The sequence below is a fragment of the Protopterus annectens genome, chromosome 3.part1 (genome assembly GCF_019279795.1).
Source record: "Protopterus annectens isolate FY-2018-M chromosome 3.part1, PAN1.0, whole genome shotgun sequence".
Classification (NCBI taxonomy): Eukaryota; Metazoa; Chordata; order Ceratodontiformes; family Protopteridae; genus Protopterus; species Protopterus annectens.
Window position 1 is genome coordinate 1,536,634,546 of NC_056732.1, and position 72,089 is coordinate 1,536,706,634.

The 72,089-nt window shown below is 40.6% G+C and overlaps 1 protein-coding gene across 1 annotated transcript; it reads left to right on the forward strand.

Moving 5' to 3' along the window:
* The first annotated feature begins 14,367 nt into the window (after nt 1-14,367).
* LOC122797800 (uncharacterized protein K02A2.6-like) lies at nt 14,368-52,871 on the forward strand. The gene is given in 3 exon segments (XM_044066320.1): nt 14,368-14,436; nt 48,886-49,489; nt 49,915-52,871. Coding segments are annotated over 3 exon segments (3,630 nt in total).
* The last annotated feature ends 19,218 nt before the right edge of the window (nt 52,872-72,089 follow it).

Here is a 72,089-nt window from a genome sequence, read left to right on the forward strand (position 1 = left end):
AATGAGCTGTCCACTCACTGACACCAGTAGAATGATGAGCTGTCCACTCACTGACACCAGTAGTACAATAAACTATCCACTCACTGACACCAGTAGTACAATGAGCTGTCCACTCACTGACACCAGTAGAATGATGAGCTGTCCACTCACTGACACCAGTAGTACAATAAACTATCCACTCACTGACACCAGTAGTACAATGAGCTGTCCACTCACGAACACCAGTAGTACAATAAGCTGTCCACTCACTGACACCAGTAGTACAATGAGCTATCCACTCACTGACACCAGTAGTACAATGAGCTGTCCACTCACGAACACCAGTAGTACAATAAGCTGTCCACTCACTGACATCAGTAGTACAATGAGCTATCCACTCACTGACACCAGTAGTACAATGAGCTGTCCACTCACGAACACCAGTAGTACAATAAGCTGTCCACTCACTGACACCAGTAGTACAATGAGCTGTCCACAAGGGATACTCATAATCTGCATGACAATCAGACTGATGCTAGGCACAGTTTCCAGCAGATCTTGTCAGTAGCTGCTTTAGTGAGTATTATTGTAATCCAATTGTAGCCGTCTATACTTACCAGGGCTGAATATCCAGCACTATGCCAGTACCTCTTTGCTCACATTCCTCAAAGAAAAACATCCAAGCATACTGGTGCTCCTATCAGTTATAGTAGTACAAAACTCAGTTAACGGAGGTAGATTATCCTTGCAATTCTGCGTATATCCAGCTCTCATAACTGCACTAGTTACATCCACGTCTGCATTTTTATATCCCGTCTTGTGCTGTTCAAGTAGCATATCACTATGTTTGGAGTTTCAGCATGGCAAAATGGCCATAGCATTACCAGATACTCTTTAAATAATGATTGGGATAGCTTTATTTGGGAAATCCTCAAAGTAATGCAGTTCTAATCTGCCATTGATGGTACATCTACTGCTCGATACATTTTCTAATACACCCTTACATAATGTCCATGTGCAGGGTCAATGCACAGTATCCCTGTTTTATACATGCACACAGTCACATGTGCTCATGTGCTCTCTCTCTCTCTCTCACACACACACACACACACACACACACACACACACACACACACAAATATATATATATATATATATATATATATATATATATATATATATTTATGGGTCTACTTTTTCTTGTAGAAAAATCATTCTTTTGAAAAGGAAAAGTATGACCCCAATTACGCAAAATTCCACTCAAATGAAAGTGCACTTTCGCAAATACTGATTCACCGAACCAGTAATATTAACAAAACAAAACACTACAAAGGCATTTTTGCAGGGGGACAAACACTGCTGCACCCCCCACACCCCCGCTATTTTATATATAATTACTCCGAGATCGCACTACAGTGGGGAAACAGGTATATTCCCTTATCCCCACTATAACGTTACATCCAACTGATGCCTCCAGGTGCATCTGCAGTTAACTCCTACTGATGCCTCTAGGCATCAAATATTGCTGTTCATATTTGCATCAAAAATTCCAAAACAATGTTATCTACAAGGTTTTAAAGTATTTCATCTTAAAGCTTACACAATAGCAAACTCAACTGCATTAATATTTGACCTCTGTCTAGTGTAGGCAAATAGATATTAACTGCTGTTTTTATGATATTAATTTATAAAGATATCATTTTCACATTTTTCTAAATTTCTCAACAGCTAAGTAACACAGACAGAGCTCCTTAGCCTTTTATGAAAGCTCTCAGCTAGATGAATAATATTCTGCTGACAGTATGCATGTAATTTGAGTGGTTGCTGAGATATTGTAAGTTGTTTGCAAAATACTACAAATGTAATATTTTTTGGTTTTACTGTGATTTATAAAATTCAATTTAAGACCTAGAACCTAAAGAATACTATTACTATAGAAAGTAGTTTGTGCTGAAGAGTTTGCCACTTCTACTTCTTTTATAGTTCTTATGATTCCAGAGATATAAACATTTGTTTGAAATGTGAGGACATAATTCTGTAAAAAGGCTTAGGCTACACCTGCTGGAAGTTACACTACAAACTTTCTGAGCTCCATTACAGAGAATGAGTTAATATCACCGGTTTGGTGAACTTTTGTTTGAGTGCACTTTAGCATAAATGGAATCGCACTTTTCCTTATCGAAAGAATGATCTTTCAACAAGAAAAAGTAAACCTATATATATATATATATATATATATATATATATATATATATATATATATATATATATATATATATATATATATATATATATATATATATATATATATATATATATATATATATATATATATATATATATATATATATATCTATATATATATATATATATATATATATATATCTATATATATATCTATATATATATATATATATATATATATGGATCTAGGACTCTCCACTGAACACACTTTCGTGAAAGTGCATTTATCGAAAATGCACTTTCGCAAAAAAATTAATTAATTAATTAAAAAAAAACAAAAATATTAAAAAATAAAAGACTACTCACGTTTATGCACCCCCCATGTGAGTGCTGTGCCCCCACACCCACCTGCTTTTTCTCACTCCGAAATCGCACTACAGTGGGGAAAATGGAATATTTCTTGACCCTACTGTACCGCGATCTAAGCAACAGTTTGTTTAGTTGTACAATCTACACCACATGTTGATGTACAACTAAACTTACATGCAAACAGCTGTTTGCTTACTTACCTTCTGGCGAAAGTACATTTCAGTGAAACGTGTGTTCGATGGAGAGTCCTAGATCTAGATATATATATATATATATATATATATATATATATATATATATATATATATATATATATATATCTGTGTGTGTGTGTGTGTGTGTGTACATTATATACACATTTATATATGTACTATATTGTATACATCTTTATATCTATCAGTCTATATATCTGTGTACCTATCTAGCTATCATCTACCTATTTACACATGTATTCCACCAGAAATGAAGAGAACTGAATGCAGCCTCTGAGGAATCAATCTGGAGGGTTTCCAACCACCTAAGTTACCTACTTGTCTAGCGTCTGTAAATTGCAGTTTGGGACAGTCATCTCCAAGCACCATTGAGCTGTTTAGTCGGACATGTTTGACTCACTGGAACAGAATGTTTTTGGTTCTATGCTTTCCTTTTCATGTTTTTTATGGTTACTAAATACTGCTGAACAGATTATAGGGACATACCAGATTCAGTGAAGACGATCTGGCATGGTCTTATTTTGCGTCTCTCACCTGCATGCTTTTCAATTTTTTTTTTTTTTAAGATTTTAATAATTTTCGTTTTTTAAATCTTTTCTAACCATTATCTTTTGCATTTCATTGTCTCTGGTCTGATGGAACACTTACTGGGAGATGATCAGAAGACTGGCTGATAATCAACAACACTACACAGAGTGGAACACAGATCAACAAAAATAGTCAGAAATATTGACGCAGTAAAAGCAATGTGGAGTATTATAATGGATCGGGATTTATCATGCACTATCACAAATAAAAAAACTAAAAAATATCAGCACAGACAGAAAAACTTAGAAGATACACAGATAAGGAAAAGTACAAACAGACAATTTATTGATGACCCAAAAAGTTTTATAGAGAATTGGGACACAAGGTAAAAGGAACTGAAAGACCACCAAAAAGAAGAAGAAATAGATACAGTTTGGAGAGATATTTATGAAGATCCTGTGGAACATAACAAAGATGCTAAATGGATAGAAGAAGTAAAAGAAAAAAATAAGAAGTTCAAATGTACTCAATATGAAATGGCATGAAGTAACAGCCAGAGAGATTGAAACAAAAAGTAAGAAAAGCCTCTAATTAGAAAACCCCAGACCCAGATGCAGCACCTAACTTCTGGCTAAAAGTATTAACACCTTTACACAAAGACTTAGCCATGAGTAAGAACTATTTATATCACACCCCAAATAGACACCAGACTGGCTAACAACAGGAAAAACAATGCTACTTAAGAGTGAAACTGCAAGCTACCCTAAAAACTATAGACCAGTAACATGCCTTCTGATAACATATAAACTATACACTGGAATTGATGCCAACAGAGTTTATAGTCATTTAGAACAAAACTAAATTATGGCAATAGAACAAAAATGTAATAAAAGAAAGTCATATGGAAACAAAAGGATAAGTTGTTGTTAAAGTCATGATTGAGAACTGTAAAAAGTGGAGGAATATAAGTATGGCATGGATAAACTACAAAAAAGAATTTGACATTATCCCACATTCATGGTTAAAAGAGTGCTTGAAAATGTATAAGATACACCCTACACTGATGAATTACATAACAGTGACCATGAAACAGTGGCAAACCACTTTGCAGCTAAGCCATGATAAAGGACATATTATTATCCCAGGGATAAAAATCCAAAGGGGGATATTCCAGGGTGACTCGCTGTCACCGTTGCTCTTTTGCCTTGCTCTTAACCCATTTAACTGTCTGCCTAACAATTTGTCTCCCAGAAAGCAAAAAAGAGTAAAAACTTCTCATCTTCTCTTTGTAGATGATTACAAACTGTATAGCTTATCAGATGAGGAACTGAAAGCACAACTGCAAGTAGCCAAAACTTTTTCAGATGACATAAGTATGTCATTTGGGCTTGATAAATGTGCAAAAGCAACCTTTAAAGCAGGAAAGCTACAGAACCAAGAAACATCAGTTTGGGACAAGAAAATGATATAAAAGAACTCGAGCAAGAGGAATTGTACAAATATTTGGGAACTGATGGAAGATCAACAATAAAACATGAACAAATGTGAATAATACTTAGTAAGGAATATTTCAGAAGAGTTAAATTACTACTGAGAACAGCACTGACATATTGGAACAAAGTCGAGCTAGAAATCTATTTGCTCTTCCTGTCCTAACTTACAGTTTTGGAGTGATTGACTAGCTCCAAAAGGTGTTGGATAGATTAGATAGGAAGACAAGAAGGATGCCTCATGCTCATCAAATGATTTATAAAAATCAGTGCATACCAAGATTATATATTCCCCATTCCGAAGGAGACATGGGCCTCCTTGAAACTGATTACATGTATAGATCTGCAATCGTGGGACTGTATACATATCTGCTGACTTCACAAGGCACAAACAAAAACATAAGGAGAATAAATCTAATATGATTTCCCTGCTTAGTCTAGCACTAGCATATCGGAGTCAAGCAGGAATGGAAATTAAACCAGAAGTAGATAAAATCAGGCAGCAACTGAATGTGCCAAAAATAAAGAACGAATATAAGGTGAAGGATCACATGAGAAGACAAGAAATGTGGAAAATGCATAAATCTAGTTGCAAGTATAGAAAACTCCTGGAACAATCTTATGTTGATCAGGATCGAATGCAGGAATGGTTAAGTAGAGATGAATTCAACCCAAAAGATGAAAGGTTAATGTTGGCGGCTGAAGATAGCGGGCTACGTACATGTTGGTTTACAAAGTCTATTGAACATGTGAGAGAAACAGACAAATGTAGGTTTTGTAAAATTGGAAACAGTTGCATGCCTTGTTGCTGGTTGTGACATGCTAACAGCAGAAAGACTGTATACTGAAAGATATAATAATGTGGCAAGACTTGCGCTGGGGATTGTGCAAACATTATAATATTAAAGTAGCTGAAAAACACTGGAAATATGAGCCACAAAGCATTATAAAAAATGATGAAATCTATATTACATGGAATCACCCATTACCAACAGTTCAAAAGATAAATGTGAGAAAACCAGATATAGCAGTTCATGAAAAGAAGGCAAAAGTAGAACTAATCACACTGCATCCAGTGACTACAGTGTCTTGTGTACAGAGAGATACAAAGTCATAAAATATCAGGATCTTCAGGCAGAAATGAGAGCAACGTGGAAGAAAGTTACCCAGACAGTTCCAATAGTAGTAGGAGCAGTGGTTCTTATAAAAAAAGAATCTACAGTCGTATTTTGATATGTTACCGATACATGTAACTCCATATGAATTGCAGAAGGAGACATACTGGGCATATTGCGGGTGCTGTGAAGAGCACTTCTGGCTAACATCAAAGATTGAAACAATACTAATTTCATGAACTTTAATCATACTTTGACTTAGGAATGGGATCCATTGCTGTCATGGTTTTAGAAACCCAAAAGATTTGGAGAAATTAAAAAATGGAACACAGGCATATGCCTAAAGGTCTAATCTGGATTTTAGATGAATAGTGGTTTCCATTCCTGCACCCCATTATACCCCTGGTCTCTGCTTATCCTAGGATGGTTATCTTCTAGTATTCGGCTTTTCTTTTTGTTTGGTCACTTCCAGATAAAATGTTTTTGTAAGGCAAGGACTGATTTTTCAGCAACACACAACAGGTAAGGCAATATTATACCCTCTAACATTTTACATGGAATGAATGAATCCTACAATACGTGGTATAACTCTCAGGCTATGCATAGTTTTTCACTACTATGTCCACTCTCTAAGTCCAAATTCATCCTTCTGTCCACACAAGAAAAGATCTGTCTGACTGTCTAGAATGGAAAATCCTGGTCAGTATCATCACACCTACAATATGCCATTGTTACTGACTTATAAAAATTGGCAATCATTTCCTCAATGGCACCAGTATTCCATCAAAGAAAGGTCTGAGGGGGAGCACACTACTATCTTATTATGAAGGGTAGGCTTTCCACCACTTCCCTTACTTTGGCTTGTGAGATTCTCCACTCAATTTCCTGAACGTTTACTTTTTGATTCTTTGATCTGTTTTAGTATCTGTTTCTGCTACAAAATAGGTTTGTACACAAAAAGATCTGAGGAAGCTCACTAGCTGTGAGCAAAAGCACTCTTTTTGTCAATGTTTAATCTCATAGAGAATACTTCAGTACATAACAATTTCCTGATATACTGACTACAACAGCCTGTAATAGCAGGCATACTTTTCACTGAACAAATATCACTGAAACATTGTTACATATGAAGCTCCATGTAAACAGGCACCAACCAGGTTTTTTAATACTTAAGAAACAGCAACTAGGTTCAGCAGCAAAAACGGAAAAACAACACCACAGAATCCACTTGATGAATTTATTAAAACAAAGAACAGCTTCTCTTTCTCTGACGTCTCGGCTGTAAGCCTTCAAGGAGTATACTTCATACAAAAAAACCACAGCTTATATACACAATATACAAGTACTAATAGTCCATTTAACATCAATCAATTAGCTAATTAAAGCTTTCCAATTGAAGTCTTCGTTTAAACCACATGGAGACATTGTTTTAAACTTTAAAATATACAAAGCTTCTTTTTGCATTAAAATGGATTTAACATCCATAAAACAATTAGCAGGTATATGAATTTGTTCTAATATAGTTGCTCTAAGAAGATCACTTCTTCCTTCATGAAACTGGGAGAAGTGCAATGCTACAGGACTTTCCTCTTTACAATGGTCAATATTTCTGATATGTTCCAACAGTCTTAGTTTAAACGCCCTCTTGGTTTCCCCAATATAGAACTTCTTACATGGGCATTGTAAACAATAAATGACGCCTGGTGTATTACAACTATACATATTTCTAACATTAAATTTCACATTGTTAATAGCAACAAAAGTTGGTACAATATATTTGCAGGCTTTGCATTTCTCACAACCAAATGTACCTAACTTCAAAGGTTTTTTATATAATACAAGTGGTGGTATATAAAACCTGCTTTTGACCAAAAAATCCTTAATACATTTCCCCTTGCGATATGAGAACTGAAGATTACATTTCAACCACTGTTGCACACTATTTAAAGAGCATAAGTAATTCCAAAATTGTATAATAATTTTTATAAACATATTTGTAAAAGAACCATAAGTAGTTACAAAATAAATGGTTTCTTGTGTGTCATATATTTTATTAATCTTATACCCCTGAACACTGGTGAATTTTGTATTCAAGCTATTATTATATGTTGTTTGTCCATTAAAAAGTCTATCCATACTATCACACAACATCTTATAGCTATAACCTCGAGACTTGAAGGATTGTATCATAGAAGTTAATTCTTTATCAAAAATTTCAGGCTTATTACAAAGTCTGTATATCCGCAGCATTTCACTGTAGGGGAGGGCATTCAAGGTGTGGGGGGGATGGCCACTAGTGCCATTTAAATACTGAAACCCACCTTGAAATTTGCGATTCAAACTGGTAATTAAATTATTACCATCTGATATATCAAGAATAACATCCAAAAAAGGAACCACCGGTCCAATTTTTAAATCAACTAGTTGTAGACCCTGATAGTTCTTATTCAAGTCTACTATAAAGTTTTTTATATCTGACTCACTCCCATCTGTTAAAAATATAAGATCATCTACGTATCTATAATATTGTATAACATGTCTATCAAAAAACTTATGCTTATAGATGATTTCTTGCTCAAATAAGCCCATAGCCAGGTTAGCATACATTGGGGCAAAAGCTGCCCCCATGGCTGTGCCCGAAATCTGCTGGTAGATACTCTCATTAAATTCAAAAAAATTATGTGTGAGTGAAAAATACACCAATTCAACTATATACTCAATGACTGGTGAATCTCCTAAGAATAGTCTAATAGCTTCAATTCCAAAATTATGTTGTATATTTGTATATAGACTCTTCACATCAATAGTCACCCACTTCATGGTCTTTTTGAAATTTACTTTTTTAATCTTATCTAGAAAATCAAACACATCTGAGATATATGACGGTAGTTTCATCACATATGGCAGAAAGAAATGATGTAAAAAGATGCCTATGTTTTGCAAAAAATACTGTCTACCTGAAACTATTGGCCTACCTGGTGGTTTCAGCAAATTTTTATGTATTTTTGGCAGGCAATAAAATAACGCCATTTTGCAACCATCCACTTTGAATTTCTGTTTAGCCTCTTGCTCTGAGAAATAACCTAATCTTACCCCCTTATTTATAAGTGTGGTATATTCATCTACAGCATGAGTATAATGTTGAGCATTTACTATTTTGTATGTTTTAGCATCTGTAAGATGCTCCATGCACATATCCAAATACATAGTTGTTTCCATCACTACTAATTTATTCCCCTTGTCTGATGGTTTAAATACCACCTTATTTAAATTAGCAAGGTTATTCAAAGCCTTCCATTCATTATATTGCATATTATACTTAATATTTGCTTTATTACTCATAAATTCCTTATAAGCAGTTTCTGTGAAATAATTAATTAAATTCACACAATTGCATACATCTCCATTGAGTATATTAGGAACAAACCTGCTACTACCAGATACTTGAGATGTATCTAGTTTACAATAAGCATTGATGGCATCATCAGACATACAGGAATAAAAACTATCCATGGAATTGCTACTAGTATCACTATTATTAACAACCATAGAAAATGGATTATTGCTAAAAAAGTGCTTCACATGTAATTTTCTACCAAAACTAAATACATCTTTCTGGATATCCTGAAGTCTGGATACCACAGTCGGAACAAATTTCAAGCCCCTATTTAGTACTGCTAATTCTATTTTAGTAAACTGATGTGAAGATAAATTAATAACATATTCACTAGTATCAATATTCTCAATAATACAATGTTTATCGTTTACCACGTTTATGTCCTTGGTATTCAAAACGTTGTCCCCCTGTATAAACAGGTTGTTCGCGCATGCGTTTCTGTCCCCTGAACTCACTGGCACCAGTATTCCATCAAAGAAAGGTCTGAGGGGGAGCACACTACTATCTTATTATGAAGGGTAGGCTTTCCACCACTTCCCTTACTTTGGCTTGTGAGATTCTCCACTCAATTTCCTGAACGTTTACTTTTTGATTCTTTGATCTGTTTTAGTATCTGTTTCTGCTACAAAATAGGTTTGTACACAAAAAGATCTGAGGAAGCTCACTAGCTGTGAGCAAAAGCACTCTTTTTGTCAATGTTTAATCTCATAGAGAATACTTTAGTACATAACAATTTCCTGATATACTGACTACAACAGCCTGTAATAGCAGGCATACTTTTCACTGAACAAATATCACTGAAACATTGTTACATATGAAGCTCCATGTAAACAGGCACCAACCAGGTTTTTTAATACTTAAGCTCTGTTGCCCCATGAAAGTGGGCACCTCATACTGACAGGATATGATTAACTAACCCACTGTTCATTTCATAACTAGTTCTTTGCTTACTTTCCATAAGAAGTAAAAATAAAGAAACTGATTTAGAAATAATAATTATTTAAGCCAAGCTTGTATTGTATTGCATATTTTAGTGAGTAAAGTTTTGGAAAACAGATGGGAACCTGGGACAGCAAATGGCCCAAGTGTCTGCATGTAAATAAGGTGGATTTTTTCCACCGACTAGACATTTCTATATGCAAATTAGGTGGATTTTTTCCACCAGCCACACATTTCTACATGAAAATTAGGGGGATTTTTTTCTACCAACTACACGCTTACACATGCATCCAGTCAAGCTGACCGATTACCCCAAGGACCCCTGTCATAGCATTTAAAAACCTTGTTACTATTGCTTGATCTAAAGAAGCTTTGCAATTTATGAAAAAGCTCATCATAATTACTTTCAATAAAGATCTACAAAATGAGCCTTCTTTGCTGCAGTTTTCTTTTAACCTAAAGCTTAGGAAGCCTGCCGTCTTCAGCCAGAATTGAACATTTGATCATTGCTTTTCATTTGAACTGCAACCATTTGGCATATCCTAATTCCATTTTATATACCTATATATCTATATTTCTATGCCTGTATATACATATATAAAATGTATATATTATAACGTGTGTGTGTGTGTGTGTGTGTGTGTGTGTGTGTGTGTGTGTGTGTGTGTGTGTGTGTGTGTGTATATATATATATATATATATATATATATATATATATAGATACATACATGTGTGTGTGTGTGTGTGTGTGTGTGTGTGTGTGTGTGTGTGTGTGTGTGTGTGTGTGTGTATGGATATTCAAAATATGATGTCTGGCATTTGGCACAGAGGATAAGGATGCAAATTGTCATTCCTGTGGTGTAAAGATTGATGCTGTTCCTAGATTTCTCTTAAAAGGGGATCATAGGCCTGTCTGGTTGGCAAATAGTTGTTATTATGATATTCCATGTAATATAGGGAAAATATTGGCCAGGACAGTGTGGACATTTCCTTTAAGTAGATGAGTGGAAGGAAATTTCTGTATTTTGATGGATTGCAAAATGGAGGCAGACTGCGTAGTCTGAATGACAGTAGTACTAAAAGTTTGGAACACTGCAAATGGAAATAAATGTGATGTCATGTTTATACTGAACAAAGTAATTGTCAAAGTTTGGGATACAAACAGATAGAAAGGACTATTGTAGTGAGCATAAAATCAAAACAAACAAACAATAAATTGCCAGGAGAACTTCAAGGAAAACTTCTATCTTTATCAGGGTAAGTGCTTTTTGCTTCCATCTAAGTCTTCTTCAAAAAACATTTAATTAAAATCTCAACATTTAAATAAAAATCTTTGCTGGTCATGTGATAGAATTTCACCAGTCAACATCTAACCCCTTAAAACAAAAATGCCAGTTTTAAAGCACTAGCACCTGCAGTCTTTCAAGTCCGTGTTATGTAGTGAGTCATAGCACTAACAGAAGACATTTTGTTAATTTAAATAAACTGGAAATGAAAACTTTAACAGCTCTAAAATTAGATATGAGTTTAAGATTTATGGGGGAAGATAAGGGATAAGATTTGGTGATGATATTATAAGAAAACTGCATATTTTGTATACTCATGAGTCTTCTAAGTTTTCAGCATTAATTTTCTACACGCCACTTTTCCACTTACCTTCTTTAAAAAAAGATTATCACTAACATACAGTTAGAAAAGCCAGGTTCTTCACATGCCTCTTTTAGTTGCAAAGGAGACAAGAAATCAAGTGAGTTACTGATGAAGAGCCTTTGCCAATAGTTAAAGAAAAGGAAGTGGTTAGATACAGAGCAAAATGAAATGGAAAGGAAAATTAACAAAGGCAAGAAAGAAAGAAAAATACCTATTTTCTGAAGGATGAGCTGAAATAACTGTATAAATATTTTACTGGTCATGAATTTGGCAAAAATGAATGAAGAGATGTTTCAAAATCTATGCTTCAAGGAACATGACAAGGGGAGGCCTTCATCTGTTAATAATAGGATCCTAAATGCCTGAAGGCAAACCTAGTTGACAGCAAACAATCAAAAACACAGCTCCGCTAAGCATTGTTATGGACAAGAGTAAAACAATCCCCAGGATTCAATACATAGTAAACTGGGCCCATTTCCTCATAGCCCTATCAGCAGTGTGCCTTGCATAATCATGAAGGTGCACTACTGCTAAGGCTAAGCAGACACGTAGTGCCTGCACATCCAACATGCCCCCTGCACTCTGAAAGTGCCGTACAGCACCTTCTAACTGCTTTCAGTGTCTGCGGACACTGAAAGCAGGAAGTGAAGATAGGAAGCAATGCAGGGGGTATGTGACAGGTACTGTCGCATACCCCCTGCATTGTTAAAGTGCTGTACAACACTTTCTAAGTGCTTTCAGTGTCTGCAGACACTAATAACAGCTATCCAGATAGGAAGCAATGCAGCATGTGCATGAAAGGTACTGCCACACATCCCCTGCATGTCCAAGTGCCGTATGGCACTTTCTAAGTGCTTTCAGTGTCCGCGAACACTGAAAGCAGGAATTACAATAGGAAGTAAAGGAGGGGTTGTGTTGTCAAAGTGCCGTATGGCACTAGGGCCATACTTCCCAACTGTACAGATATTCGCAGAATGTCCAGACTGCATACCCATCAGAAAATCCATGCTAATGCAAAACCTGTTATTCCATCAACTTGTACATTTGTAAAAGCAATATTTAAAATGTGCCTTATGTTTTCACATTCTACCACTGTTAATTTGCATTTGTCCAGATTTCCTGCTCTAAGAGGTTCAGATGTATGACCATACCTTTGAACCTCTGAGAGGCACAAATCTGGACAAAGCCTAAAATACATGTAATTAAAAACCTTGAGAATGAACTGAAACCAAGGTACCAAAAAGTACTAGTAATAAAATCCAGAAAAGTACCCAGGAAGGGTAAAAAACAGCAATCCACAGCTTTGAGGTTTCAGCATTTATGTGTTGGTGTGGTTCGTATTAAACTTTTGCATCAAAGCTGTGGATTACTGTTTTTTACCCTTCCTGGGTACTTTTCTGGATTTTGTTATATGTAATTAAAATTCATTCAGTATTTTTTTTTTTGCGCTGTAAGTTAAGTTTAAGTGTAGCTGAGTGGGTTTGTGTGTTATGCCCCTCTGCTCAGCATGGCTTAAACATGTCATAGGAGCTAAGTAAAAATGTACAGCTGAAGTCTTAATGAGATAGTGTAGTGGTTCGAGTCCTGGCTTTGCATGCAGGTGTTCATGGTTCAAGTACCAAGACAGGCACTTTATTTTTTACACGGGAAAGCATTGCTAAAATTATTTTTTTAGGTTAAATTATGTAGTAAGTGATATTTGTTACCCAGGGTAGTATAGCTGGTCCAAAAATGGAAGTGTGAGTGCATATAACATGTGAAATCACCCATGTATATCCAAGTGTCACATACAGTATAGTCATACCCCAAGGTAATGTAATGAAAGCACATAGGGGGATGTCATGTAAAGTAAATCATATACACTTAATAACATGTCAGTAATGATGAATTAATCTACAATCCGGATATGTTTTTAAAATGAAAACTGAGCAATAGTAAGCAGTGTTCAGCTCTGTTTAGCTGGTTTAAGCATAGCTTAGACGTAAATTCTAAGCAGCAGTCAGCACACTTAAGTGGAATTGCGCACCGCTAAGCACTGCTCAACAGCTACCCCTTTAAACACAGCTCATCTCTGCTTAACAGGTTTGTGCATTGCTAAGCTTTGCTCGGCATTTTTGAAATGGTCCAATGATGGCAAAGGGTGGGAATATGCCCTTATTTAAACTGTGTAGGCTGGAATACAGCCAGAAACTGTTGTGGTTTGCTCTGTGCAGGAAGTATGTCAGGTGTTGGAGAGGGCTCGTGCTTTTGGGTATAGCGCTGGGGCATTTTGGAGTCCAGGGTCATGGCTGTGCTGCTTGTATCAAACCATGATGACAGACTGCTGCAGGGCCAGTACCAATGCTCACAGTATAAAGCAGAGGCTTGGGACTGTGTGGCTCATGACCTCACCAGTGCCACTGGAATCCCCTGAACTGGTGAGCAGGTATGACATCACTATGCTGACCTAAAGCAGAGGATGGGGATGCTGTTTGCCCAGTGGATCCAAGATGCTCAGGACAACCATGCTCCAGCAGTTTGTAAGTATCTCGGATATATCTGTACCATATTCTAGCCGAGTACGTGACAGACAGGTATGCATAATGTTTGTTGTCACCCCTACAGCTGCAGCAGAGAGGGCTAGCAATATAGAGGCACATGCCAACAGACTGACATAGATGTGCCGACAAGCTGGTGAGTACAGATATATCTTGCAGTATATAGTGCCATAAAGTATAAGGAGTACATTGTTTACTGCCAGTAAGTATAGTGTGTACTGTGTCTAATGAATAAATGTTTGTCTCACTAATAATGATCCATAGGATATCCATTAATGAATATGTCATTTCACTGTAATAAAGATTTATACCACAAACTGTTGTGTTTTACTGTGATATGTTGCTGGAGAAATGGAATGTGTACAGGTTCTTCACAGCAAATATGGCATTGACAGCATGAATTAACTGAGGCTGTTCTGAGAACCAGCTAGTATGCAAAACAGTAGAATGTGGAGCTGTAAAACAAGATATAAAGGGAATATGTAGTATTGTATGCACTAAGATCTGAACCGTGAATAGTAATGTCTACAGTATTATAGTGTGTCCCCTGCAGCATTGCATTCTTGTTTTAACCTTTGCTTTCCAGATTGTATTATTTCAAAGGATTAATACACAGTACAATAACTATCTGCCATGCATAAATGTCAGGATTACAAGGTCAGACTGTCTAACACAGACAGTATTAGGCAGAAATCAGTCAAGCATGAGACATCAGTTCCCCAGTAGCTCAATGTCATGAAAATAGTCCTGCTGTTCATTTTAGCACACCCAGGCATGGTTTAAATCCAGGGAGTGGAACTGAGATGTGTGTATATACACTAAAGAAATCTTGAATATTTGTAGAAACAGAAACTGTAAAAATATATTTTCTGCACAGGTCTTACAGGTAAAGAAATGTGTGTAATAGCTGTATGAAGGGTACATTAATACACCATGTACAATTATTCCACTATCTAAACCCATATGCCTGCAAATGACAGCAGGATAGGTACATACACCATGCACTCTCCCTGATACATGTCCCTCAAGTGTCACGCTGTCATGGCTAGTGGTCACTGCTGCTAATCACTTTGGACACAGATAGGAATCCAGGGAAGTATGCCAGTAGCAGACTCACACAACATCAGTGCAGGATACCCCTTCATTGTCAGATATGTAACCCTGACATAGGTTCATAGGTGTGTACTAGGCTAATGGCCAGAGGGTCTTTACAAGCCTAGCCATAGGACTACTCTGGCATACTGCCACCCGACCTTAGTTCCCAGTGCCTCTGTCGAGTAGAGCCACTGGTGTTATCCCCAGGGTGAATTTCTGTTTCCCATCCACTCAAGATTTCTCTTGAAGAGGATCGGCAAGGTGGTCTGCTTGACATGTATGAGAAGTCTGTTCCATAGCATGGGCAGTTTCTGCCCATGTACAAGCCCTCTCTAGTAATGTACCCATAATTGTCACAGTGTGCCTCATACCACCATTACAGATTGACAGTTTAACACATATGTATGTGCTACAGAAACTATGGGCCATAGTTAGATGTAAAGTGAGGGCAGACCTGTAGAGTACTGAGCAGTACTATTGTGAAAAATAGAAGCCTATGCAGTTGTTAATGGACTTTTTTCTCTCCAACCACCCCTCATCTGCATCACTAATTATTATTCATATACTACAGGTATGTTTTTCTCAAAACCTAATGATGGGGCTTGTGTTCTATTATTGTTCATATATTTAATTGTTTGCATATTAACATACCTTGTTCAAATACCATTGTTGGTGGCCTGTTGCCATCAATGTAACTGGCATGCTGTTACAATGCTTACTGTTGTTCCATTAATGCATGTGTTCTGTTTGCTATGCAACTGTTTCATATCTGTTGGTTTAGGTTAATTGGAACACTTACCCATGCAGTTATAACTAATTTTGAAATGTTATGTTCATGACCAACCAATATAGCTTGGATAACCTCAGCACATTGACATGTTTGGGAAGGCAGATCCCGGCAGATCTGCCTGTTCCACCTCATCTAGTGTGGCACTGGACCCCAGCACATCTGGGACCCAACCTGGAACATCCTCATCCACTGGTCCTGCATCACCTTTGGGTGGAGCCACCTCAGGGGATGGGGCCCCCCTCTGTATGCGGGCGTGGAGAAGAGCCTGTTACCAAGAGCAAGTTCTGGGGTATGGTGTGCAGCATCATTAGCTCCAAGTTGGATGGATGGCTGTGTCAGATGGAACGCCGCTTGGTGCACCTGGAGGGGCAGGCTGTCCCTGTTGTCCAGCTCCCTGCACAGCCACGTTCAGGGCTGTGAAGGTGCAGTGGTGCCTGCCCATGGCTGGGGACCTCAGTCCCACTGCATCCATTTGGGGGCTCATGGGTCTCTGATTCAAAACCACCCACCTGTCCAAGATGTTTACCCCCTCGTGTGTTATATACCATTTCTGTCTGCTGACGTGTTACTTGTCTGTTTACGAATGCAACCTATCCTACCCAACCTACCTCCCCAAACATACCTACAGCCCTTCACCAACATTCCACTCTCTAGTAAAACAAAAGGGGCATCTGTCCCACAAAAAAGTCATTGCCCCATATATAGCTCTACATTTCGCCCCCATGTCCAGTGACATAAATCAATCAACACTCAAATTACTCTACAAATGTATGTGTCCAACACCCCTCCGTGTGGGTTGTGAGGCTGTAAAGTCCAAATTTTCCACATCAGTCACAGCTGTTGCTGCAGTAGAAATATAGAGCTATGGTCCTTTCCTACACCCATACTGCACATCCCTAGCTGGTTTTCTTAACATTTTACCACCTGCTTGCCCCATTTCACCACTTTCCTATCATTCTTTTTTTCTTTTCTTTATTTAAAATTAGCATGGGTGTAAGAACTGCTAAGTGAAGCTAAGAGGACTTAACCATCTGTTAGCATCACACAAAACCACGTAAACCCACTTACAACTGCTTAAAAGTGCTTTAATCACTATGTCTCCATCAGCCCTTGTTCCTCCGGGCAGCAAAATAATCAGCCCTTGTTCTGCCCAGCAACAAAATAATCAGACCTTCGAAGTCTTGAACCCAGGACAATGGGCACTACAATCACAGCAATGTACCACTACACCACCTGAGCTGTAAAGATTTTTAATGCTTTTACAAACATATCATGAGTTACGGTCATTTAACATTAATGAAGCAAAGGCATCACTATCAAGTCTTGATCCCAGGACCCTGTGAACTACAATCACATCAACATACATCTACACGATCTGAGAAGTGAGAATGTGCAAAGCTTTTACAAAGATATCATGCACTACAGTCATTTAACATAACATAAGGGAAAATACATATCAGTAGTACTGTAATATACATATATATGTGTGTATGTATGTATATATGAATATATATATATATATATATATATATATATATATATATATATATATATATATATATATATATATATATATATATATATATATATATATATACATACATAGGTTACACATAGGCAGATGGACAGGGGTGCTTGGCAGTACTAGGCAGGACTGCTTTGCAGATAATCTTTCCAAAACACCAACAAACCTGAGCACTAAACCCGTTATACTCTTTTACACACTTAACACCCTACTGATCCCTTTTGATCAGTCAACAGAGAGTATGTCATCATAATATCCTGGCATGTCCAAAGGTTGATTTTGTGTGTACTCTCCAGTCCAGCTGGTGAATATGGGACATTTGAGGCAATGTTACAACTGCCTTACGTACACAGACAACCCTCACCTCCTCCCAACAAACTCAGATATATGTGAGAGATGCAACTATATAGACAAACAGGAGGCTGAGCTCTCTTGACCCATGACCGGCACAGTCTATCAGGTGGTGAAGGTAACAACACACACCACAAATCCAGTCTCACATAGACCTATAGCGACAGCAAACAAAATACATTACCACACAAATACATACTCGGAGACTCTAAATAATATCTGCCTAAGCAGCAGAGACCTCCTAATCAGACACCCAAACAACTGCTACCCCACAACAATACCCACATATCACATGGTTTACAAAGTCAGTGTGCCACACAGTCACTGCCCTTAGGGCTAAACAACACACCTAATACACTTGTAATAGTTGACTCTGTTGTCAGACACACTGACGTCACACTCACCAGGCTGAACAAGGAGAAGGACACTGTGAGCTGTCTGTCGGGTGGCAGGTTCCACCACATTACACATGCACTCAGGTCACTCCAAAGCAAGTACAAATATGGCTCCATCATTGTCCATGTTGGTGTGAATGACCTCAGACGTTCCTCCCTGGACTACATGACAAGAGGCATAGAGGAGCTCCCTGATCATGTAACCCAGGCCAGTATGACTCTGACCTTGTGTAGCATCTTACCCTTACCAAGAATGATGGCACAGTTACAGACAAGCTGATCAATTGTAACAGGTGGCTAACATATTGGTGTCATTCAAAGGGGATCCAGTGTCTGTCAGCCTGGGATGACATGCTCGACATGCCACGTAGCTTCGCTATGGACAGCTTGCACCTGTCACTCCTGGACTTTCAAATACTGGCTAAGGCTGTTGCCACCCCCACAGTGCCTTTTTTGGGCAAGGCTCAAAAGACAAACCCACCTCCATAGACAATACAAGGTAAAAGAAACTACGGGTAATGCTGCTCAACACCAGATGTCTAGAACTCAGAATGCACACACTCAAGACTCTCCTCAGTATGGAGAATGTTGATATCTGTGCAGTAACAGACACCTGGTTCAGGCTCTCAAAAGCACACCAGCACTACCAGGTTATACTTCATACCATGCTTTTCGGCCACAAGACTCAGACGGACCAACAAATTTAGGGGTAGTATCCGTATATATCACAGATACACACACCTCCAGGTTAGTAGCACTGCAGGAAGCATCAGAGACCATGCATGTGCAACTAATAATGGGAAAAACTGCCTTTCAGTTTGTAGCCTGCTACAGACCACCCTCCCAAACTCAGGAACCCCACTCAGCTTTCCTGGGAACACTGGAGAATATGACGGTCTCTACAAACACCATTATATGGGGTGACTTCAACTACCGAAACATTGACTTGGAATACTACTCAAGCCCCAACACCCTCGCCCAACGGTTGCTAGAATTTCTAAACCCAAATGCTATGTCACAACTGGTCACCACATCCACAAGAGGGGAAAACATATTGGGCCTGATCATCACCAACATGGGGACTCCATGTTCCACACCAGAGGTATGCCCCTCATTGGTAAGGTCAGACCATACATTTATCTCACTGGACATCCATATCCCATCCCCACCCCCATCCTAGGTTCTCTCGGTGAAGAACTTACCAAAAGCAAACGTCACACTTCTCAAAACTGAGGTGGCATCCTTCAAAGACCCTGGGACAGAGGTAAATACGGCTCAGACCGCAGAATCCTTTACAAACGCATTCTATTGACACCTACTGGAATGCATGGATCATGCTATCCCAAATAAAAACAAGACTCACTCCTCCAAAGGCAGGGGACCTGTCTGCTGGACCCCGGCCATAAATAAGCTATACAGCAAAAGGAGGGGGCTACTACATGATAGAGCACAATCCCAAAAAGGGAAGGCATCTCTGATCAGTACTAGCAAGAAGCTACGTTCACTCATGAATTCATCTAAGACCCGCTTCGAAAGGTAAATTGCACCAGACACTAAGGACAATCACAAGGCCTTCTTTAGTTATGTCATGAACCTGGGTGCCAACTCCCAGATATGCTGTGAGTTACTGCAAAATGACAATACATACACTGAACCCACAGACATTGCCAACATCCTGGCAAATAGGTTCAGTGCAAATGTCACCCCCCCACCCCCCCAATGAGCAAATGTCCATCCCAACAGAGTGTAGCCTCCCTGACATCACAGATGATCAGGTAAGTGCTGCCCTCTCCAAAGCAGACAACACAGCATCAATGGGACCAGACGGTGTCCCGGCCTGCATCTTACACAAGCTTCATGACGAACGTAACCCTAACATGAAGTCACTGTTCAATATCAGACTTACTGCAGGATATGTACCCAAGGAATGGCATACAGCAACAGTGGTCCCGCTCCACAAATGTGGTGCCACAACAGACCCCGGACACTATCACCCTATAAGCCTATCTAGCCTGATCTGCAAAGCTATGGAGCGTATCATCATGGAACTCATACACACAGACATTGGGAACCTACAGACACTGGATCTTACACAATTCGGCTTTGTTGTGGGCAGATCTTGCCTCTTGAACATGGTCGACTTTTTTAAACAGTTACCAGGTCCATAGACGTAGGGAAGGTAGTTCACACAGCCAACCTGGAACTCGCAAAAACCTTCAAAATAATACCCCACTCAGATATCATACATAAGCTCACCAGCTTAGATATCGACACATATGTCACAAGATGGATTGCTAACTGGAACAGGGATAGCACCCACATGGTAAGTATTGCAGGTGCCATGTCTGACTCTACACCAGTTACATGTGGTGTCCCACAAGGCTCAGTCCTGGGACCTCTCTTATTCAGTATATATTTCTCTGACGTACAGGCTAACACAGGAGGAATATGGCTGACCATGTTCGCAGATTACTGCAAACTGGGTGCCATATTTGACTCTCCAGCTGGCACAAACATCCTCCAAAAGGGTCTCACAGAAATGGATAACTGGTGCCAGAGCCATGGCCTACAGCTAAATGCCATTAAATGCATAGTCATCCCATTTGGGAATAACAAAGTGCCCACACATTACCACATAGGTGTTAATACATTAAGTATGGTAGAAGTTGTTAGGAATTTGGGGACACGAGTAGTTAGTAATCTTGCCTTTGACAATCACATTGCCAAAGTGGTTAGACAGACCTTCTATATAGCCCACCTTATCCCAAAAGGTTTCACATCTAGATCAAGTAAAGTCATTGTGCCCCTATACTCATAAGGCCCATGATTGGATACAATGTCCCATTTGGGATGTACCTTACCCGACACCTGCAGCAACTGTAATGGCCACAAAAGTATCTCACCAAGTGGATCTAGGGACTCACACAGATGCCTGTGCAGTTCGGCTAAAGTAACTCCAGCTCTTCTCAGTCGCTTGCAGCCTACTCGGATGCGATCTGTGCCTGTTGCTTACAGCCATGTCCAACACAGAATTAATGGACATGCTCCACCTCAGGATATTAGGATCTGTTAGAGCTACATGCTTCAGGGACTTACACCTCAGCACAGATATTAATAGGACATGCTGGAGGGACGCATTCATATCCCAGAGGCTCCCCTCACTCTGGAATGGGATCCCAGTCCCGCATAGGCAGAGCCCCCCCCCCCACTGACCCCCTACAGGAGACATATTGACGAGTGGATGGGTGATCGTATGTTTACACCTGGGATCTCTTCTGGGTCCCTGCTAGACAAAGGCACAATAAACTAAATGTAAAAGGCCTATCTTGTGTGACCTACTATTCACAATCACAGTCCACTAATCTAACAGGGCTGCGAAAGCCAAACACACTCTGGCTAGGCTTATAAATGCCCTAGGGCAGATAGCCTAGTATCAACCTATGGTAATGTTCGGGATGCACATTGTTCATTGATGATACTGATTGCAGGTTTTTTATCTTCTTTGCTTTCCCACTTTCTATGAACAACCTAAGTACCTGCAGAACATATTTTATTATGACAGGGTTCCAATATATTATATATGTGTCTGTTGTCATATAACTGTGTGCACAAGGCGGATTGGTGAATAGTGAGAGGTTCCTGGGTTAACACATGCAACTGCCGGATATGTGTGGCCCACTGCTGTATTCAGACATGGCCTAAGTGTGTGAGCATGCCCAGTCTGTTCTTTCAGTGTTTTGTTGCCTGACATTTGTCTCATTTATTCAAGTGTGTGACCATGCCCAGTGTGACCTTTCAGTATGTTGCTGTCTGAAGTCCACTACATTTGTTGATGTTAACATTTATACTATATGTGTGTGTTGAAAATCAGGTTCTATTCATACTGCAGGGCTCACCTTTGTGTCATAACTCGACAGGGATTATGCTGTGCCTGCAGGGTTTCCATGAGATACTTTGCATTGACTTATCAACATTTCTTCATACAGGCTGACCAGTGCAATACTGTCATGGTTTAGTGGTTCAGTACTATGACTATAGTGCTCAGTATCCTGGGTTCAAAGCCTATCACTGCTTTATATTTTCATACTGAGCAGACCAGACTGCTTAAGGGCCAGTGGAGCAAATATGAGCATGTTGGCTTTTGTTCAGCTATGCCCAACGTAGACCAAGCTTGTCCAACATTGCTCAACATTAACCAACATTGCTGAACGTTGCCCAATATTGCTCAACATTGACCACAGTTGTGCTAGTGTTAGTGTGTGCAACTGCTTTACATATACTAAATGCTGGTGAAAGCTGCTTTATATTGCTTAACATATGGCAATCATGCCTCAGGTGGTGCTGCAGGGCTGCCTATGTCGGATGCATATACTGCACTCCCTATACATGTTTGGAAACAGGTAGTGTCAAGTTAGGCATCCCTTTTACTATATGTGCAAGTCAGAGAGAGGTATAATTTCCAGGGTTCCTACTGAGCCAGTGTATGTGCTATGCGTTGCCTCTTTGCCAAGGCTAAAGCATACTGGGCACGCCTCCTTCTGCCTACTGGGGCAGGCTCAGGTTGTTCCTCCTCTGAGTCACACTCTGCCTGTGATGGCCTTGGCAATGGTGGGGGGCTGTTTGGCCCAGGCCTATGCTGCTCTTACTGCAGCTGTTTTCGCAGGATCATATTATGTAGCATAGCACATACCATGACAATTTGGGTACATGTAGTTGGTGAGTACTGCAAGGCTCCACCAGATGTGTCCAGGCACCAGAACCGTGACTTGAGCAGGCCAAACACACGCTCGATTACATTTTGTGTTTGTGCGTGTGCCTCATTATGGTGTTCCTGTTCAGGTGTGTGTGTGTTTCTGATGGGTGTCATCAGCCAAGTCTCCAGTGCATAGCCATCATCCCCCACTAGGTGACCATGAGGGATGTCCCCATTGGCAAATGTCTGGTACAGCTGTGTCAGATGCCAGATATGGGAATCATGGTAGCTTCCAGGGCCGCCAGCACACACATTCAGTATTATGTCCTGGGCATCACACATGACCTGGCAGTTGATGGAGGGGAAGCCCTTGCGGTTGAAGTAGACCCTATCCCACTCACCAGCTGGTGCTTTGATGCATATGTGCGTGCAGTCTATTGCACCCACTACCTCAGGGTATTCCGCTATTTACTGGAAGAGATGCATATTGCTGGCCAATACCTCACAGGAACTGGAGAAATATACATGATCACCGACATGTGCTGACATGTCATCCAGGAAGTGGCGCAGTACCCTGGATGCTGATGCCTGTGATATCCTCATCATATCACCAGTTGGTCTCTGGAAGGTACCTGTTGCTAATACTCTTAGGCCAACACATACCTTGGTTTCCACTGGGATGGGTTCCCCTCTGTTGGTTCTGTGTGTGAGGCATGGCCTGCACAGCTCAACAATTTGCTGCAAGAGGTCTCTGTCCACTCTATAGCGCTCCGCTATCTCCAGCTCATGTAGCCCATGATAGGTTACAATGGGCCTGTACACTCTTCTCCGTCTCCTCACTGTGGGTTGTCCAGCAGCATTCGCATTGTCACTACCCTCAGCATGTTGCATATGTCGCCTTATAACAGCAATGGCAGCCCCTAACATTTCTTTGTCTCAGTAAAGCATTTTCAGTTTTCACTTCTATTAGCTTACTGCAGTGTTGCAGTGTCTCTTGAGAGAAACATAGTGGAATGTTGTTTGCAGAGTTTTAAGTGCTGGGCTGGGCTGGGCTAGTGTACTAACTGTGTAATTGCCTGATTCTGATTGTTTTCACCTGCTAGTTCTGCTAGTACTCCCTGGTTAACTTCCTACTATTTGTTGTGCTTCCCTTTTCCTTTCTGTTTCCTCAGGGGGGGCAGCGACGTGCACACAAGTGCAAACACATGCACACCAGCTCACAAGCGCGCACACATGCTTATACGGACTAAAACTTGCTTATTCTTCCTAAAACGCATGCACACCAGTGCAAACGTGCTTACACAACCTTAAACAGCCTTAGACATGCTTACTCCAGCTTAAACGCGCGCACACAGGGGTACACGCGCGCACACAGTCTTATTCGGATATACAGGCGCGCACCCACGGGCATACACGTTGCAGGCACTTCAGCAAGAAACTTTAGTGTTATCCACGGCATACACCTTCAATTTCTTACCTTTAGCTAGGCTACCTGTTGACACACCTCTTCCAGTGATGTGTAACTGACAGCAGACACATGCCACTCTGCTCCAATGAGCTTCACTTCCTTCATACATACCTCCCTCGTGATGTCACCCATCTTCGACTCTGTTACTCCCCTTATCCTACTCCTACACTCCACTGACTGTGCTCATTTGCTATGTAAACTTGGGATTCACTATTCTAACCCTCATTTGCATAGGATTGCCTACTAATGCTTGGTTACATCTCTTAGTCTGAGCTTCCCCCCTTAGCAACCTCTACTCGGTAGCCATGTTGTCTTCAACCTGCCATTCCCTTGCATTGTAAATTAAGTATTACAATAAAATCCACATTTGTGGATTTTAATTATTGGTTTTCTGGTTTTTAGAGTGCAGCGCATTTGCACTGCGCTGCGCTGCGCTACGCTTACACACCAGAGATCAGGATAAAAAAAAATTATTTCAGTTTTATTTTACATCGGTGAACATTGCCAATGGCCATATTTTGGGCCATTGGCAAGCTTCCTCAACTGGATGCATTCTTTTTTTGGAGCTGTCACGGCTCCGTTTTGCTATTTGCAGTATCGTACTCAGTTGTCAATGGAGTACATTTCTGCAAATAACACTACTCTTATTCGGACAGGTTTGGGTTTCCTGGGTCGCAAATTTACCTCATTTGCATAGTTTTCACCTGCAAATGAGGTAATTTGCATATCCAAGCCCTGTTCGTGTAAGACTCGTTTTAGGAGCTCTGTTGCACGCCCCTACCGGCTATTCCTGGATCGCTCGGCGGACATGTTGGCTGCATGGAGTCTTACTCTACTCTTAGACTGCATGCATGCCTTTGTGAATCTGGCCCATAGCCTTTTCACTTACTTGAGTTATCATTATTAAAGGTATGGGTTTTAAAATGGTTTATAATCATGCAATAATAAAATGCTGTCTGGAACTGAGAAACAGAAATCATTTTAAGAGGTTATCTCTAAGATGTGAAAACACACTGAAGAACATTTACTATTCACTTTAAATTGCATCCCATTTGTTTTCTTTTGAGTTACAGAATGAATGCTTCTTTGTGAGCTCTTTCATTTATGTTCTCTTTCTTTCAAGAAAGTAATATATTTTTGTATGAGATGTTTGGCTGCAAACATGAATAATTCACTTGAAACAATAAGTTTGTACCTAGCTAGCAATGGCATTGATACACATAATAAAATAACACAAAAGCTAATATGAGTGCTGCTCTTAAGAAAATATAATTGCACATAAAGTACACTAAATGCAAAATACTGATAACAAAGATTTTGGTATGAAAAACTAAACACATGTTTTATAACATTACTGTGTATCTGCACCTGGCTGAAAATTGTGCATTTTCTATCTGCATTTCCGGATCTGCCTTACTTGACATTTTGTACCGTTTTCAACTTGCATTTGTTTTATATCGTACTTCAGGCTACCTGACTTACTTAAAAATGACAAACCAAATATTTTGTAATGCACTCCTGTACATGATGACTACACTAAATACACTAAAACAGTTTCCATCATTACTGACAACATCCTTCTAATGTTTAATACCATGTTTCCTTCTGTTGGCTTATGCATGTCTCTTATTCACCAACTCCCCCTCTGTGGTAGCCCTAACCATTTGTATTGAGTGTATTATAGCCTCCAATTCTGTAATAAAATGTGTATCTGTTTAATTCCTCATCATAAAATAATCCAATTGACGTTAAAATAGGATTCTAATATACATTCTGAAATATAGTGTTCCCGCACCTTATTTATCTGAGATATAGGAAACAAATTGCCACGTCACCTGTGCTTGTACTTATCTAGTAAATGCATATCAATAACAAAGTACAAAGTACATTCATTAATTTTTTTGCTAAAACATAGTCATCCCCATTCTGGCTGTAACTTTTATCTTAGCCTTAATGATAGCGTTGCAATGAAGTATTCTGTAACACCATCCAGATCTAGTTTATTTAGTTTACTTCCAGAAAAAAAGATATCTGCTTACTTCAAAATCATTTAGTATTGATTTGCAGTGACTCAAATTGAATCCACTTAAGTACTGCACATGGTAGATGTTTTCATTTCAAGTAATGAGAAACACTTCTAACCATTTGATATTTATTTAAGTATCATATTGTGCACTTTTAATATAGATAGCTTAGGATGTTTTCATTTAACAGATGTTGCTTTTCAACATAATTTCCAGGAAAAAAGTTAATTTTTCAAATGAAGTCAGAACTGTAGTAATAGTCTTGGCAATCTAAACATTTTTCTGTGAATTTTATTAGAATTCTGAGAAACTTGGCCTGTACTTTTTCTACCTGCATTGGTTAAAAGCAAATGTGTTCAGATATAATATACCTTGTTGTTAGAGAAAATAATGTTTGAAGACATCTCTCTCCCCCAAGCACAGTACTACCAATGCCATCTTGCTGAACTAGAAGGAGATAGCTGTGTTCTCTTAATTGTTTTGGTAATTTTTACATAATTATAGAATTCTGTTGAACAAGCAGCACCCACAGAGCTTGCAACACTTTCATAGGAGATATGTAAGATGATTTTTATGTCTAAAGGAGAAATGAGCATATCTCAAGTGAATGCCTTTTACCTGTCATTAACATACTGTAAATTACTTGGGTAACCCACATGGTAGAAGACAGTGCTGAGCAAGTGTTAAGTTAAACCTATGGACCTATGAAAATGGTGTATTAGAAATGTCTCTCCAACATGAAAAACTCTGTCCTGTCCTTTATATGCTCTGTGAGACATTAAAATACCCATTTGTTAGATCCAATGTCATGAAATGTCTGACGGAGCAACTAATAAAGGATAGGCAACAGACAATAGGAGAAATGGAGTTCAGCTACAGGAAATTTATACAAATGTTAAGGCATCCATCTGGTTCAGACACCATCTACTTGACTTTCTGTAGGACTCATTGATCATTCCTGAAGCTTACATCACGTTTTTTTAATCTCAGCAGTGATATTTTTATATTTTGCCTTAGGAATCTTGTACTAGGCTTTTACAATCTTTCCTTTTAAAGGTAAGGCTCAAACCCTGTACTGCCTGTCCATGAGTGAGACACTTTACCAGTTACACCAACCCTGAATTCTTGAAGTTCTTTCCACTTTTGTTTCACTTATTGACAGTGTCATGACTTATTATGCACATTCATCAAAGTAAGAAAGAAATACATCTGTTATTAGCAATAAAAACCTCTGTCTATTCCTTCCTTTGTTGAACAGAGTTTTCCATGGTCTTATCTCTGATACAAAGTCAGGTCTCACATCTTAACCCATCTTATAGGTGACTGCTATACTTTGCCATCTCATCAGAGCTTTAGAACATTGAATTTGTGCATCTTTAGTTGTTTTCATTTAATACTTAATAAGGTACTATACAGTTCACAAAAAATGGAAGGGGGTGCACTAAGCCATGAAAATCAAAAACAGAAGATAAAACTATACAGTAGCAATCAAAAGATATATAATAAGAATTATGAGATAAGCATATGTTTTACAAGTTTTATTTCAAGTATACATCATGGTAGAAATGCTGTGGTATAATGGTAGGGTGGGCAGGGGGAGGGTGACATATTGGATATTAGTAGCTGAGAGAGATTAAGATTAGAGATTGAGAGGCCCATAGGTGATGTAACCTGCTGTGTGCAAGTAAACTTTGATTTAGTGTGAAGTATTCTTTTTAAGTTAACGTGGCAGAATGCTTCTAATATTTTTGTAAGGCCCTTGACAAGTGGTCAGGGATTTGTTATCCGGGTCTATATTATGATATCACATGCTCAGAAGAGTGAGCGACACATAATCGACCCCATGTAAGTGAAAGCTTACAACGTTGAAACCTCAGAAAAATGATTTTTTTCCAAGGGAAAAAAAATCGCTGCTCCAAAAAAAAAAAACAAAAAAAAAAACTGTAAACCATAACAAGCCCCCACACCCCCAACCTGGGGGACTGTGCACCCCACACACCCCCACTTAAATATACCAACTCCAAGATCGCACTACTGTACCAAAAATGGCAAAGTAGCAAAAGCAGCCAAGCAAATTCTTTCCCAGGGAAAGAATTTGCTGAAAAGCCGCTTTGCTATTTTGCCTTTTCATGCTTTTCAGTTCGACAAAGATGCATTTGACAACCTGCGTCTGTGATAGAGTAATAGGGAGCCTTGTTATCCACATGAAGCATGAGAATGATCATGTGGTCTCATTGATTAAACTCTCTAACGATGATACTCTTGTTATAGGTAGAGGCATCTCTGACATGCGTTGATAATGTATTCTTTGATTTAAGGCAGTGTGACTTAAGCTTTTGCTGCATTTAGATAATATTCCCTACTTTTCTATATTAAGACTTTTTTTCCTTTTCCCAGTTTCTTTTTTTTTCTTCCATACCTCAAAATTCCTTGTGTTGATACCCATATAATATTATGTAAGGAGATTAAGACTAGGCTTCTAAAGATTCTCACAGATCAATAGCCTAGCATGTACCTATGAACCTATGTGATTAATAGTTTTAAAAGGAACAATGAAGAAGACTGCAAGCTGCTGTTGATTTGGTCTTTATAGGAATTCATGAATTTAAAATAAAGGTAATGCTTTCTGCACAAGTGCTGTCTTGTTTTTGTAACTCAACTGCAATACATCCCCCATATAGCAGACACAATATATAAGGTAGTTAATGGGTCCTGATTGGCTCCATGTAATACTGTAATGCCTCCTATACCTAGGACATAAAGTAATAATTGTCTCCATATTTTAACAATCCTGGTCTATGATACTGACCACTGATGCTTTAGTTTCTTGTTGAACAGTTTATTTAATCCAAGCTTTGGTGAATCATGTACAAAATTTGTATCTGCTTGAAGTGAAGCGCTTGGCATAAGGCTGCCATACATAGGGTATAAAAGTGTAATAATCCATCCAGATCACTTTGGATATCACAAAGTAGCTGCAAGATTGTAGTCAGTGCATATTGTTAAGACTGTGAGCTGTAGTTCCTGTGGTACAGAGTTTGATTCCCACAGCCCTCATTTGCCTAATGTGCAACCTTGAACAAGTCACTTAACCAGTCATTGCTTTAAGATCACCCCTCAAAAAAGACTGTGTGTCCAGTGGGCATATCTGGTTAATAAATTGGAGGTGTTTGGCAACACTGAGACTAACTGATACTGTCAAGTATATGACTATCCTTTTGAATATGATCTTAGATTTAAGATTATCTAAATCTCTTAATTATACTCATTAGTGTTTTAGATATGGTATTTGGTATTCAAACTATTATTGATAATTTACTTCTAGTAGTTTGTATGGTAGAACTGATGATGTGTAATTAGTTTCTTGTCCTTAAACTGATCACAATGCAATTACTTTTAAATTACATTAAAGCCTAATAACTTAATACTTTATTAGGAACTACCTGCATATATAATTAAGATTAATGGTTTTAAAGAATTGTTTATAAATTAGATAAAATATTTTTTAGACTTTAATTATAATGAAGAGGTTACTGAGGTCATTTTGTGGGATACATTGAAAGCTTATTTCAGTGGTAAAATTAAAAAGTGGTAAGTAGGTAAAAGAATAGAATGGAATAAAGAATTACATGAATTACAATCCAATACAGATAAATTAAAGTTAAATATAAAATCAAATGTTAAGTCAGCAAACTTAAGAGTTGGAAGCATTTAATCAAAATATGTTGGCATACTAAATCAGAATCTTTCAATAAATTTAGAAAAGTTAAAATTACAATCATACTCTTAAAATCCTAAATAAATAAACATTAGATCTAAGAAAATTAATAATTTAAACCATATCAAAGAGATTTATTATACATTTTGGAAGTATAAATAAAGTGGTGACAGATTTAACTGATATATTATAATGCTTTAGGAATCATTATGAAGAAATAAATAATAATATTGGGAGTTTGAAAAACAATAGTCTAGTTGCTAGTTTTTTTAAAAGACAATATATACTATAAGTTAACTAATAAAGAAATAGAATTGATAAGCTTTTTTCATTTAAGGAATTAAGGAATTAAAAGATCAAATTAAAAATCTTAAAACTAATAGAGCTCCAGGTTTAGATGGTATAATTCTAGATGATGCCTGACTGTTAGTAGGTGAAAGCACTCAGTCTGAAGGGCTTTGTGCATGTTGATTTTTTATGTGTTATTAAAGCATCATTTTGTCTAGCTACACGTTGGTTTGGATTTCTTTTTTCATCTTTGGGATTTACCTCTGGTTCTTCTGAGGGACATTTTCTTATCCTTGCTAATGTCTAAAGGTAGTGCATTCCATATTTTAGTTACAAGTTACAGAATATGAGTAAATGGATTGACCAGAAACTTTGTTTGGTTTCTATAGAACTAATGGATGCTTATCTTCAGAGTGGTGAGTTCAATTAGGTATATAGAGTTGGAGAAAAGAATTTATCGATGAGCATATTTCAAAATTATAGATGATTTTCTGGGCCATTGTTAGTTGTTGGTAGGTTAGCTGTTGGGGTAGTGTGAGCCAGTTAAGAGACGTAAGAGCTGTGCAATGGTGCTTATGGAATGGTAATCCTGTTGCAAATTTTTAAATTTTATTGTAACAGGATTCCAGTGTATTTGTTAATGTGATTTGGAGGTTGGCAAGTGTAGGGGTACCATATAGTAAAGACGGTAGTAGGTATGTGGTGGCCAGTGTTCTTTTTGTGTCTGGGTCCATAAAGTGTGTTGATATAGCATTCCTAATTTCTGGTGCATTTTTTAATGGTATTATGAATATGCATGTCAAAGGTTAGTTTATTGTCTTTTTTTATCCCTACAAGTTTAGCATATGGGACCACTTCAATTTCTGTGTTGATAAGGGAATATATTTTAAAGTCAATAGAGTATAATTTTGGTGTGAAGAGAAATAATCTGGTTTTGTGTGGGTTTAGTAGGAGTTATGCATTATTTAGCCAGGTTTTGACAGGTGAAACATTCATTTGGATTATGTGTCTGAGGTGTGTTATATTCTTAGAGGAGGAAATGATAGTTGAGTCATCAGTGTATTGGATAATGGTGCTTTGGCAGGAAGCGATGTGGAGGTTATTTATAAAGATGTGAAAAGAAGGGGACCAAGGATGGAACCTTGAGGGATCCCTGTTTTATTGTGTAGATATTCTGAGAGAGACTCTTGCCATTTTGCACATAAAATGCAACTATACACAGATGATATTTTACTTACTATTGGTAATATATAATCATCTTTAAAATGTATAGTGAATTCTATGAAATATTTTGAAGAGATTTCAAGTTTGACATTTAAACACTGTAAAACTAACATGCTACTAAGGAATAAGAACCGAAGATCTGCACTAAAATATATAGTAATTTTAAGTGGGACCATACACAAATTAAATATCTTGGAATTATCATAACATCTAACTGTAAATAATTATTGTTAGTAAATTATAGAAACATAATTAATATAGTTACTCAATTAACCACAAGATGGAATAAATTATTTTACACTATGGAAGATAGACTTCCTTTAATGAAAATGGCAGTTCTACCAAAAACCTTGTTTTATGTACTGTTGCTAATTCTAGCTCCATCAAATGATTTTTTTTTTATAAAAATAAACTTTATCCTTCTTAAAATCTTATGTTATCCTAATAAACCAAGGGTATCTTTTGAATGGCACACAAAAAGCTGGGATGAAGGTGGTTTAGGTTTTCCAAATATATGCTAAATTACCTATCAATCAAATTATAGCTCAATGGCTCAATTTTTCATATGATTCCAAATAGAAATTAATTATTGGGAGAATTGTACTTGTCAATAATAAAACTACAGTAGAGACTCATATACAAACTGTAATTAATACATTTTTCTGGATTCTAAAATACGTTGTATGACTCATACCCCCAGATTCACAAATCCTCCGTGTAAGACTTAATAAGTCTTACTCGGAGGCTGCAGTTGAATGGTATCACGTCAGCGTGCCATGAATATTCATGAGGGCACACTGACTCAACCATAAGTCTTACACAGACCGTGTAGGAAAGCAGGGGGTGTGTTTGACTGCCGAGCAGTCTAAATGTCCATGCCCCTGCAAGGGTTGGAAAAGTAAAATGAAAACACACAAGAGCGAGTTCGCTCAAATGTCCTTGCACCCATCACCACACTCCCTGACATTGTAAACCCCCATCACAGTTATAAAAAGTAAAACATTAATTTTATTTTTTTTAAATTCCCGAAATAGCTGCCCGTATTTGCGTGCGTGTGTGCGGGTGTACCCATTGCTTTGCTGTAGTTAGCAATTCTGACATGGAAGAGCATAAGAAAGAGTGTTTATCCAAATCACATGCAATAGTGTAATGGTAGAGTGTTCGCCCGAAGAGGAGGCATGCACGGTTCGAGTCCCACCACTCCCCTTCTTACTTATGTTTTAAATCAGTGTATGAAATAATACCTGACATATATGATTAAAATATTAGTAAAAAGCAGTGAAATGGCCAATGTATCAGTGAACAAAATATATATTTTTAAAGGATCCTGATATATAATTGCCCGCAGTTAAGCAGCAATTTACCCAGCGCAATAGAGTTGCCCATAGTTTAATAGCGCTTTACCCAGTGTAATAGAGTTGCCCAAAGTTTAAGAGCGCTTTACCCAGCACAATAGAGTTGCCCAAAGTTTAAGAGTGCTTTACCTAGAGCAATAGAGTTGCCCAAAGTTTAAGAGCGCTTTACCCAGCACAATAGAGGTGCCCGTAGTTTAATAGCGCTTTGACCAGTGCAATGTGTTTACGCAGACATGCACGCCGCACCAACCAGGGCACCGTAGGGCACCGTGGAGCAATGTAGAGCAAAGTTCCTTAAATGCAGCCACACCCCCTAGCCTGTCTGGACAGTATTAAAATAAAATAAATGACAAGGTTTGAACCCAGGACTCTGCGCATCATAATCAAAGTACAGAACCACTAAGCCATGACAGCTTAGGAGAAGCAGCCACTGTTAATATACATATACTTAGAAATGGTAGATTAACCATTACTAAGCAGGTCTGCAGTCAGCCGCGAATTTTCAAAAATGGCCAATCACAAAAAAGTGTGGGAAATGCGGCATATTTAAACCCCATAGGCGGGAATACTCACCATAACTGATTGTAGCTCACATCTGCAGTTAGAATGGCTGGTGCTGGAGAGGGTACACACTTCCGAGTGCAACGTTGGCGCATCGAGGAGTCGAAATACATGGTTTGGCTCCTTGTCCACTGTCATGAGTCAAGACTCCTGCAGGGCCAGTTCCAAGGGATGGAGTACAAGGCAGAGGCTTGGAACCGGTTAGCTCCTGACCTCACCAGTGTCAGAGGCGTTCCTTGGACTGGTGAGCAGGTCCGTCACCACCATGCAGACCTGAAGAGATGGAAGCAGGACCACCTGAACCAATGGATACAGGAGGCCCGTGGGATGCAAGATGCCCCACAACTGAGTAGGTAGCCATGGAATGCAGTATGTAAGAATTGATAATTGATTCTCTATAATGGATAGGTATGTCTCAATATCCCTTCATTGATAGGTATGTCTCAATATCCCTTCATTTACTTTACAGCTGCAGGAGACCGTGCTGCGAATCAGCAAGCCTATGCAGATAGGCTGCTAAGGCTGCGCCACCAGGCAGGTTAGTGATTATTCTGCATGTATTGTTATATAAAATAGGGGAGAGAGCATGAAATAAAGTGTTGTAGTCCAATAATACAGCCATAAAATGGCCTGAATAAGTCTTCTGCATGTACTGTCAGATAAAAAAGTCAGAGAGACAGAAAAAGAGTGTAATAACCCATTAAGAAAGGTAAAATATGTCTGGGATAATATCTCTGTAGGTACTGTCATATAAAATAAGTGAGTGAGCCTGAAAAAGAGAGTGTTCTAACCTATTAATAAAGGTATAATATGTCTTGAATATATCTTTCATATGCACTGTTATAACAAATAAAGGAGCGAGCCTGTGGAAAAGTGTGTAATGTCAGTAATAAAGGTCTAAAACCCGGAGTGTGTCTGTGTCACTTAGTTTGAAATGTTGTTGTACCCTTGCATTATACAAATAGTACTGTTTTGAAAAGTGCTGGCAAACCAGAGTTGTGCAGTCCCATCTAAAGTGGGTGATGGAAGTGCTAGTAGCTGTGAAGCATATATACAGTCCTCAACAGTCAGTTACTGGCTGGCATGCATAAGTAAATCTGGCACACGAGTAGCATGTTAATTTGTTCCCCAGAAATGTGAGTGTGCTTCAAGAAATGCAGGGTTCTATACAAATTGAAGTGAAAATGTCATGTGAAAACATCCAGATATGTAGATAAAGAAATATAAATGCAAACAAGAAATATGTAGCAGTAACGTCTGCATCTTGGACAGTTAGTATGTCAGATATAGGTCAGGTATATATTGAACTAGCCAAACCCATTACACAACCTAATGCATGGTGGCAAGTGTAATAATACATGTAGGGGATATACACTTGCAGTCACTAGGAATGTAGTGCAGACTAAAAGTAATTATAAGATGTTAATTGAGGTTTTTTTCTACACCCTACTGTATGTGCATAAGCCATGCAATTCCACACCTCAATGGGTATGTGTAATCTTAAATATTTGTTGGGACATATGTCCTATTATTCTATAAATATTTGCATTCATGTTGATGTATGTGCCCTGTTCAAACACCACAATCATGGTGGCCTTTTGCTACGAAACATCCCTGCATGCTGTTGGAATATCCACTGTCGTTCAATATATGCATGTGTTATGCTTGCTGTTCAACTGTTGGAACCTTGGTGTGTTGAGTTAATGGGAATATTCCAAAAGCAAGGTGCAGAAATGGAGATAATGTACAATCCACTATAAAGCTTTATTCAACCACCAAATCCACAAACAGTATGAAACAGAACGAAAAACAAATACTTGAAAATACATAAACGCCTTAGATATTCCACCATGCGTTTTCGTCTCATACATAGACTTCATCAGATGACCAGCCTGTTTCAGGAGGACCAATATTTAAATATAACCAATTAATCAGTTTATTATACAATTAAGTAATTTACCAATAAGTTATAAAAGTACTTAAGACCATAATTATACCCATACTTCATTTAAAAAGCTTGCTAAAATTTATCAAATCAACATTATAGTTCTTTATTCTTCTCAAATTAAAACCCATTAAATAATATTATTATAAAATCTTCAAAAAAGTCATTATTTAAAAAGTCATGCATGTACGTGCATAGTGGACACATGGGACATGTGACATACCCTGTTGTACACATTAACATCTCATAGTATCTTTCGATGGCCAGTATGCATTCTATTACAGATATGTACTAACATGGGTACACATGTGTGTATGGCATGGGTTGACACTATGCTGTGGGTGATACTGTTAATATCTGTCAATGATTTGCAGTCTGGTAGTATACACAACCTCAACAGCATGACTATAACCAATCATTAGATGATGTCCTGACAAATGACACACAGTTGTAGGGAACTCAGTAACAGTTGGATCCTTCCGGTACTATACTATAACAGTAACCGGTGGTATTGACCGCCACCCATTCCTGGGACCACACCTGTTTGGCATATAGCCCTCTTAGGTACATGCAAACAGACTAGGGATATGTCCATCCACATCTGGAAATGCATGCATTGGCCTACAATGCATTCCCTGGATGAGACGCATATCCTACACAAGGGTATCATACAGACAGATACCTGTTGTCCGATACATGCTGTATAGCAGTAAGCCGACTATGTCATAGTCATCCACATTTACTATAAATACTATCCCGACAGTACCACATAGGTGGTAGCCCTCAACATGTATGTTGGGTACCAATGTGTACATACAGCCACGTGTTATGTCATCTGTCCCTTGGTATCCACATATCCATAGGTATTGTGGAGTCCCTCGGTGTATCACATAAGACATTGGGGGCCTGAATGCATATCCACAAGGCTGTTGTACACCTATAATGACTGTCCATTATTGCCAGTCGTTGTGTATGAACATGTCTGACATATACCCCAGGCATATACCCTCACTCACACCACTCTATAGTAACTGTCATGGGTGTGTGTGGCACAGATGACCTTGGCCACAGATCACTAAAGTGGCCGGCATTGTCACATACATACATATGTGACCTACGATCTGAGAAGCAGCGGCAAAATCTGTCAAAGGTAACAAATGTATTCATGTAGTATGCAGGCTTCACACCTATGTACTGATTGAGGTCACATGTACACATATTTATTTGCCATGCAGATACCTGATGTGTGCAATGCACATACTGTTTTAATCATGATATGTCATACCATTGTAAAAGCAAAAACCACACTACTTTGACGAACTGTGTCACACACACTCAGCAATTGCAGGATTCAAACTCCTATCTAGCTATGTTTTGATACTAGTGAGATATGCATTAACAGGGCGCGCTATATGCTTTAAGGGGTCATTTCTTTTATTATGCTATATTTGTAGGATGCTGACATCATCAGACTTTCCAAAGAGGAATGTACCTCTTTTAATGTGTTTTCCCAGTCTCCAAAATGGGCACTCCGGTCAAAGGAAATCGCACACATACACACACTGTCAGTGTTTACAGGATTCAAACCCCTACCGAACTATGTTAGGATACTGGAGAGATACGCATTAACACATCATGTTATATGCTTTATTGGGTGGTTTTTCTTCTCCTGCTATATTTGTAGGATGCTGACATCATCAGACTTTCCAAAGAGGAATGTACCTCTTTTAATGTGTTTTCCCAGTCTCCAAAAAGGGCACTCCTCTCAAAGGAAATCACACACTTACACCCCCCCCACACACCCAAACACACACTGTTAGCGTTTGCAGGATTCAAACCCCTATCTAATTATGTTATAATACTCGAAAGATACGCATTAACACGGCACACTATATGCTTTATTGGGTGGTTTTTTTCTCCTGCTATATTTGTAGGATGCTGACACCATCAGACTTTCCAAAGAGGAATCTACCTCTTTTAATGTGTTTTCCCAGTCTCTAAAAAGGGCAATCCTCTGAAAGGACATCACACACCCAAACATACACTGTCAGGGTTTGCAGGATTCAAACCCCTACCTAACTATGTTATGATACTAGAGAGATACGCATTGACATGGCACGCTATATGCTTTATTGAGTGGCTTCTTTTCTCCTGCTATATTTGTAGGATGCTGATATCATCAGACTGGACATGGTAATGTGTGTACACTTTGTTTTATGCAATTCCAGGAATGAGCCATGTGGGTCGGCAGGTGTCAACAGCTTGAACAGGACCCCATAATTCTTACCTTGTGTGATCTATCTGTGGACTCATTGACATTCCTTCATATGTCAACACATATTTATGCACACAATGTTGGTTTTTGTGGATACGACATATGTCTGGGATGTTGAAAAAGGGCTATTCAAAGTCTATGTGGGACATGTGTAGCTCTGTTCAGTGATGTATGTCCTGGGTGGCTGCCTTGCAAACAATCTAGCATGTTTCAGAATTATTATCTGCATCTGCACATGAGCATACCACAGTTGGTAGGGTTGTGTGTTTGTCAACTTCCAATAGCTCTGTTTATGACTTCAACCATGGTGGACTCCATGGCCTTGCAGATCAGACTTCATAGGCTTACTGGACTATACTTCCCATGGTGTGTTGTGCACCAACACTTGTGGGGAGTGCCATATGTTGTTGTAACACATTCAACGGTTCCAGATCCTGTGGAGAGGGTGAGGCTCAACTGACTGTTCAGGTGCAGGGTCTGTTTGTTCTGTAGTTCATACATGACACATATTGGGAAACAATGTAATCCAATTGCTGCCATGCTTTTGGCTTTGGGGGGAACTGTTCAGCCATTCTACAGGTGATATCTCCTGGTATGATGATAGGGACTATCATCAGTGGGAATTGGGTATGTATATATGGGCCGCTCTGACAGGATGTCGGCATTGTCAGTCAGGTACAGTTTGCCCTGACTCAGGACATATATGAGTGTACATTGCTATTTATGATATAGCTGAAGGAGGTGTCATGATTCAGTCTGGACTCCTTCTCAGCTACTCTTTACAAAACACCAACAAACCTGAGCACTAATCCCTGTTATACTCTTTTACACACTCAGCACCCTACTGATCCTTTGTGATCAGGCTACGGAGTATGTCATCATAATATCCTGGCATGTCCAGGGGTCGGTTTCGTGTGTACTCTCCAGTACAGCTGGTGAATATTGTGATTCTGACACAATGTCACATCTGCCTCATGTACACAGACAACCCTGTCCTCCTCCCAACAAGGTGTGAGATGCACCTATATAGACATACAGGAGGCTGAGCTCTCTCGACCCATGACTGGCACAGTCTATCAGGTGGTGAAGGTAACCACACACACCACATATCAGTCTCACATAAACCTATAGTGGCAGCAATCAAACCACATTATCATACATAAACATACTCAGAGGCTCTAAATAAACTCTGCCTAAGCAGCAGAGACCTCCAAAGCAGACACACAAACAACTGCTACCCCACTACAATACCCACATATCACATAATTCACAATGTCAGTGTGCCACACAGTCACTGCCCTTCAGGCTAAACAACACACCGAATACACTTGTAATAGGTGACACATTGTCAGACACACTGACGTCCCACTCACCAGGCCAAACAAGGGAATAGTCACTTTGTGCTGTCTGTCGGGTGCCAGGATCTGCCACATAACACATGCACTCAGGTCACTCCAAAGCAAGTACAGGACTGGCTCCATCATTGTCCATGCTGGTGCGTAAAACCTCAGACGTTCCTCCCTGGACCACATGACATGATATATAGAGGAACTCTCTGATCATGTAGCCCAGGCCAGTATGACCCTGACCTTGTCTAGCATGTTACACTCACCAAATATGATGTCACAATATACAGACAAACTTATCACATTTAACAGTTGGCTAACATATTGGTGTCATTCAAAGAGGATCCAGTGTCTGTCAGCCTGGGGTGCCATGCTCGACATGCCACGTAGCTTTGCTATGGACAGCTTGCACCTGTCACCCTTGGACTTTCGAATACTGGCTAAGGCTCTTGCTACCACCATAGTGCCTTTTTTAAGCAGGGCTCAAAAGACAAACCCACCTCTATAGACATTACAGAGTAAATGAAACTAAGGGTAATGCTGCTCAACACCAGATGTGTTACCCTCAAATTGCGCCCACTCAGGACTCTCCTCAGTATGGAGAATAGCGATATCTGTGCACTAACAGATGCCTAGTTCAGGCTCACAAATGCACACCAGCACTACCAGGTTATGTTTTGTACCATGCTTTCTGACCACAAGACTCGGAACAGACAACACAAATAGGGGGTGCATCCATATACATCACAGATACACACACCTCTGGGTTAGTAGCACTGCACAAAGCATCACAGACCATACATATGCAACTAACATTGTGCAAACTGCCTTTCAGTTTGTTGCCTGCTACAGACCACCCTCCCAAATTCAGGAACCACACTCAGCTTTCCTGGGAACAATGGAGAATATGAAGGTCTCGCCAAACACAATTATATTGGGTGACTTCAAATACCCAAACATTGACTGGGGATACTACTCAAGCCCCAACACCCTCGCCCAACAGTCACTACTATTTGTAAACTCATATGCTATGGCACAACCGGTCACCACACCCACAAGAGGGGAAAACATATTGGACATGATCATCACCAACATGGGGACTCTGTGTTCCACACCAGCGATATACCCCTCATTGGTAAGGTCAGAACATACATTGATCTCACTGGACATCCATATCCCGTCCCCACACCCATCCTGGGTAATCTTGGTGAACTCCTCATAAGCCAACGTCTCACTTCACCAAAGCAAGGTGGTATCCTTCAGAGACCCTGGGACAGTGGTAAATACTGCTCAGACTGCTGTATCCTTTACATACTCATTCTATGGACACCTAGTGGACTGCATGGATTGTGCTACCCAAATAACAACAGGACTCACTCCTCCAATGGCAGGGGACATGTCTGGTAGACAGCAGCCATTAATAAGCTATACAACGACTGGAGGAAGCTACTACATGATAGAGCGTAATCCCAGACAGGGAAGGCATCTGTGATCTGTACTAGCAGACAGCTACGATCACTCATGAATTTATCTAAGGGCCACTTTTAGTGGACAATTGCACCAGACACATAGGACAATCACAAGGCCTTCTTCATTTATGTCAGGAACCTGGGTGGACACTCACTGATATGCTGTGAGTTAATGCATACTGACTAAAAATACCCTGAACCCACTGACATTGCCAACATCCTGGCAAACAGGTTCAGTGCAGATTTCTCCCCCCATCACCCCTAAGGAGCAACTATCCATCCCAACAGAGTGTATCCTCCCTGACATCACAACTTAACAGGTGAGTGCTGCCCTCCCCAAAGCAGACAACACAGCATCAATGGGACCAGACGGTGTCCCGGCCTACATCTTACATGAGCTTCATGACAGACGTAACCCTCACATTATGTCATTGTTCAGTATCGGAGTTACTACAGGATATGTACCCAAGGAATGGCGTACAGCGACAGTGGTCCCACTCCACAGAGTTGGTGCCACAACGGACCACAGACAATATCACCCTATAAGCCTAATTAGCCTGTTCTGCAAAGCTATGGAGCGTATTGTCATGGCACTCATACACATAGACATCGGGAACCTACAGACACTGTGTCCTACACATTTCAGTGTTGTTGTGGGCAGATCTTGCCTCTTGAACCTGTTTGTATTCTTTAAACGGTTACCAGGTCCATCGACGTAGGGACGGTTGACCACACAGCCTACCTGGACCTTGCAAAACCCTTCAACACAATACCCCACTCAGCCATTATGCATAGGCTCACCAGCGTCGATATGGACACATATCTCACACGATGGATTGTTACCTGGATCAGGGATAGCACCCACATGGTCAGAATTGCAGGTGCCATGTCTGACTATACACCAGTTACACGTGGCATCCCACAAGGCTCAGTCCTGGGACCTCTTTTATTCAGTATATATTTGTCTAACGTACAGGCTAACACAGGGGGAATATGGCTGACCATGTTCGCAGATGACTGCAAACTGGGTGCCATAATCAACTCTCCAGCTGGCACATGCATACTCAAACAGGGTCTCACAGAGATGGATGACTGGTGCCTGAGCCATGGCCTACAACTAAATGCCATTAGTTGCATATTCATCCCCTTTGGGAATAACAACATGCCCACACATTACCACATAGGTAGTAATCCATTACGTATGGTAGGAGTTGTTAGGGGTTTGGGGACACGACTTGTTCGTACTGTCGCCTTTGACAATCATGTTGCCAGAGTGGTTGGACAGACCTTCTATATAGCCCACCTTATTCCATATGGTTTCACATCTAGATCAAGTGAGGTCATTGTGCCCCTATACTCATCACAACCATGCTTGGTTACAATGCCACATTTGGGATGTACCTTATCTGACAGCTGCAGCAAGTGTAATGGCCAGATAAGTTCCTCACCAAGCAGATCTAGGGACTCACACGGATGCCCTGCACAGTTCGGATACAGTAACTCCAGCTCTACTCAGTCGCTTACCGCCTACTTGGATATGATTTGTGCCTGTTGTTTACAAAAATACCCAACCTAGAATTACTGGACATGCTCCACCTCAGGATATCCAACTCCCTTAGAGCTACACACTCCAGGAAGATATACCTCAGCACAGAATTTAATAGGACATGCTGGAGGGACAGATTCTTATCCCAGAGGCTCCACTCACTCCGGATTGTAATCCAGGTTTTACATAGGCAGAGCCACCCACTGACCACCTACAGGAGACATCTTGACAACTGGATGGGTGATCGTATGTTTACCCCTGGGATATCTTCTGGGTCCCTGCTACACAGAGGCACACTAGCCAAAACGTACATGGGCTATCTTGTGTGACCTACTATTCACAGGCACAGTGTAGTAATCTGACAGGGTTGCGAAAGCCAAACACACTCTGGCTAGGCTTGTACATGCCCTAGGGCAGATAGCCTAGTATCGACCTCTGAACCTATGATAATGTTCAGGATGCACAATATTTATTGCTGATACTGTTTGCAGGTTTTTATCATCTTTGCTTTCCCAGTTTCTATGAACAACTTAGGTATCTGCAGAAAATATTTGATTATGAGAGGGTTCCACTATATTAGTGTCTGTTGTCATATGACTGTATGCACAGGGTGGATTGCTGGATAGTGAGAAGTTCCTGGGTTAACACATGCAACTGCCAGATATGTGTGGCCCACTGCTGTACTCAGACATGGCCTAAGTGTGTGAGCATGCCCAGTTCAGGCTTTCCATGTTTTGTTGCCTGACATTTATTCGTGTGTGAGCATGCCCAGTGTGACCTTTCAGTATGTTGCTATCTGAGGTCCACTACATTTGTTGATGTGTGTGAACATGACCAATATTAACATTTATACTGTGTGTGTTGGAAGTCAGGTTCTATTCTTACTGCAGGACTCACCTTTGTGTCATAACTCGGCAGGGATTATGCTGTGCCTGCAGGGTTTCCATGAGATACTTTGCATAGACTTATCAACATGTCTTCATACAGGCTGACCACTGCAATACTGTCATGGTTTAGTGGTTCAGTACTATAACTATAGTGCACAGTATCCTGGGTTCGAAGTCCATCACTGCTTTATATTTTTATACTGAGCAGACCAGACTGCTTAAGGGCCAGTAGAGAAAATATGAGCATGATGGCTTTTGTTCAGCTATGCCCTACTTAGACCAGGCGTGTCCGACATTGTTCAATATTCACAAACATTGCTGGACGTTGCCCAATATTACTCAACATTGACCACAGTTGTGCTAGTTGGTGTGTGCGATTTTGTTTGCATATACTACATGGTGGTAAATGCTGTTTAGCACTGCTTTATATTGCTTAACACATGGCAATCATGCCTCAGGTGCTGCTGCAGGGCTGCCTATGTCGGATCCACATACTACACTCCCTATACATGTTTGAAAGCAGGTAGTGTCAACTTAGGCATCCCTTTTACTATATGTTCAAGTCAGAGAGAGGTATCATTTCCAGAGTTCCTACTGAGCCAGTGTATGTGCTATGTGTTGTCTCTTTGCCAAGGCCAAAGCATACTGGGCATGCCTCATTCTGCCTACTGGGGCAGGCTCAGGTTGTTCCTCCTCTGAGTCAAGCTCTGCCTGTGATGGTCTTGGTAATGGCGGGGGGCTGTTTGGCCAAGGCCTATGCTGGTCCTGCTGCAGCTGATTCTGCAGGATCATATTATGTAGCATAGCACATACCATGACAATTTGGGTACATGTAGTTGGTGAGTACTGCAAAGCTCCACCAGATGTGTCCAGGCACCGGAACCATGACTTGAGCAGCCCAAACACACGCTCGATTACATTTCGTGTTTGTGCGTGTGCCTCATTATGGCGTTCCTGTTCAGGTGTGTGTGCATTTCTGATGAGTGAAATCATCCACGGCTCCAGTGCATAGCCAGCATCCCCCACTAGGTGACCATGTGGGTGTCCCCATTGGCAAATGTCTGGTACAGCTGCGTCAGATGCCAGATATGGGAATCATGGGAGCTTCCAGGGCAGCCAGCACACACATTCAGTATTATGCCCTGGGCATCACACATGACCTGGCAGTTGATGGAGGGGAAGCCCCTGCGGTTGAAGTAGACCCTACCCCGCTCGCAGGCTGGTGCTTTGATGCATATGTGCATGAGGTCTATTGCACCCACTACCTCAGGGTATTCCGCTATTTGCTGGAAGAGGCACATATTGCTGGCCAATACCTCACGGGAATTGGGGAAATATACATGATCACCGACATGTGCTGACATGGCATCCAGGAACTGTTGCAGTACCCTGGATGCTGATGCCTGTGATATCCCCATCATATCACCAGTTGGTCTCTGGAAAGTACCTGTTGCTAATATTTTTAGGCCAACACATACCTTGGTTTCCACTGGGATGGGTTCCCCTCTGTTGGTTCAGTGTGTGAGGCGTGGCCTGCACAGCTCAACAATTTGCTGCAAGAGGTCTCTGTCCACTCTATAGCACTCCACTATCTCCAGCTCATGTAGCCCCAGTAGGTTACCCTGGGCCTGTACACTCTTCTCTGTCTCCTCACTGTGGGTTGTCCAGCAGCATTCGCATTGTCACCGCCCTCAGCATGTTGCATATGTCGCCTTATAACAGCAATGGCAGCCCCTAACATTTCTTTGTCTCAGTAATGATTTTTCAGTTTTCACTTCTATTAGCTTACTGCAGTGTTGCAGTGTCTCTTGTGAGAAACATAATGGGCTGTTGTTTGCAGAGTTTTAAGTGCTGGGCTGGGCTAGTGTACTGCCTATGTAATTGCCTGATTCTGATTGTTTTCACCTGCTAGCTCTGCTAGTACTCCCTGGTAGCTTCCTACTATTTGTTGTGCTTCCTTTTTCCTTTCTGTTTCCTCAGGGGGCAGCGCCGCACACACAAGCACAAACACGTGCACAGCAGCTCACATGCAATCATACATGCTTACATGGACTAAAACTTGCTTATTCTTGTTAAAACGTGTGCACACCAGCGCAAACGTGGTTGCAACTCTTTAAACAGCCTTATACATGCTTACTCTGGCTTAAACATGTGCACTCACGCTTACATGCATGCACACTGTCTTACTCAGGTTTACAGGTGCGCACACACGCGCATACCCGCTCAGCAAGAAACTTTAGTGTTATCCACGTCATACACCTTCAATTTCTTGACTTTACCTAGCCTACCTGTTGACACACCTCTTTCAATGATGTGTAAATGACAGCTGACACATGCCATTCTGCTCCAATGAGCTTCACTTCTTTCATACATACCCCACTCGTGATGTCACCTATCTTCTACTCTGCTACTCCCCTTATCCTACTCCTACAACACTCCACTGACTGTGCTCATTTGCTATGTAAACTTGCGATTCACTATCCTAACCCTCCTTTGCATAGGGTTGCCTACTAATGCTTGGTTACATCTCTTAGACTGAGCTTCCCCCCTTAGCAACCTCTACTCGGTGGCCATGTTGTCTTCAGCCAGTCATTCACTTGCATTGTAAATTCATATTACCAATAAAATCCACTGCTTTTTAGGGTGCAGCATGTTTGCGCGGCGCTGCACTACACTTAAACCCTGGAGATCGGGTTGAAAAAAAAAAGTTATTTTATTTTTATTTTGCATCACTTAACATTGCCAATGGCTGTATTTTTGGCCATTGGCATGCTTCCTCCTGTCAATGCATCCTTTTTTTGGAATTGTCACGGCTCCGTTTTGCTATTTGCAGAACCATATTCAGTTGTCAACTGAGTACATTTCTGCAATTAACACTATTCCTACTCGGACAGGTTTGGGTTTCCTGGATCGCAAAATTACCTCATTTGCATAGCTTTTGCCTGCAATTGAGGTAATTTGCATATCCAAGCCCTGTTTGTGTAGGACTAGTTTTGAGAGCTCTGTTGCACGCCCCTACTGGCTGTTCCTGGATCGCTCGGCGGACATGTTGGCTGCATGGAGTCTTACTCTACTGTTAGACTCCGTGCAAGCCTTCGTGAATCCAGCCCATAGTAACTGTATTCCTACAACTTTTGTTAATTATACCTTATCCACATTCAAGAGATATTTGAATACTAATTATAAAGTCAATAATCTTACTTTTATTGTTTCCTATAGCATTTAAAAATGAATGTTTTTAAGCATATAATTTGAATAAAATGTTAGATCTTAAAGATAGTAGTTTAATCTTTTGGCATCAATTCCTAAATGGTATAATCACCAGATTATTTACTAGCTAGATATAGTTTAGGAAATGATAATTGGTTGATTTAAAAAAAAATGTAAAGATTTTTGAAAGTGACAACATAAAATAGTGTTTGATTCATTTATGAAATAGATGTTAAAAGTTTTAGAATTTTTATTTAATATTAATAGTAATTTAATATATAACTCCTATTCATCTAAAATATATAGAATTATTAGAACAGATTTTATTTTGTTCTGAATTTACTTTTTGAATTACTCTACTAAAATCAATAATAGTTTTCAGATATAAATAAAAAATACTTAACAGGTAAATCTACGTCTTCACTTTATTGGAAATGATTTACTTGCAAGTATTTACATGGAGCTTTTACAACTCCTCATAAGATTGCAGTAATGTATAAATTAACAAATATTAATTGCTGGAGATCTGATACTTTGGATGCAAATTGGAATCATATGGTATTAGAGTGTAAAATGATATTTCCCTTTTGGAATGACTTTAAAATTTCACTCAAGCTTGGTGGTCTGAGAGATGTGTAATTATATCGAACCTGCAGTACTGATGGTGCATTAGGTAAGTGTTATGTTTTTTAAGGGTTTCGGGAAGGGTTTGTGTGTTTGTGTGTGTGTTGGGTAGTTTTAGGTGTGGGCTAAGGTAGGTAGGTAAGAATGTGAGTGTGTCAGTGTTGAGAGTGGTGGCGATGTTTGTATGTATACGATGTGTCTTTGTGCAAGGGTGGTGTAGAATGTGTGGTGGTGGATTTTCTGTCTTTCAGTGTTTAGTGCAACCTCAGAGTTAGTATATATAAGTAGTGGGGGGTGCAGGGGTGCTTGTCCCCCTGCTTATAGGAAGGGTGAGTATGTGTGTTTGTTTTGTTGTGTTCGTGTGTGTTGTTTTGCTTTGTTGTAGTTTCAGATGGTAGGTGTATTTGTGCTTGCATGTGTGTTTTATGTGGATTGATAGTCTGTCCTACAGCAGTGGTACCCTCTGCAAAATATACCTGTCCCTTCAAACCCTTCTGTTGACTTTGATGTTGCAGAAGAAGTTTAATTCCCTAGACTGAGTATTTATGATGCCATTTAACTTTATGATGTGCAGCAAATACATCATAAATGGGTCAGAGAATGCCTTATATTCCAGATGCTCGTCACTGCTTAGCAGTCTGTAAGATACTGAGTACAGTGACAGGGCTTTGAGTCGGTCCACGAAGGGCACATTGTTTAGGCCATGTATCTTCTCAGTAAGGTATCTCTGTGGGCATTCCATTTATTGCATGTGTTTGGGCAGATACATGCCAAAGGGGCATTTAATTCAATGATTGGCCTATTGAGGGCTGAATAAAAGGGGGCAATGACATCCCTAGATCTAGACACAGTCCCTTTATTTATAAGCTGAGGAATATAGAAGGACTTTCTTACAACAATTAACACATTGTTGGTCAAAATTTAGGTCACTGTCCACATAGTTTCCCAAATTCTGAACAGTTGGGTCAACTGTTAGGTGAGTATTGCCAATGTGGTATTTCCCTGGGGTAGATGACTTCCAAAAGAATACAATAATAATTTTTTGACATTTAGTTTTACACCATATTTTTCACACCAATTATTTGCTAAGGCATTTAGAGATTCAATGACTACTCCTGGCTTAGTCATCTATAAACTTAGGCAGAGCCTTTTTGTATTGGCATTTACTTCAGAAGAGTAGATGCTGAGGGAAGGCATGGCCAGGATGCTGACAGGCTAGAAGCACAGTTTTTTTGCTCTGCTACTTGTAGTATCGGGCAAGTAATGCTGTTATTGTACTGTAGGGGCGCTCTGGGAAATTAGCAAGATGTAGTGTTGGTTCTATATATTCTCTGGTAACTGGTTGTTTCCGGCGTATGTATGGTTATGGCGAAGTTGTGAACATGTAGCATGGGTGCGCACCTGGAGGCTCTTAATAAAGAAAGGCCTTACAACTCCAGAACCGTGTGGTCTCTTTATTTCCCAGGATATAACATATTGGCGACGAGAATGGGATGCCTCCGAGTCCGCTGCGAGTGAAAACGGCGGGGTGCAGTTAATGTCGGACGACGAAGAGACTGGGCCTGCCGGGGTTATGTCTGGTTCCATGTTGGGGTCGCTGGTTGCATACGACTGTCAGACCCAGACCTGGGAGGAGTATTGTGAAGTGTTGGAACATTTTTTTGAAGCAAACCAGATAATGGATGCGGGCCGGAAGCGAGCCATATTGCTGAGCTCGGTGGGCAGCAAGACGTACAGTCTGATGAGGAACTTATTGAGTCCTGATAAACTGGGGGATAAATCGTTCACGGAGTTGACGAGCTTGCTTCAGTCACATTATAACCCGAAGCCGAGTGCAATAGTCCAAAGGTTCAAGTTAAATTCAAGGACTAGAATGGCCAATGAAACGGTAACGGAGTATGTCGCAGTGCTGAGGGAACTGGCACAACACTGTAATTATGGGGACAGACTGACAGAAATGCTACGAGATAGGCTCGTATGTGGCATTGCAGATGACCGCATACAACGCAGGTTGTTAGCAGAGCCTGAGTTGTCGTTTGAAAAGGCCTTGAAGTTGGCACAGGCCATAGAGACGGCGAATAAAGACATTTGTGATTTACAGCCAAGAGCCATCGAAGGGGTGGGGAGCAGGGGTGCTACCCCACTGCCAGTGCATAAAGTGGTCGGGGAGCATAAATCACCAGGGAAGTCTGGTCAGTATGCCTGTTACAGGTGTGGCGGAGAACATCTGGCAAGGAACTGTTGTTTCTTAAATGAAAAATGTCATGCTTGCGGGAAAAAGGGCCATGTGAAGAAAATGTGCCGATCAACGCCCCTAGGGACCAGCCGAGAAAGGGGGAGAAAAAAAGCAGTATGATGGACAGAAAGGGAAACTGGAAAATAAAACGGCAGTATGCACACCACCTGCGTGAAGGTACAAATCAAAACACCAGGGAAGATGAGGAAGTGTTTACTATGTTTAACATGGAAGAGGCCAGGTGGGAAAGAGTTGATCCCATCACAACCCAGTTGGACTTAAATGGTAAAATGGTGCAGTTTGAAGTGGATACGGGATGTAGTGTGACCGTTCTGTCCAAGGCTGAGTATGGGAAGTTATGGCTAAAAGAAGCTCAGAAGCTGCGGGACTGTTCAGTGACTTTGAAAACATATACCGGTGAAACAGTTCCCACACTGGGGATGGCCAAAGTAACTGTAAAACATAAAGATAAAGTCAAACAGTTGCCAGTCATGGTGGTAGCAGGTAATGGACCAAACCTGTTAGGCCGGGCGTGGCTCAAGGAGCTGGAAATGGGTTGTCTATGGCTCCATAAAGTAGAACAGCAGGGGCTGGCCTTGCAAGATGTGCTGGAGAACAACGAAGAAGTGATCAAAGAGGAACTGGGGACCTGGAGGGGTCCACCAGCAAAGATACATGTTAAAGAAAATGCAACGCCAAGATTTTACAAACCTCGACCCGTACCACATGCAATGAAGAAGAAAGTGGAGACTGAGTTGGAGCGACTCACCAAGCAAGGTATAATTGAACCAGTGAAGTTTTCAGAATGGGCGGCACCCATTGTTCCAGTATTAAAGCCAGATAATACGGTACGCATATGTGGTGACTACAAGCTAACAGTGAACCAAGTTTCAAAACTGGAGCAGTATCCATTACCCAAGGTGGAGGATGTATTTGAAAAGCTGTCGGGAGGTGAAAAGTTTAGTAAACTGGACCTCAGTCAGGCATATCAGCAAGTAGTTCTGGAAGAAGGGTCAAAGGCATATGTCACCCTTAACACACACAAAGGGCTGTTCCAAGTCAATCGTTTACCCTTTGGTGTTTCCTCTAGTCCAGCTATTTTCCAGAGAATAATGGAGGGACTGGTGGCAGGAATTCCGAAGGTGGCTGTGTATCTGGACGACATCCTGTTGACGGGGAGGAATAATGGCGAGCATCTGAAGACTTTGAACGAGGTGCTAAGTCGGCTGCGAGAGGCTGGTTTAAGGGTGAAGAGGAGTAAATGTGCTTTCATGGTAAAGGAAGCAGAGTTCCTTTGGTACAAGGTGGATGCCTCGGGCCTACACCCCCTGCCAGACAAGGTAAAAGCCATCCAAGAGGCACCTGCACCCACAAATGTTACAGAGCTGAAGGCTTATTTAGGCTTACTCAACTATTATAACAGGTTCCTACCAAATCTGTCAACGCTGTTAGCTCCTTTACATAAACTGTTAAGGAAGGAGACCCTGTGGACGTGGCAGGAGGAACAAGAGAAAGCGTTTGAGCAGTCCAAGGAACTAATGCAGTCTTCAGAGGTTTTGGTGCACTATGATAGTCACAAGGACTTAATTTTGTCATGTGATGCCTCACCTTATGGGTTAGGGGCAGTGTTGGCACACCGTATGCCAGATGGACAAGAAAGACCCATTGGGTTCATGTCACGAACCTTGACACCAGCACAGTCAAACTATTCCCAGCTAGACAAAGAGGGTTTGGCTGTAATGTTTGGAATTAAGAGGTTCCACAAATACCTCTATGGCAGGAAGTTTACGGTGTGCACCGATCATAAGCCTTTGTTGTCACTGTTCAACGAAATGAAGGCCGTGCCTCAGATGGTTTCCCCCCGAATTCAGAGATGGGCTGTAACATTGAGAGCTTATGAATATGAGATTGTTTATAAGCCCGGAAAACACCATAGCAATGCGGACGCGCTGAGCCGTCTGCCGCTACCGGGGCCTCCCCAGTGAGAGGAAAGGGAGGACCGGGTGTTGATGATGGAGGACATCACGTTGGTGTCCGCGAAGGAAATGAGCAAATGGACACGAAAAGACCCGGTGTTGGCTCGAGTGTTTCAGTGGGTCCAGCAAGGCTGGACAACACAACAACCTGATCCAGTTTTCCGGCCTTATGAAGTGAGGAAAACAGAGCTGAGTGTGCAAGATGGATGCGTGTTGTGGGGGGCACGAGTGATAATTCCGCCCCCTGGAAGACGTGCACTTTTACAACAGCTGCACCAGGGTCATGTGGGCATCACCCGAATGAAGGCCTTAGCACAAAGTTATTTTTGGTGGCCAAAGTTGGACCACGACATTGAAGTAGCTGTGAAAGAGTGTAAAACCTGTCAGCAGCATCGCAACTTACCTGTGGCGGCACCACTACACCCATGGGAGTGGCCGAGTAGACCTTGGCAGAGACTTCATATAGACTATGCCGGGCCTTTTATGGGGGCAATGTTTTTGATAATAATGGATGCTCATTCTAAATGGATGGATGCCTACCCAGTCAAAACACCCACTTCCACCACTACCATTGAATGCCTGAGAAAGAGTTTCAGCAGCCAGGGATTACCCGAGACTATTGTATCAGATAATGCTTCATGTTTCATGAGTGAAGAGTTCAAGGGTTTCCTGGAAAAAAATGGCATTGTACACGTTACATCAGCACCGTACCATGCGGCTTCAAATGGCTGTGCTGAAAGGGCTGTCCAGACCTTTAAAGCGATGATGAAAAAGGCTGGAGATGGAAGTATGGCAGCCAAAGTATCAAGGGTGTTATTCAACTACCGTATTACACCCCAGTCTACCACGGGATTGTCCCCTGCCGAGATGTTGCAAGGACGGAGATTAAGATCCACGTTGGATCTGGTGCATCCAAACATCCGAGCTAAGGTAGAGAGGATACAGGGGAGGCAAAAAGAACATCATGATCGACGACGAAGAGAGAGAAGTTTCCTGGAGGGAGATGCAGTGATGACGCGAAACTTCAGTTATGGACCTAAATGGATTCCAGGGTTTATTGTCAAGAGCACGGGTCCCCTGTCGTACCAGGTGAGGTTGAATGGAGGTTTACTGGTGAGGAGACATGTGGACCAGATTCTGCGGAGTGTGCAGGAGAAGGACTCCATGGAACTGCAAGCCCCGGAAATGCCGTTAATTCCGGGAGAAGGGCTCGCAGCGGCAGGAGGATCTCCGATCGTGGGGGACGAGGGAGACCACCGGGATTCGGAAGGAGGGGTTCCCAAGGACCCAACTGTTCCAGGGATGGACACACCGGTACCAGAGATGGTAACTGTGACACCAGAGTCACCTAGGGTGGTACCATTGCACCGTTCTAAGCGGGCACTGGTTAAACCTAGTTACTTGAAGGACTATCAATGTTATAATTGCATGTCTAGTTTAAAAGAGCAACCTAACTCGATTGTGGGGTAACCGTTTAATACTAGCCGGGTATTTAAACATTAAGTGACTAGATGGATTGTTTTTTTGTGTCCTGCTCCCTTGTTTTTCTTATGTACGGAAGGGTATTCAGTGCTTAAGAGGGGAGGAATGTAGTATCAGGCAAGTAATGCTGTTATTGTACTGTAGGGGCGCTCTGGGAAATTAGCAAGATGTAGTGTTGGTTCTATATATTCTCTGGTAACTGGTTGTTTCCGGCGTATGTATGGCTATGGCGAAGTTGTGAACATGTAGCATGGGTGCGCACCTGGAGGCTCTTAATAAAGAAAGGCCTTACAACTCCAGAACCGTGTGGTCTCTTTATTTCCCAGGATATAACACTACTCTATCCTATTTTTGACAGGACATTTTATTTTTATAATATCCTAAACCATTTTAAACAGAATCTGTTACCTGATATTACATAGAAGGATATTATCTAAAAATTTTTACATATTTGATTTTTTCCTGTAAAATTATTTATTTGAAAAGTCTGTATCAGTAGCTGTGAAATGAGTCATTCAAAGACAATCTCTCAGGACTTGCCTTTAAAGAAATAAATTCAATCTGTTTTTTCTAACATGCAGGAACTTTCTTTAAAAATGGACAGAATGGATAGAAAACTTGACAGCTTGAAAGCAACATGTACCAAACAGATGGATGAGTTACATGAGATTAAAAAAAAGAAAGAAAACTCAGCTAGATGGAATGGAAGATGCTCTCAATGACATAGATGACAGAGTATCCAAAGATGAGAAAAACATTGAATTTTTACTGTGACAGAATACCTTATTACAAAACAAAACTGATGATTTGAATAGCAGATCCAGGAAAATAATATTCTTATTTGTGGACTGCTGGAAAAAATAGAAGATGAAAATATGGTCAACTTTTAAGTGCCTGGATTTCTAAGACTCTACATTTATCTGAAGTTATGTTGTATGGTATAGAAAGAGCACACCGGTCTCTACGTTTTACTTCATCAAAAACTAACCCTTCACCGAGACCAGTTATTGTTTTTCTTCTCACCTCAAGACAAGGAGCTAATACTTAAAACAACCTGGATGACAAACTAATTAGATATGATGACTATTACATGCTGTGATGACCAAAAGCAAATGTTTTTTTACGTCTCATAAAAGAAGTTAAGAAAAGACAGTTTAAGGTACATTTGTTCTTTCTTGCCAGTCTCAAAATATTCATTCAGGATGAAATTAGACATGTTGAAGACCCCGACTCTGCACTGCCATTTTTAAAACCAAAACAAGCAAAAAAAAAATCTAGACCAAAGTGAAGACATGGACTGGAACAATAGTACTTGGAATAGACAAGCAGAAGAAAATTCCTGGAAATCCAATGAGAACAAAAAGAAGCTAAAGGACAAATGACTCTTAGCTTTAGTATAACATTGATGTTAACTGTAATAACAAAATTCTTTTTTCCATGATAAAGTTTACCAATTCAGTTACTGGAGATATAAATGAAAGGAAGGAAGCAAGGATTCACTTCTCTATAAGGTAAATAAATGTCAGTTTTCTTTTTCCTGTATGTATTGCTAAGCTAATATTCTATATTTTATTTTCCATATTAAATATATGGTTTAGCTTAATAAGTATTAAGCAATTAATTCTTTAACTAATAATAAACTTTCTTTGCATATATATCCTAGTTTCCGTTCTTAATATATGTGCCACATAAATCTTAACGTGATAGCTCATGATAACATAATAGAAAGTTGCTCATAGTACATTAAATAAGTGTGTTGTGAATGGACTAAATATTTATGATGTTTTTAAATTTTAACTTTTAATTTATATGTCATGGTTGATTGCAATATGTGAGGTGTATGTATGAGATTTAGATGTGCTTTCACTAAGAGATATCAGACTGTTATGCTGTTTACAAATGCTTCTTTACTAATATGGTGATAAAATGGTAGGTGTATGCAGTTGCAGTGTGCATGAAGATATTTTCTTTTTTTTTCTTTTTTTTCTTTCTTTTTTATTTTTCTTTCTTATTTTGCCTTATCTGTGATGTTTTTTGCCTGTTTATTCATTGGGGAGGGCTTAGAAGATTAGAAATACAGTAGTAAAGAAAATGTCTGTGTTTTCTTTACACTGTGTTTTACTTGTATTCTGGATTTAACTGCATATTAAAACTTGAAAAGAGACCACAGCTCTATCTCTTGTGAGGCAGAAATTAGAACAGGTCAATTAAGGAGTCACACATATGAGTTGAATAAAAAACAAGGAAACTCACTGAAAACACAAACGGAACACCACTGCAGCCAGAACGATGTAAAAGAAAAGAAACGCAATTTATTTAAAGACCAAAACAGCGTTTTCGCTTCCAGAAAGCCAGAAGCTTCATCAGCAGTTGAAAGGATTAAAACCTAATGCATTTAAAACAAAGTAACTGGCGCTTGTTGACGACATCACACAAGCGCCACAAGGTTGCTTAAAGGGGCAACAATGAAACTTAAAAGGGCAACAATAACAAGGAGAGCGGGTAAATACAAATACATAGTATGCCCTGTAAAACTTATATAAAAGAATTAAAACATTCTATAATGAAGTGTGAAGCTAAAAAGCTGTATATAGTGAATATCAATAGACAAGAGCAACTAAATGTACTACTGCATCGGGTCACCTAACAGGAGCAAGCAATATAAAAAAAGCTACAAATCAAAGGAAAATCAATATGTTAAGGTTGCTATTACTTTAAACTATAGATGGAATAGAACACTGAATGGGCTTAACCCTAGCAAAGCATTATATGCAACATTATTCACTGTCCTTGGAATTGACCAGTGGGATAAGTTGGTACGCCACCAAGAGTAAAAAACTTGCATTCTGCTTTTAACTGCATATTAAAACTTGAAAAGAGATCACAGTTCTGTCTATTATGTCGGACAGAAAGTTTTCCCACCCTGTTACTGTTGTGTTCTTAAACCACTGTCTTTCTAGTTGCCTGCCCCTTATGATAATTTGACCATATATCTCATTTCCTCTCTGCTTTTACTGGCTGGTGTGAGTAAGCACAAACGTATCATTTTGTGAAATCACTGCCTTTCAACTACTTACATGTATTGGCCATTCTACTGTAAGCCATAGTATGAGAATACAAAAGTGCCCACCCCCTTTCAGTCTATCTTGCTCTTTTAAAAATAATGTCTCTCCACTAAAACGTAACGTTTTAGAAAAGTTACACAGTTTCATATCTAACTGCACAGTGCAGTGCTTAGGGTAAACCTTTTTTTCATCTTACCTTTAAGCATCTATTGCAAGACCACCAGTTACTGGAGAGCCCACATTCTGCTTCTCAGTAGTCATCTTGTGATTAGTGCTTTTGTTTTCTTCTGGTGAGAGAAGGAGCACAGTGACATTTTCTGGAGACTGCTGATCACCAGAAAGCCTAATAACTGCTCTATAGGTGACAGCTTGGAATCTGTGCTTATATTCTGATCCTGGTGAGAGTAGGAACACAGTGCATTTATTCCTGACTCTTTCTGGTTGGAGAATAAGTGTCTGTGCTTGACGTACCTGACTGGTTTGGTTGCTAATTAAGGCATCTACCAGAAAAAGTTTACAAGCCTACAGACCCTTGCATCATGTGGGACAAGACTGAGGATCACAAAACAGGCTGTGGCCTGCTTCTCTTCTTGGGATTGGTGCTAACATTTTACTTCTGGTGAGAGAAGAAGCAAAGGGGAATTGTATCAGAACAGAGTGAAGCTGTGGTGAGACCGGCATTAGTAGTAGCCAGCCAGTAGCCATTCATGCGACTCCCCTCTTTTCATCATTCTTGACATGGTAATTCTTTGTTTTCAGTAAGTACTGCTTGATTTCATTCTAACTTTAGAATATCTGTCTAAATACTTCATCCTTAAATTTTCAGGGTCTAAGTATTAGTTTCCATTCAAGTGTTTGCTACTGTTCTGTACAGATTCAGACACCTTGAGTAACATTTTTTTTGTAAAAGCACACTTTAAATTTCTCCAATATCTGCACACAGGACAATTAGTTTGCAGTGGCAAGCACTGTCCATATAGTTACAAACTGGATATTCCTGACAGCGATTGATATTCTCACTCCAACAGTCTAATCAATAAAAAAGAGTCTGTTACCATGGATATGAGCTTTCCTACTGTATCCATTGCCAGCTTGGTGGATATGGGTATCCTGAGGCAATGTAGAAATTGCCTCATGTCCACTGACAACCAGTTAATTCTCAAACTGATACCGTATGTCAGAGAGGTATTTACACAATGCCACTGGAGGCAAAGCTCTCATATAAAACTACTCCTAATGTCAATAAAGTTGTCAGGAGTACACATGCTGCACCCATCACACACAATTCAAAGCAGACATATAGACCCATAGATACTGAGGCACTTGCATGTAACCTTCCTAAACCACAAAGACCTCCCAGACAAAAGTACACATAAGAAATACCCTCATCAGTCCCAAACACACTCTTTCAAAACAAGACCCACATCACCACATAGAGCTACATCCCATGGAGAATCTACCTCTAAGCCCATAAGGCAAACCATCACACAATCCAACATTCTAGTCATTGGAGGATCCATTGTGAGACATACTGATGTCCATCTCACCAGGCTGAGTAATGAGAAAGTTATGGTCAGTTGTTTATCAGGGGCTACGATTCACCACATTACGCATGACCTCACGTCATTGGATCACAATTACCAATATGACTCAGTCATAGGCCATGTGGGAGTAAATGACCTGAGATGTACCTCCCTTGACTGTATGAAGAGAGACATCATAAAACTTTCAGAATATGTGTCTCAGTCTGGTATGAGCCTAGCATTGAGCAGCATTTTACCTTCTCAAAGGATGATTCCACAGTACGAACAAAAGATGATTGACTTTAATAATTGGCTTAGTTTCTGGTATCATTCTAAGGGGGGGTGCAGTATTTGTCAGCATGGAAGGAGATGGTCAATAGACCATGCTGCTTTGCCAGGGATGGTCTGCACCTCTCCACTCTAGGCTTTTGAATATTAGCTAAAACATTGTCTTCCCCCATAGTGCCTTTTTTAGGCAATGCCAAACTGAAAGTACTTTCGACATAGCAAATCAAAACCAAGAAAATCTGAAGGTATTACTGCTCAGTGATAGCAGCCTAAACAAAAAAACTCCACTCCCTGGAAGCTCTCATAACCCTAGAGAATGCTGATGTCTGTGTGGTCTCAGAGACGTAGTTTAAAGCCATGGACAGCACAGCACAGCAACAGTGCAGGGTTATAATGCCTTCCACACATTTAGAACAGCTACTTCACAGGCAGGGACTTAAGGTGGAGGTGTCTTTATTTACATCAAAAATATATATACTTCAAGGCTGGTCAAACAGGACAATGCACTTGAGCTGCTCCATGCTCAAATCAGCATAGCTAAAATCCAATACCACTTCCTTGCAAGCTATAGGTCCCCCTCTATGACCCTGGAAACCCATACCATGTATTGAAACTTATTATAAACACTAACCATCCAACCCAACACCATATTCATGGGTGATGTTAATTACTCCCCTATTAACTGGGAATCCTATATGACATCAAACATACATGCACAGAGATTCCTGGATTTTGTAAACACAAACTCCATGGGCCAGATAGTCAATGCACCAACCAGGGGTGCAACCATACTGGATCTGGTCCTTGCTAATATGAGAAAGTGCTGCACACCCCCTACTGTAATGCCTTCCCTGGTAAGGTCAGACAACAAAATTGCTGGACCCCCAGCTAAACCGCAGATATTCAGGAACTATTCTAAGGCTAACCTCCTGCTATTAAGTGAAACCTAGGAAAATTTCAAGCCCTATAAACCCTGAAAACACTTCTGCCTATGCAGAACTGTTCATAGAAACATTGTACAAGCATGTTAATAGCTGTATTGAGGCAGCTGTACCCACCAGGAAGAAGTACAGAACTAACTCAAAGAACAAGCCACCCTGGTGGAATCACAAATTGGATGTATAACAGGAAGAAGAAAATCATGGCAAAAATTAGTAGGTGCAGCACCCAGCAGAATAAAAGCATTGTAATTAAACTAAACAAACAACTCAGAGAACAAATAAAGTCTAGCAAGATCAAATTTGAAGTAAGTTTGGCCTCTCAGGCCAAGAACAACCACAACGCATTCTTTAGCTCTGTTCCGCAACCTTAAAGGCAATACACAGTTGTGTGCAGAGATCATTGTAAATGGAGCCACATATACTGAGCCAGAAGATATAGCAAACCTCCTGGCTGATAAATTCAGCTCCAGCTTAACTTCCCTCTCCCCCTCAACCTTCCCTCAGGAAATATCATCAAATATAACTCCCCCTACTATCACTAGGGACAGGTCCTTAATGCTCTCTCTAAGACCAAGAACACTGCATCAATGGGCCTAGAACATATCCCAGGATTCCTTATAAATAGCATGAAACATGACCTATCAAGGCCTCTGGAATTATTATTTAACTGTAGCCTCCAAAATGGCTTCATGCCTCATGAATGGAGAAAGGCAACAGTCATCCCTCTGCACAAAGGTAGCCCATCTACAGACCCTGGAAACTACAGACCCATAAGTCTCACTAGTCTTATATGTAAAGCCATGGAAAGAATTATCATGGAGATGATGAATAGCAATATAGTAAACCTCCAGACACTGGACCTAACCCAGTTTGGTTTCGTAAAGGGCAGATCATGCTACTCAACCTGGTGGACTTCTTTGAGAAGGTCACCAAAGCAATGGATGAGGGCAAAATCATTCACACTGCCTACCTTGACCTGTCCAAGGCATTTGATACAATACCCCACTCGAGCATTGTTGACAAACTCAATAGGTTAGGTACACACCTGTATGTCACCCAGTGGATAGCCAACTGGCTCACAGACAGGACCCAGGAAGTTAGAATTGAGGAGTCCATCTCTACAAAGAGACCAGTCATAAGTGGAGTCCCTCAGGGATGAGTCCTTGGACCTTTCCTTTTTGGCATTTACTTGTCAGAAGTCAAGACCAATGTCAGTGGTCTCTGGATGACTAAATTTGCAGATGATTGCAGATTAGTTGCTGTCATTGAATCTTACACTGACACAAATGTTCTGCAGGAGGGGCTGACACAGACAAACAACTGGTGTTAGAATCATGGACTAAAACTAAATGCCAAGAAATGCATAATAGTACTCTCTGGGACTCTCAGAGACTCAAAAAGAGAACAAAACATGTGGATATCAGTCAAAGTAAGCGCACAAGCTTCAACAATCTCAAAATAATGCTGCTTTCATTCATGACATGCTGCTTTCATTCATGACATTCTGGTAACTATTATATTGGCAACACACCCCTTAGAGTTGATCCAATAGTCAGGGACTTTGGGACACACATAGATAGTAATCTAGCCTTTGATCTTCACGTGTCTACAGTGCTGAGGAAATCATTCTATGTTGAGCAACTTATAAACAAATGTAAGACATCTAAGTCCAAAGAAGTCATTGTTCCACTGTATTCAGCATTCAGTAGACCTATCACTGAGTACAATGCCCCCTTTAGTATGTACCTATCCAGGCATATCCAAGAACTGGAATGTCCACAGAGGTTCCTCACTAAAAGAATACAGGGCATAAATATATCCTATGCAGACCACCTCAAGGCCCTATCCCTGTATTCTGTCTCCTACAGGCTTTTGAGGAGAGATCTATGCCTGGCATACAGGGTATTGTCAGACCCCACTCTGATGGACCTCCTGCATATCCACAAAACAAGCAGCACCAGAATTACTCATTCTAAAGATGTAAACCTTGTCTGTGATATAAATAGGAACTGCTGGAGAGAAGAGTATGTATCACAGAGACTACACCGTCTATGGAACTAGCTCCCCATCAATGCGAAGCAGAGTTCCTCTCAATCCAATTCAAGTGCAACTTTGACAATTGGATGGGAAACCAAAAATTCATCCCTGGTTTGCAACCTATGTCTCTGATGCAAAGAGGTAACATGTAAATGGTTCATTTCCCAGGCCTATGCTTACACGTATCAAGGGTATCAGAATTCGTCAGAGATTTGGGATGCATGGCTAGGCTTAAAAAGGCCCTTGTGGTCATTAGTCTAGTAAACACCTAGGAACCAATGCATTTGGTAAAAAAAAAATGACAATTCACAAATATTAAATGAGTCATGAATGAAAGCAGTATTATTTTGAGACTGTTGAAACTTGTGTGCTTACTTTGACTGATTTCCACATGTTTTGTTCTCTTTTTGAGTCTCTGAGATCTCCTGAAGTTCCCACCGAGGTCACAAGCCTTGTTTTACTTGTCAGATAATGATTAAATGAAGGGGGAAGCTAAACAGGAAGTACTTAGCTGTGACAGTTTTAAAGGTCAAAGGGTACATTAGCAGTCCAGATTTAAATGGAGAGTGTCATAGAAATACTAGACAAAATGTTGTTTTATACTTGATCTTACACAAATTAAGTGTAAAATAATAAAAAAGATGTTAACCTGCACTTTCTGCTATATTTACTTCAAAATTACTAATTTAGCACTTGTAAAATTTGTATTTCACTCTTTAAGTTATATAATACATGTTATAGTATTGTGGTGTCAAACACTATATAGAAATAATTACTTCAATTCAACTTTTATCCTAAGATATTATATTATTCAAATTGCACTCTGTTCTATTTATATTGCCAACCATATGTTATTCTTCAGTACAAATATAATTCTGGGAATATATTATTAGATATTTTAGACATCATAGTTGCTCTTTTATTACTTTATATCTAATAGTATGTTCTAGTGAATATGATATCATATTTAGAGAAGAGACATGTTTTTAATGATAATTGTATATACAAGTCCCCACAAACAGACAAAAAATTCTAAGAGAAGTTCTTTTGTTCTTTGAAATATCATCCGTGCCAACCATAATATCCAAGCATGTATAGTCTTATAGTCAGAATTGAACTTAAATAGTTAGCTAGTTAGTCACCTTATCAGTAATATAAACTAGCATATTAGTAATGTATCATGATAGTTATAAACAATGTTATATGTATTTTGTCTATGTTAATCTCTCTTTTCACAGAACTGAAAAAAATATTGGATTTATTATGATACTATATAAGTTCTTATCAAGAAAATAAAACAAAATGACTGCAAGATCTTCTACACATTATAGTTTATAGATTTTAAAACAACCAATTTACTGTTTACAAGTGCTCACTCCCACTAACCCCCGCGCTCATGTCTTTGACAGAAAAGTAAATGGGGAGATAGGAATGTGGTGATAAAGGGTGCTCAAAGAGGGGAAGACAGTAGGGAAACTAGCTTGGGATGTACACGATGGGTGTGGAGAAGGTCCATAGCTGCCCATTTCTTTATCAGCAACAGCTGTGCATATGCAGTACATTAGGTGGGATATTTGAAACCTTCCACCCCAGAGAGAGTGGTGAGGACATCTAAGTATGTTGTACTACCAATTATGAATATCAGGCACATGCACTGTTTGTGAACTGCTATACTGTCATGGATGATTGGTTACTCACATTTGAACAGTTTGTGGTTTGTGTTGGCATTAGCACAGTCTGCTCAGGATGACTGGACATATTTCTGTACTGTGTATGCCTACCTACACCCTTGGTTGTGCCTGACTACATGGGTATATAGTACATTTGGGTAGGGGTGCAGAACTGCAGTGTGAATTATTTATTATCGTGTGATGTTTATCTTGCTGAACATGCAGAGTTGCTGTGTACCTGTAAGTCTATGAAGGCTTGTAGTCTGTCTGAGTAGCTCCCGCATGTGGACATATCCAGATGGTAGACAGAGGTCAGCCTAGTATTCTTTGACTGTGCACCACAGCAGTCTTCTCAGCACCTGAACAATGACATTGTCACAGGTGGTTGCTAGCAGTACATGGCTACATCTTTTGCTATTTCTGTGTTGTACTTCTACATAAGGGCATGCTCGTGGGATTCATTCTACAGCTATTTGCAGAGTGTGTAACAGCAGACAAGCTGATATGCCTGTGTGTTTCTGACTCTTCCAGGCCTCAGATACTCTCATGTATATATTTGAACAGCCTCAGAGAAAGGTACATATAACTGGGATACACCTGTGATATAGTTCTGACATTTTTCAGTTCAGACTTTGGGTGATTCAGACCATTTTTATTACTACACCTTTTCTAACGTGCAAGCGGTGTCTACTCTCACTTATTGACATTTGTTATTAAATGAGATTCAACACCTTTCTGCCTACTTTTAGTACATTTCACAGAGACTCAGAGGGGCACAGCTAACTTTTGTTTACTAATCAGGGTCTTCACTGTAGAGCAGTCACTGTTGGGAGGTCTGGCCTGTGACCTATGCTAATATGCCAGTGTGTATCCTGCTCTGATACTGTGTGGGGTTTGTAAGCTGCTACTGTAACCTTATTCCCTACTAGCATGGCTGATTCTCTTTTCACAGTCATGTCATGCAATTCAACAACACCTGCTGGTTAAGGCCCACAGAACAAGATTTGTGTTATGCCATTCCTATTTTCCCTTTACATTCACTCATGGTAATGCATGATAAATTGCTTTCAGCACTAAGTTGTTGTATATCTGCTGTCGTGTAGTGGTACTTCATGCAGACTGGTGTGTACAAGGTCCCGGGTTCGAGACTGACAAGGGTATTTTTATTTTGCTGCTGAGCAATACAAGGGCCTTGTCATACAGAGTGACTAAAGCACTTTTAAGCAGTTGTAAGCGGGTTTGCGCAGGTTTGGTTGATGCTTAGCGATGCTTAGCTAAGAGCACACAAGCTCACACTTGCCACCCCTGCTTACTACTGCTTAAAAGTGCTTACTCCTGCTAACCCCCATGCTAATTTCTTTTAAAGAAAAGAAAATGGGGAGATAGGAAAGTGGTGAAAAAAGGGGGCACAGAGAGGGACAGACAGTAGGGAAACAAGCTCGGGATGTGCAGGAAGGGTGTAGGGAAGGCCCATAGCTGCCCATTTCTTTAACAGCAACAGTTGTGCATATGTTGCAAATTTGGAGTGAGTTTTGAGACCTTCCACCCCTGAGAGAGGGGTAAGGACAACATAGTTTGTTGCACTGCCAATTAGAATTATCGGTGTACATGTCCTATGGACATGTGTGCAAAATGGGAAGCTATGTATGGGGCGTACAGATTGCCCTTTTTTTTTTTTCAGGTGAGAGTGGTAAGTGAGGGAGGGGAAATAGGTATATTTGGGGAGGTAGGTTGGGGAGGTAAACAGACAAGACAAACAAGACACATACAGGGGTGGAATTTGACACATGGGGTGGGTGAACACAATTGATGGGGAAGGTTGTTTGGAAATCGCAAGCCCATGAGCCCACAGATGGTAACAGTGGAACTGAGATCCTCACCCATGGGCAGTCACCACTGCACCTTCACAGCCCCGGGGGTGGCGTAGGATGGGCAGGCTCACCCGTGAGATGCAGCACTCTCACCTCAAGCTGGCATAGGGGATTAGCGGCTGAACGCTGGATCTCCCTACGCACCACAGTCCAGACCCTTCTAAGGGTGACGGGTGGGACGAGCCCCATCCCCTGCAGCACTTACACCTGAAGGTGGCAAAGGACCAACGGAGGAGGGGAGTCCGGGCTGGGCACCAGAGCCACTGGTGCCAGGTGCACTCGCCAACTGAGGAGGGACAGGTAGATCCGCTGGGACCGGCCTTCCCATACGTTCTGTGATTCGGTGTGTTTCATTACAACATAAACAACAGCATTCCAGATTAGTTGTAACAGCATGCAGCAATATTCCCATTAACCCAACACACCACAGTTCCAACAGTTGAACAGCAAACATAACACATGCATATATTGAACAACAGTGGTTATTCCAACCGCATGCAGGGATGATTGGTAGCAACAGGCCACCATGAACATGGTGTTTGAACAGGGCACATGCATCAACATGAGTGCAAATATTTATGGAACAATAGGACATATATCCCGACAAATATTTAAGATTACACATACCCATTGAGGTGTGGAATTGCATGGTTTATGCACAAACAGTAGGGTGTAGAAAAAACCTCCATTAACATCTTATAAACACTTTTAATCTACACTACATTCCTAGTGACTGCAGGTGTATATTCCCTACATGTATTATTACACTTGCCACCATGCATTAGGTTGTGTAATGGGTTTGGCTAGTTCAATCTATACTTGACCTATATCTCACATACTAACTGTCCAGGATGCAGATGTTACTGCTACATATTTCATGGATGTTTTCACATGACATTTTCACTTCTAATTGTACAAAACTGCATTTATTGAAGCACACTTACATTTCTGGGGAACATATTCGCATGCTACTCGTGTGCCAGATTTACTTATGCATGCCAGCCAGTAACTGACTGTTGAGGACTGTATATTTACTTCACAGCTACTAGCACTTCCATCACCCACTTTAGATGGGACTGCAGAACTCTGGGTTGCCAGCACTTTCTAACACATTACTATTTGTATAATGCAAGGGTACAACAACATTTCATACTAAGTGAAACAGACACACTCTTGGTTTTAGACCTTTATTAATGACATTACACACTTTTCCACAGGCTCACTCCTTTATTTGTTTTAACGGTATATATGGCAGACATGTTCACGACATATTATACCTTTATTAATAGGTTAGCACACTCTTTTTTCAGGCTCACTCACATATTATTTTAAATGACAGTGCCTGCAGAGATATTATTCCAGACATGTGTTACCTTTCTTAATGGGTTACTACACTCTTTTTCTGCCTCTCTAATGTTTTTATCTGACAGTACATGCAGAGGACTTATTCAGTCCATTTTATGGCTATATTATTGGACTACAAAACTTTCTTTCATGCTCTCTCCCATATTTTATATAACAATACATGCAGAATAATCACTAACCTGCCTGGCAGCACAGCCTTAGCAGCCTATCTTCATAGGCTTGATGATTCGTAACACGGTCACCTGCAGCTGTAAAGTAAATGAAGGAATATTGAGACATTCCTATCCATTATACATACTCCATTTTAAATCCTTACATACTGCATTCCATGACTACATACTCAGTTGTGGGGCATCCCGCATCCCACAGTCCTCCTGTATCCACTAGTTCAGGCGGTCCTCCTTTTGTCTCTTCAGGTCCACGTGGTGGTGATGGACCTGCTCACCAGTCCGGGGAATGCCTGTGGCACTGGTGAGGTAACGAGCTAACCGGTTCCAAGCCTCTGCCTTGTACTCCATCCCTTGGAACTGGCCCTGCAGAAGTCTTGCCTCGTGATGGTGGACTAGGAGCCAAATCATGTATTTGGACTCCTCGGTGCCCCATCTCTGTGCTCGGAAGTGCACTCCCTCTCCAACACCAGACATTCTGACTGCAGATGTGAGCTACAATCAGTTATGGCGTGTATTCCCACCTGTGGGGCTTAAATATACCGCATTTTCCTGCACTTTTTTGTGATTGGCCATTTTGTAAAATTCTCGGCTGACTGCAGATCTTCTTAGTAATGGTTAAACTACCATTCCTACGTTTATGTATGTTAATAGTGGCTGCTTCCCCTATGTTGTCATGGCTTAGTGGTTCTGTGCTTTGATTATGATGTGAAGGGTCCTGGGTTCAAACCTTGTCATTCTTTTATTTTCATACTGTCTAGACAGGCTAGGGGGTGTGGCTGCATTTAAGCAACCTAGCTCTACGTTGCTCCCCTGTGCCATACGGTGCCCTGGTTGGTGCGAAGCGCATGTCCATGCAAACACATTGCGCTGGGTAAAGCATTTTTAAATGTTGGGCAACTCTATTGCGCTGGGTAAAGCGCTATTACACTATGGGCAACTCTGTTTAGCTGGGTAAAGCACTATTACACTATGGGCACCTATGTTTAGATGGGTATAGCGCTATTAAACGATGGGCACCTGTGTTTAGCTGAGTAAAACGTTGCTTAACAGAGGGCTATTATATATCTGGGTCTTTTAAAAATATATATTTTGTTCGCTGATACATTGGCCATGTCACTGCTTTTAATAAAATTTGAATCATATTTGTCTGGTATTATTTCAAATACTGATTTAAAACATAAATAAGAAGGGGAGTGGTGGGACTTGAACTGTGAATGCTTTTTCTTTGTGTATACACTCTACCATTACGCTATTGCTATTTGGATTAAGGTGCATAAGTAGTTCTTATATGCTCTTCAATGTCACAATTGCTAACTGTGGTTAAGCAATGGGCACACCCGCGCAAACAAGCGCAAATACGGGCAGCTATATCGTGGATTTAAAAAAAAATAATAATTTTTTCCATTTATAACTCTGATGGGGGTTTACAGTGTCAGGGAGTGTGGTGATGGGTGCATGTACATTTGAGCGGACTCGCTCTTGTCTGTTGACATTATGCTTTTTAAAACCTTGCAGGGGCGTGGACTTTTAGACTGCACGGCAGTCGGACACGCCCCCTGCTTGCCTACTCAGTCCGTGTAAGAGTTACAGATGAGTCAGCATGCCCTCATGAATATTCATGGCACGCTGACATCATACCATTCAACTGCAGCCTCCGAGTAAGACATATTAAGCCTTACACGGAGGTTTCGTGAATCCGGCCCTCAGTGTTCCCAAAGAGTTAAGATAAGTAATAACCAAAGAAATATTAGTGTTAACATAATAGAAGATAATATTAATTAATCAAAATACATATTAAGGTATATTATGAGGAACATAGCAATAAATAACATAACAGTAAGTATGTTAACAGCAAACCAGTATGAAATAACTCATAAGGTCAACATAACAGTTAGTTTAAAATAATATAATAATATCAAATCATAATAATAAATAACCTTAGTAAATTAAAAAAGATAAGGGGTGGGGAGAGAGAGAAAAACATACCATTAGTGACCTTGCAGTGGATGTTATGACACAGACTAATAATACATACTCTACAAGTGTGCAGTATCAGTTGTGAATACAATGACTCCAATTCTTGTATAGATGATATTACATGTACATACCTCTCAACTTGTTAGCATGTGACATTATGGGCCAAGCCCCAAGAAATGCAGGAACTCAATTACAGGGGACAGTTTACATACTGTCCATATAGCTCTCCTCACTCCATTGTGGAGGTCAGTCAAGAACAACACATTGCCCTCCTCAGTTAGGCGAATGCCATCCCTTCTGAAAAGGTGAACATCTTCTGCGGTGATGCTGTCATGGCAGACTGTAGATCCACCGACCCTGTGAATCAAGCCATGCATGAACCCATTCTGTAAATGTCTGGCCTTGTGTGCTGCCCATTGGCGGTTTGCTCTTTTCCATATCTAGCGAGGAATTATGTCAGACCACACAAAATGACAACGTGACCACCACAACTGCAGCTGTTCAAAAACTGCTCTGATTTGAAACCGTAGCCTTCCAAGTAGGTGACTGATGACATCATTTCCTCCAATGTGCAGCACAAGAATGTCGGGCTCAGGGTAGATGGACCACTTCTCTTCCAACGACTGCAGTACTCTGCTATATTGCATACCTCTTCTCGCAATCCAGTATACCTTCACACTAGATGTGGGGAAGGTCAAGTTGCAGTGGTTTTCACTTATGGAGGCATGGCTGGCATCCCAGTGAATGTAGGAATGCCCACATCCCCACACTCTCACTTGTTGTTCTCCTGCTCGTGAAGCCATGTCAGTGTCAGAAGGTGGACAAACCTGCATAGGAAAGAAAATGCAAACAGACTACTACTGATGTTTGAGAGATGTATTGGAAGACAACATATATATGTATATCATATGCATTACCTGGTTAGCGGATCCAAATCTTCACTCCGATCCACGGGGTCATTATTCTTTTCATAAGCTACATAAGTGGTGATGACACTGCAGTGGTACATACCTACCACCCTTGAAAACAACAAATTAAACACAATGACTGACAAGGGGGCACAGAAAGGGCACATGTAAAGAGAAAAAGCAGGGTAAGGACCGCCACTCCACTAATATGCCTAAGACAGGCATGGGGACTCATCTCGTGGGTGTCTGATGTGTCCCATACCTGTGCTGGCTACCCACTCAGACTGCTGGTAGCAGCAATGACTCCCAATTGCATGCAGTGTCAGCACTCTGCCTTACCTCTGCCTTTTCCATTTACATGTGTCTTTTCGGCAATGGCAATGAGGACTCAGAGGGGGAGCTAATGTAAAGTTTTTTGCCCTGACCTACATACATTTACTACACTGAAGGGAGGGAAACTGAGTGGAGAGCTCAACCAAGACAACATGTGAAAAGACTAAGATTGTCCCAGGCAACATGTGAAAAGACTAAGACTGCCCCAGACAACATGTGAAAAGACTAAGACTGCCCCAGACAACATGTGAAAAGACTAAGACTGCACCAGGCAACATGTGAAAAGACTAAGACTGCACCAGGCAACATGTGAAAAGACTAAGACTGCCCCAGGCAACATGTGAAAAGACTAAGACTGCCCCAGGCAACATGTGAAAAGATGAAGACTGCCCCAGGCAACATGTGAAAAGACTAAGACTGCCCCAGACAACATGTGAAAAGACTAAGATTGCCCCAGGCAACATGTGAAAAGACTAAGACTTACCAGACAACATGTGAAAAGACTAAGACTGCCCCAGGCAACATGTGAAAAGACTAAGACTGCCCCAGACAGCATGTGAAAAGACTAAGACTGCCCCAAGACAACATGTGAAAAGACTAAGACTGCCCCAGGCTTTGCCTTTTTGCATGTGTCCTTTTCCGGAGGGAAACATTGCATCACAGTGGCAGCCCTGAGGCCATACTTACCTAGGACAGCAGCACAATGGGACTGAGCTGAAGAGTCTCCAAATTCCCAACTGCAATCCAGGTCAATCACAAGATCCATGGTAGCTGTGTATGCCCTCCGTGATGCACCCCCAACACAAGAGCTGTTGGCACAAATCTCTGAATAGGAACCTTCCTGGCCTTGGTGCATCAGGGCTTGGCTGGTAACTACCAAGGGGGCACAGAGAGGGCATATGTAAATGGAAAAACAGGGTAAAGACCACCACTCCACAAATATGTCAAAGACAGGCATGGGCCTTCAGCTTGTGAGCATCTGAAGTGTCCCATACCAGTGCTGGCTACCCGCATAGACTGCTGGTAGCAGCAATGACTCCCGATTGCATGCAATGTCAGAAGTCTGCCTTACCTCTGTCTTTTCCATTTATATGTGCTCTTTTGACAATGGCTATAAGGACTCAAAAGGGGGAGCTAATGTAAAGGATCTTGCCCTGACCTACATGCATTTACTACACCTGAAGGGAGGGAGACTGAGTGGCGAGCTACACCAAGACAACATGTGAAAAGACTAAGACTGAACCAAGCTTTGTTTTTTTGCACCTGTTCTTTCCCGGAGGGAAACATTGCATCACAGTGGCACCCCTGAGGCCATGCTTACCTAGGACAGCAGCACTATTGGACTGAGCTGAAGAGTCTTCAAGTTCCCAACTGCAATCCAGGTGGACCTTAACATCAATGGTGGCTGGGTATGCCCTCGTGATGCACTCAGCAGCCTAGGCACAGGTTAGATTATGTTGTACGAGCTATACTGTACATTTTACTGCTGTCAGCAATCTGCTAGACCCTTATGGCCATGGTACTCACCAAAGCATTCAACGTATAGGTTGATCTTGCAGGTTGGGAATCCCCATGATGGTTCAGCATGTTTATACTTGCTGGCACAGTGTTTGCATCTTGACTTCCGCCATTTCACTGTGAAGTGTGATCCATGTTCAAATCGGCTCATGGGCTTTGGGACAGTAATCTCAATGCATCTTTTCCGTCTCTTGTAGGTGACCAGGAGGTGCATACCTAGGTTTCTTTGAAACTGCAACTGTGTTGCTGGAATAACATGTCTGAAATGTGACAGCTGCCAGTGGCTGTTACTCTCACAGAATAAAATGTAAGCATTCACCATGGTCACATCCCATAGGAACCAGAACAAGTACCGCCACAATGTTCCTGCCTTTCATGCCATTGGATACTGTGTCCTGAGCTGATCAGCTTGGTCCGCCCCATTCATGTATGCGTTGTACATGTTTACAACTGGTGGACATGGCACTGAAGCTTTTGTTCCATTGTGCTGTCTCCTGCATGTGCTGGAGACTGCCAAGGCTGGGTTACTATTAGCTGACAGCAGAAATACTTGGTTGTTATCCTTCCATTCAGTTGCAAGCAGTGTTCCACTCTGCAACTGTTTGTAGAATTCTCGAGGTACTTTACCAATTGCATGTCTGTGGAACATTACAGGCCATCCTGACCTATTGGTTCACATGGTTCCACAGCAGTACAAAGCATCTTGCAGCAGTTGCTGTGCCAGAGGGACAGAGGTGAAGATGTTGTCAAAGTAAATGTGATGCTTCTTTTCAATCAGCCCCCAAGTTAGGTCAACCACAACTTGCTGTGCCAGTTCAACCTCTGTAGTCTGCTCTGCCTTTCCAGTGTATACCTGGAATTCATGCACATTCCCATTGTGTGAGTCAGCCAGCTCCCATACCTTAATGCAATACCTCTCTGACTTGCCCGGCATAAACTGTCTGAATGTCACACGTCCACGGAAGCCAACCATGGCTTCATCTACTGCCACCTCACGATGCACATTATACTGTGTCCTACATGCATGAAGTAATGCATTCAGTATTGGCTGTACATGATGTATTGTGTCATGACCCACAGAGCCCTGTGGCAGTCTAAGGTTTTGTCATTGCAGTGGAAATACTGCTAAATTTTTTTAAACCTCTCTTGGGTCATGTACTTAGCTACTGAGAAATGACCATACACATGGCGTGTTTCCCAGTACTACCTGTACTAGACATGTATATTTTGACACCAAGAAATGTGCATATGTCTCCAGGACAAACAGGAGTCCAGTACTTATCAACCTTGCCTGCCACAGCCTGCCTCTGTGCAGCATAGTGGTTAGTTTCATCGGCCATAAGTGCGTACAGTTCCCCTGGGAACATCAAGTTGAGGAAGTCCATCTCTATGCTGTCTGACTCCAGGTTAGTTACTGAGCCGACCAGACACACAAAGTTATCAATGCAAACTGGTGTTAGGCGTTTCTCCCACGAGATGTTACTTGGTTCATAGGTTCATAGGTAAGTACGAGGGTATTGGCCCTTGAGCCTATATTAGC